The sequence below is a fragment of the Mesoplodon densirostris genome, chromosome 13 (genome assembly GCF_025265405.1).
Source record: "Mesoplodon densirostris isolate mMesDen1 chromosome 13, mMesDen1 primary haplotype, whole genome shotgun sequence".
Taxonomy (NCBI): Eukaryota; Metazoa; Chordata; class Mammalia; order Artiodactyla; family Ziphiidae; genus Mesoplodon; species Mesoplodon densirostris.
Window position 1 is genome coordinate 25,230,674 of NC_082673.1, and position 72,089 is coordinate 25,302,762.

Sequence of the window (72,089 nt, forward strand, 5' to 3'; positions counted from 1 at the left end):
TTGGTCCTCAGTGTTACCATAATTGAGGTATCGTGGTCTCTTGGAGGCCCCTCATGGACTCCTTGATTTCTACTCCTATCTGTAACACTATTGTCAAATACATATCTCAAACTTTCTGAGATATTTTTTCAGTGTGGGGACTGAGAGGTAGTTTTATTATAGCACATTATATTATCACATATGATGAAACAAAAATGTCAGTGCTTGGGGAATACTTATAAAGACAAAAATGCCCAAAAGAATCAAAAGAAGATAGGAATTTAGAGCAAAAATACGACAAGAGGCATAGCACCCTCTTTGTTCTTAGATATTTAAAAAAATTGAATTAAAAATAAGGTTTAGATACGGAAATATGTGGGAATCTACAAATTACCAATAGTATTCCTTAATCACTACCATTTTCAGCTTTGTCTTTCATAAATATTCTAAGAAAAGCATTTGGAGAAAACATCTTTGAATACCCAACTGTTTTGTTTTTTTATATTCAGCTGAATATATTTGGTTTAATTTTGCAGATACAATTTTGATAAATTTATTTTGTAAACAGAGAACATAGCAAGATTTATTTCTAAATTCTACACCCAAAAGTTCACTGTGCAGGTTTTGTTTAGTTAATAATTTCTTTTGAAAAGGAGAAGAAAAGACATTGACTAGTTAAACTGATAATGGAGTTTAAAGATTCCTTCATTCTAAGATAGCTGCTCTTTTCTCAGGATTGCATTCTCCAGCTCAATAACAAGTACAGAACCCTTTCTGTGCTCTTTGCCAAGGAGTATTTTCAACTGGGAGAGTTTGCTCTATTTCTTCTTTGTAAAAATATTGAAAATACTTGTCTTATGGAATACCATCATTTTCCCTTATAGAGAGCACAGTTCGTGCACTTGATGAATAACCTATTGACTTGAGAAATGCTTTGTTTTCCAGAGAATCTGAACTCATAGGACAACCAGCAAATATAATTTAAATGAAATTCCACAGCAATATAACCTTCTTTCTGTGCACACACGTATGGCATCTGGTTTCCATGGTTACTTGTTACTAGTCCTCTGCTCTCTGTGGTCTGTGCAGAGCTGGATGAGAGATCAAGCCTAGAGTGTCATTATAATGAGGCAGAAACTGAGAATAATTCTTTTTTTTTAATAATTAATTTATTTATTATTTTTGGCTGTCTTGGTTCTTCGTTTCTGTGCGAGGGCTTTCTCTAGTTGCGGCAAGTGGGGGCCACTCTTCATCGCGGTGCGTGGGCCTCTCACCATCATGGCCTCTCTTGCTGCAGAGCACAGTCTCCAGACGTGCAGGCTCAGTAGCTGTGGCTCACGGGCCCAGTTGCTCCACGGCATGTGGGATCTTCCCAGACCAGGGCTCGAACCCGTGTGCCCTGCATTGGCAGGCAGATTCTCAACCACTGCGCCACCAGGGAAGCCAGAGAATAATTCTTTAGTTCATGGCCATGTAGCAGGTTAGAACACATAATTTTAAGTTTACAATTATTATAAAACTACCATAGGAGCTCCGCTCCCCCCATCTCTACTGCTTATTCAGTAATGTTAAAGGGACAAGAATGAAAAGAAAAGAAAGACTTGAAAGTATAACTAATATATTGATTATCTATCTATCCACTGTGTATGACTAAAATAATGTACTCCTTTAAAAAGTTGGATTTTTTAAAAAGTGTAGAATAGTTTAAGTACAATATTATAGTTTGTGTGTGTGCATATTTGTGTATCTTAAAAGAAAATCCAAGTTTACAAATGTGTAATTTTACCTAAGGTAAACTCAACAAATAGAAAAATTGAAACTCTTAGGAGAAAAGTTGTTCCCAGGATTCTATATTCAAGGATAGCTCTGATCCATTTTATTCATGGAAATTATTTAATTTTTCTTGGGAAGCAATAATATAATATGGATTTGGAATAGTGTTTCAAAAAATCAAGCTATACCTTGAAAATTATGTTTTGGTTCTGTATATGCTATCTGTGTAAAGTTAAAAAACGTTTGATATATCTTTAGTTTAATTTGGCATCTGAATAGGAACAATGATGTAATTGTTACCTCCAGATCACTTCCAAAAATGTCAAGATTGTTACACAGAAATATGACTGAGGGAACTAAAGATAGAACTCTTTGATAATAAACCTTTGATAGATAACCTAAATAGGATACACTTCAAGAAACTGAGAAGTAGCCCTTATCATTATGACCTGCTGGATAATAGAAATATATTCTGTTCTTTTACCATTATTTTCTAAGTGTTCTTTTTTACACAGGATCTGTACCAATAAGAAAATTGAATGCTCTCCTTTTACTTCAAAGGTATGGCTTTTTGAAAAGGGAAGAATATAATCCTTTCCATCTTACAACTTCTAGAGCGCCAAATCCCTACAAATGAAAGATACAGGCAAAACTAGAGATGCTTGGAAAACTGCATTTCTATATCATATTTATTCAAGGAATCCATTAATTTAGAGTTTTCCATGGCACAAAAAAGTAAAGAGTTTTAAGACATTAGGCAAGGAAATAGATTATTCCACATATATCTAATGGAATAACACTAGAACAGGTGCCCTAATCTGAGGTCCAAATTCAGGAGATTCAGGAAATTAGCTGGGGAAAAAGAAAACTTTATTTTCATTAATACGAAAGTGAAATGTAACATTCCTAACAAGTATGAATATAAACAATAAACCAATTTATTAACATAACTTATGACTTTCTCCCCAAAATAAGTCATTAATATTATGATATCTTATTTCAATGGCTTCAGGTGTCTCAAAATATCTTTTATGCTCATGCAAACTTTAGATTTATGGCAGTTATGGGACCTTTCAATAGGTGTTGGTGTTAACGACGAATACCAATAACAAAAAAGAACATATGTTGGTATGTATTTTATTTTTTATAGAATGCTATCTGATTTTAATATAATTTTTTCATTGGAATTTACTTTTTAAACATTTCCTTATGGTTCAATATATGGCACAGTTTTTACACAATTTTATACAATATTTTTACAGAATATTATTACATTATTGTTATACCATTTTATAGATGAGGAATCAGAGCCTTATGGAAATTATATTTCCTGAGTAAGGGTGCATAGTTTATAGATGACGAGGTTGTAATTTGATCACTGTTCTCTCTGATTCCAAAGTTTATTCCTTAACCAGTATATTAGTTTTCTATTGCTGCTGTAACAAATTACCACAAACTTGGCACTATCAAAAACACAAATGTACTATCTTATTGTTTGGGAGGTCAGAAGTTCAAAATAGGTTTCATTTGGCTAAAATCAAGGTGTTGACAGAGCTGTGTTTTTCCTAGAAGTTCTAGTGGACAATTCATTTCCTTCCATTTTCCAGCTTCTAGAGGAATGCAGTAGCATTCCTTAGTACATGGCTCCTTTCCATCTGTGGAAAGGAGATGACCTTCTGAGTATTTCTCATACAGCATTGCCCTGATACTCTTCTGCCTCCCTGCACCTTTTAAAAGGACCCTTCTGATTACATTTGGCACACTCAGATAATCCAGTATAATTTCACTATTTTAAAGTCAAGGAATTATATCTGCAACCTTAATTTCTCTTGCCATATTACATAATATACTCACAGGTTCTGGAGATTAGGATGTGGGCGTTTTTGGGGGGCCTGCCACAGTTAGTGTGCTTAAAATGTTACTCTTCCAAGTACTGCCTCTTTGAAATGTAAAATGTGCAATTCTGATGAGAAAAAATGTAGAGAGAAATAAGAAATGAAAATATTTAAATAAATAAATTAAAACTATGTTTATATTGTTTGGGTAAGGTTCTTATCAGAAGACACTGTAGCTTATTTAACTAGAAAAGAATTTATTGTGAGATATATCTTGCTCACAGAACATTTAGGAGGGCTGCAACAATACAACCAAACAGAATTGTCCCAGAGAGCTACTTTATCTTTCTGGTGTAGAAGCTGCCTGCAGTTACTGCTGGCTCCAAATCATGCTACTGTGTTTCTTTTCACTCTGGTTTATTAGTTTTCTTGATCTAGCATTTCAAAATGCCACAGACAGGATGCATTAAACAACAGAAACTGATTTATCACAGCTCAGCAGGCTAGGGAAGTCCAAGGTCAAGGTGTCAGCATATTCAGGTCCTGGTGAGGTTTTTTTCCTTGCTTGTAGAGGTGGATGTCACTTCTTATGGACACTAGTCTGATTGGATTGAGTTCTCACCATTATGACCTCATTTAACCTTAATTATTTCTTTAAGGGCCCCATCTCCAAATACTGCCACATTTGGGAGTTAGGGCTTCAACATACGAATTTTTGAAGAAGAGGTCACAAACATTCAGTCCGTAACATTTTAGTAATATGGGGTTTCCATGTCTGATCTGGGTTATCATTCAACTAACTTCTAAACATAAGAATCCTATGGGTACTTTGGAAGAGCTGAAGTCTAGTAGCACCCTAGTGACACAGATGTGAAGAAATATCGTGCTTGTATTTATTTGTTTTTCAGAAAGTGAGATTCACTTGTGGAAAACTATCAATCTGTATGACAGATGTTCAAAATATGTAGGTAACCACCGAAGACAGAAAGTGCATGAAAGTAGATACAGAAGAAATATGAAAATAAATGTATTCTGTAAAAGTCTCATTAATTTCAAGGTGTTTTTTGTGAGATAGATGAATCAGCAAGAAATTATCAAAGTTGACTAAAGTCATTATAGAAAACTTGATAAAGCTGAAGTAAATGAGACTATTATCCTATCCCCTAAAAGAGTGGATGCAAGTCATTTTATAAGACAGTTTTTTCAAATCCTCAAGAAACAGATAATTTTCAGCCTACTTAAATGTTTCCAGAACATAAGGAAGAAAAGCTATGCTGCAATGCTGGTAATAAGACCTAACAAAGAGTAAGAAAGAAAATATCAATCTCAATTATGAATATAGATGCAAAAATAGCAAGTAAATAAACAGCAAATGATACCCAGCTGTATTTAAAGAACTTAATCCATCATGGCCAGTGGGGTTTATTTCATGAATGCAAGAATAGATCAATACTAGGAAATTTATTAATCAAATACTTCATTTTAACAGATCTAAATAGAAATATATTTAACTATCTACATGTGAAATTTGACTGACTATAATTATAATTTCTGCCTCAAAAGACTAGAATTTTTGCCTTGATCCAATAAAACTATATACAGTATATATCTCAGACTCAAAATCTGCATTATGCTTCATGTTTAACTTTAATCTGTTTAATTGGTTACTTCAGTTAGCACAAATTAAAAGATACAAATATTCTGAAACAGAGGCAGTGATTCTGTTATTTACAGATGAATTATCTATGTATCTTTGGCAGCAGAATCATCAGAAAAACTAAAGGAACACATGTAGCATCATGTAGCATATATAATGATGAGCTGTGTTTGAGGTTTGACATCCAGCTGGGCCATTTGTTGCCTTGGACAATTGTTTAACATTGGACACTAGTTCAACTTCTCTAAATCTCATTTTGTATAGGTTAAAATGGACATGTTACTTGTGCTTATCCTTCATTTTGAGAAAGTTAAATGACATGATATACCTCAAAAACTAATCATGAGGTTGGCACAGTGTGAGCACTGGGGTTATTATTATTTTATTATTAATATATTGTCATTATTATTATTATTATTGTCAGGATACATAGAATAAGAGTTAAATATAAAGTAGATATAAAAGAATCATTAAATTCCTTATATACCAACAATATCTAGTCTGAATTTAAAAAAAATCAAATTCAACTTCCTTTGTTTTACTTATGAAAACGTGAAAGTTGTCATCATTATATCATCAGAAAAGCAATCCCATGAATTTTATATTAATGCATGTAGAAAAAGAATCTAAGAGAAAACAGAATAATAACAAAAAAGGTACCTCATTGACTTGAAAGACTCAGTTGACTAAAATGATGACTTTCAATTGATATCTACAAATTTGTGGAGAATTGGGATGACTAATTGACTTTAGGAAGTAATGCTAAGTGTATTTGTAGTGGTATCATCACTAACATTGTTGAAGAATAAGGAATCACATACAATCTCTGGGACCTCCTAGCCCATTCCATTGATTCTCCAGGGCTAGGAGAATGTGAATACCTCTCTCAAGTACAAATCAATTTCCTGTTGTGATTTTATATGAGTAAACAATATGTAAGCATATCAGAAGGAAGTCCAGTACAAATATCTCTACCATTTACTCTGTGACTTTCCTTTAATTTCATATATATGTTACTTCATGGCTATATTGATTTTATTAATTTTATTCTTCCTGATTCAACAGTTCTAAATGAATAAAAATTACCTCTAATTCTTTCATTTAACCAGTAATTCATTCATATAACAAATATTTACTGAGTACCCACTCCATGTCTGGCACCATACTAGATGATTAGAATACATTAGTGAACAAAAATGGTTTTCTGCATCTTATAATCCAGTGGTAATTTCCTTCTATTGCAGCTGTATTATTCCTGGGACTATGTGGATTAAAAAATAAATTATGGCATATCTGAAAATCTCTCATCAAAAGAAGTCAATATTACTTTGCCAGTAGAAGTCACATTTTAAATGTCTTTCCCATATATTTTATACCATAAAACTGAAGCAGCCTAAATGTCCATTGACAGATGAATGGATAAAGAAGATGTGATACATATATACAATGGAATATTACTCAGCCATTGAAAAGAATGACATAAGGCCATTTGCAGAAACATGGATAAACCTGGAGATAATCATACTAAGTGAAGTGAGACAAATACAAATATATTATATTGATTATATCCAGAATATTAAAAAAATGATACAAATGAACTTATTTACAAAACAGACACAGACTCACATACTTAGAAAAAAAACTATGGCTACCAGGGGTGAAGGGTTGGGGGGTAGGGGTAGAATGGGAGTATGTGATTGACATGTACATACTGCTATATTTAAAATAGATAACCAACAAGGACCTACTGTATAACACAGGGAACATTGCTCAATATTCTGTAATAACCTAAATGGAAAAATAATTTGAAAAAGAACAGTTACATGTATATGTATAATGGAATCACTTTGCTGTACACCTGAAACTAAGGTAAGATTGTTAATCAATGATGCTTCAATATAAAATAAAATTTTAAAAATTAAAAAAAGCAAACAAACAAACCAGTGCATTACCTGTGTCAGAATCAACTTAGCAGATTCAACCATAGATCTGTATCTCCAAGACCATTTTTTCATATACTAATTATAATATTTATAACATTTTTTTCTGTAATAAATATCCTTTGTCTCTTGACAAGCTTTAAATCTTCTCTCCACTATAACAAAGTAAATATTTCATTCAACAGATATTTTGAATAGGTATGATTGTGTTACATCTTATTTAGAGAAGAGATTTATCTAGAAACCCATTTCTTACCGATCTTACAGTTGAGTGTGTGAGATTGTCCTCAAATGATGAACTTTAATATAAATAAGGGAACTTAGGGGAAGAGAAAAAAAAGGAAAGCAAAACAAAACAAATAAAGGCTAAGAGCATCATCATAAAGCTCAACCTTGAAAAAATGGGCAAATGTTAATAGGTAGATAAGGAGTGAAGGAGGAAAGAGAAGTCCAGTGTGAGAGAACGGGATAATTAAAGTCATAGAGGTGTAAGAGTGAACATATATTTGAACATTAAACAATGTTTAGAATTCCAAGTGGCTGGAAAATAGGGTACATGGCAGGAGCAGCAAGAAATACATCTGCAAATGTGTTATGGTGAAGAGCCTTAAATACTAAGGATAAGGAGTTTAAAATCTTATCCTTACAAGAAATAGAATATGGTAAAAATTTTTGACGGACAAAGATCTAACTTGTACTTCAGTTTAATGATGGTTGACAATTTGGGAGAAGGTAGAAATTAAAGATATAAAGACCCAGTTAGTAAGCTATCACCATGGTTCATTTGAGATGTGACATGGATCTGAACTACAGTATTAGAAGAAGAATGGAAAGGAAATAGAACAAACAGATTGGACTTGGATGATAGGAAGAACTGGATATGACTTCATTGTTGTCCAGAATGACTTGTGAGGGAGGAGATGTCATTAACCAGTAAAAAGAGCATAAGTTAAAAAGGAATTTTGGGTGTAAAGAAAACTCTCTCCTTACTTTTAGCTTTGGTTATGTTTAATTTTTTGATGTGGGAGGAGTTTAATGTGGAAATACAAGCTGACGATTGTATGTTAGAGTTAAGACAAATATTCAAAACACTACCTTATACATACCTTAATATTTTGAATATTAGTGACATTAGCTATACTTCTTATAATGTTACTTATAATTACAAAATATGGGGGCTTCCCTGGTGGTGCAGTGGTTGAGAGTCCGCCTGCCGATGCAGGGGACACGGGTTCGTGCCTCGGTCTGGGAAGATCCCACGTGCTGTGGAGTGGCTGGGCCCCTGAGCCATGGCCGCTGAGCCTGCACGTCCGGAGTCTGTGCTACACAAAGAGAGAGGCCACAACAGTGAGAGGCCTGCATACCGCAAAAAACAAAAACAAACAAACAAACAAAAAAACCCAAAATATGTTATATATTGGTAAGGAATCCAATATGTAAATATTCACAATCTCATCATTGGCTGTGTTGGGTTTGTGTTAAGTTTTAAGTAATTGTTAGAAGGGAATTGAAGAAAGAGAGAAAAGTTAGTGAAGAAGGAAAATTAATAAAATTAATATTCAGTACTACCCAAAGAGAATACTGAATTACTTTTACTCTTTTCACTTAAATTATTAATAGAAACACAGATTTTCAAAGATCACTAAAATATGTCATTAAGATACCATACACAAATAATCAGTGGTCTATGTTCTCCAAGGGAAGGACCCATAGACTTGTTTGACTATCAAGGAAGCAGATTTTAGATTAATGTATTTCAAGCTTTAATTCATAAAAATCTAATTCACTTTAGTCTTAAGATGCACATTCTGATATATAGGTCTGGAGTGGGATCCAGTATTCGACATTTCTAACAAATGTCAGATGATGCTGAAGCTGCTGGTCGAGATTTACAGTGTGAACTTTGTGGGAGAAGAGGCAAATTTGATGATTTAAAATTCCCCAAAGAATGTTCTAGCAATCCACAGAAAAAAGTAAGCTGTGGGACTTTTTGTATTAAATTATTGAATTCAGTTTTCATACCTAGTTTGATATGATTCAGATTCTGAACATTGGCCATGTAGCTGGAAATGGCCGATCACATTGCAGAATGTGAAGTCACAGGTCTTTTTCAATCTCAGTTACCTGAAAATTGAATCTTGAGTTGTGACGAATTCTTAATCTTGATGCAGCACAGGATGGCCTCAGGTGCCACACGTTCCTGGAAGCAGTACCTCCTGTTCTAATGTTGCTGTGAGATTTTCAATAGCCTCTTCATTTTTTCCTCTTTGCTTTGAAGATTCTTTGATCTCTCAGGTACCTGAAGAGAATGGGCAAACTTTCTAGCTTATCAGGAGAATATCTCTCAGCCACCTCTACTGCAAATAAAAACAAAAAAATAAACCTCAAATGAACAATCCATTTTTTTTCCTTCTGCTTTTCTTTGCCGAATGTTTGATAATGGATTCATTCACAGACGAATTTGTGAAGTAGCTAAAGATTAATAACTTTCCAACCCTCAAAAACCCATTCTTTACCCATTCCTAGAAATCCATAATCTATTTTTCCCTCTGCTTGTTAACAAGTCATTTGTTTGATCGTCTATGCACATGAAGGTAAACATAATTAGCAGTTGAAAAATTACTTCTTCCTTGAAGTATTTACACTGTAGTTAACAGAGACTAAGTTTTAACTGCTAAAGTTTAGACCTAAAATCAGAAACACTTAAGAATTAATTTGGGATATTCAGTCCTTCTCTATGGTTCCTAAACCACACCCATTTTCCAATAGGTCAATAGAAGGCTATCAGACAAGGCAGTGTCCTGAAAGAATTCATACACGTGTATGACTTGATTAATGATGACAGTGAGCACCTGATTAATAATAACCATTAGTGATTGGGGATCATTTCTATTAATGTAGGACAAGGAAATTTGGAGTCCACAATGTACAATGTCATTGCAATAATGGGCAACTGTGGGAAACAGCAAGAACCAAAAAAATTTAGGATTTTATGTCTGGATCCAAGTCAATTTTGCCACCTTGTTTTCCTAGTTGGGTAGTTTTTACAGTTGAAATTTTGTTTAAGCAAACAATTAAATCATTTGCACTGTGAGAACTGCCATCTAGCTCATGAATGTCCTCAACTGATACTTCGTATCTGCATATCAATATGACCTGTCTTTCTCTATCCATCCTTACCTATACAGTAATTCTTATGTTATACTGTACTGCATTGAGCATCAATATTTTATGTTATAAAGATCTCAGAAATTATTCTAAGACATATTAAGAATCTACTGAGCTTAGACTGAAAATGGGCACTTTTTTCACTTGAGTGTTTCTATTTTAGGTACTTGCCTAACTCTTATTCTAATTGTGATTTTGTGTTTCTGAAAGCTAGAACACTAAATCCATTAAAACTATTAAAATTAGTCTAAGAAAGTTTGTATATATAGGAAATTCCATATATACATAAATTTTAGGGCACTAGAGGAGATTTCTCCAACACATGTTTTTCTTATCACAATTTCTTAGCTATTTAAAAGACCATACAATTGTTTAGTATCCAATAATTTTGAAGACTCTAGGGATTTTTTCCCTAACACTTATGCATATTAAAACATCTTGGGGCCTCCCTGGTGGCGCAGTGGTTGAGAGTCCGCCTGCCGATGCAGGGGATGCGGGTTCGCGCCCCGGTCTGGGAGGATCCCATATGCCGCGGGGCGGCTGGGCCCATGGGCCATGGCCGCTGAGCCTGTGCGTCCGGAGCCTGCGCGTCCGGAGCCTGTGCTCCGCAACGGGGGAGGCCACAACAGTGAGAGGCCTGCATACCGAAAAAAAAAAAAAAAAAAAAAAAAAAACATCTTGATTCATTATTCTGAATGTTTATGGTTATTCTACCTCATGTCTTTCATATTTAAGTTGCATGAGTTATTTGTGCTTCAATGGAATATTTGTTGTCTTATTTCTTTGTACTTCAAGAAAACAATTATCATAACACACAAGTAGAATTTTCTAGATTTTATTATTTCTCTAAGTTTTGGTATACTCTTTTGTATTTTGCAAACCATGAGTGCTTTATTCTTTATCACTGTATATGCTGTAAGTTGCTGGTAGTAGAGTTTATAGTAAATATATGAAAGCAAAGAGAAGCAAATCTTTCCTAGAATTTATTACCCTAAACAAAGGGATCAAGAAAACTAGTATTTCTATGTTGTATGAGATTAACTATTGATTCAATCCCATATCTTATCTCTAAAGGAAGTATTTGGAGTCTTGGGGAAAAGGCAGAATATTTTGATACTAAATTAAAGCCAGAATATATCTGAAATTACCCATGAAGTTACTTTTAAAACATTTCAACATTTGAATATTTAAAATAAAATATTTTCCAATTATCCATATCTTGGAGTAGTTTTTATTATACAAGTAAATTATGTGGGCTTATGGTGGTGTAGAAACAGATAATCTAACTTTATCCATATATAGTATTTTGCAGATAGATTTCTGTTCATCTTTTCCTACAAATCTTAATTTTACAGCCTCCTGTTTTCTCTTAATAGTTATTATTCCCAGTGAAAATCTTAATCATTTTTCTACTTTCTCTATCTCTTGGTAATTCTAGTTGCCTATTTTTGAATATTCTTTTGCTTGACTACTATGAGAAATAATAAACAAAAATAAATACATTATTGTATATTAGAGTATTTGTTAAGATTTTTAGAAGAGGAATTTTAAAAGAGACCAATTGGGACATTTAATATAGATTTGGAGATAACCTTCTGAGCAAATTATATTTAAGCAGTATTTTCTGAGAACAAGAAAACAGGTAAGATTTAACTGATTGAGAGTGAAAGGAATTACCTTCTAGGTAAAGGAAAAGCATGTTCAAAAACCCTGAAGCCAGAACATATGTGGTGAGTAAACAGATTGAAAAGTGCCAGGGTTTTTAGAATGTAGTGAGAAAAATGTGAGAAGGGCATGGGATGTTACTGGAACAGTAGTTATTAAAGGCTGTGAGAAAAATTTGGTCTTTGGAGCCTTTGGAAGTCATTGGCATAAAATTGTATTTTAATATTTATAATGAAGGAGAATTTTGTTTCTTTCCTCAGGTTCTCACAGGAAAGTTATCATAGTTTTCATAAGTTCCCTAATAGATATTTAAAAGCACCCTTCTAGAGAGACTAATGGAAATCCCTGGGTTCTCTTTCCATACATATTTTTATTTGTTCTTTCATATACATTCTTAAAAAACGTATGTGTATAAGTAGAAAATATAACTATTCCCATTTCGGGAACATTTTTATCTTTATAATTTTTATAAACATTACTCTCTCTAACATAAGGGTATCTTCATAGTATTACAACCGATTTTCTATTGAAAGCAGAAAGTCATCTTCCATTGACACAAGCACTGAAAAGTCACTTCATTACTGTATCCAGAGTAATATGTATTTTAAACTTCCTCATACTCTGATGGAATGTTTTTTGTTCTTCTTAGACTACTTAGGCATTTTATTAATGAGACAATTCACTTCTCGAAGCTTTGGGTTTAGATGTATTTTAATTATGTCATATGCTTCACTACAAATGGAGCTATTATATATATCATTAAATTCAAACTTGTATCACAATTTTTCCAATTGGAAGGCTTTGCACAAAAAAAAGATGTGGAGAAAATATAGATACTGAAAATAATATTATACCCATAAAATCCTTGTTGCATTAAAACTTTATAATTTTAATTGATTTAGGTATTGAACTTCTGACATTTTGCTAGAGAAGATCCCTTGGATCAAATGATTCTTTATGTTACTAGCAAATTTAAAAAATATTGGCCACATATTTATTCAGTTTCAAGTGATCTTCTCAGCCAATTAGCTGCCCTGAAACAAACTCTCTTTTTATTAATCCCTAACATATTTTGATATGTAAGTATTTTAGTTCCTTTGTCCTTCAAATTGATATCATTTTAAATTAATTGGTATACATCTAATGTATTTCCATGATTTCTATGAGTGATTTTGTTGAATTTTTCTAATTTTTCATCTCCATATTTTTTTAGATAACTCAGCTCTTTAAAATAATGAAGGACTGATTGCTGAATTAGTTATGCTATCAAACGATAGATGATATTAGATGATACAGGAGATATAGAGAAAGAAACTCCTTATTCTTTGATAATAACTTTTTCATCTCAATCTGTTCAATACTGTGTATTCCTATCTTTTTTGTCTCAAATTCATCCTTCCTTTTTGTTTCATTTGCTCTGCTGATTTATTTTATTTTCTTTGAACCAGAGATTTAAAAATTGTAGTTAGTTTTATAAAACTTAATATTGTAAAGATGTCCATTATTCCTTGATGGATGAATCTATAACTTCAATGCAATCTCAATTAATATTGCATCATGTTTTTCTTCTGTATGAAAATTACAACTGATTTTTAATTTTATATGAACCAAGAATTCTTGGACCAGGTATAACCAAGAAAATCTTGAAGAACAAGATATCAAAACATTTAGTAAAAGTACACTAATGAAGACAGTATGGGATTATTCCAAATACAAACTAAAGGAAAAGTAGAGATTCTAGAAACAGACTGACAAAAGTGATACAGCAGAACATCAGTAGAAATTTTTTTTTTTTTTTTTTGTGGCAACAGCCAAAAATGCTAGCACTCAGGGCATGAGTACAAGCTTTTCCAGAGAGATGTTTGTGACCTGGTTTTACCATTGGAGTGAGCAGGGAGGGAGAAGGCAGCAGTGGAAGTGCCTACTGGCTAATAAGAAGCCGGACCCTCAGACAGCCGTTCGTAAACCATACAGTGAGATCCTTTTCAGAGAAAGACTGGGAAATGGGTGTTTTTGCATACTTACTCTGCACTGAGATCTGGGGGCATAGTCTGAATGATCAACCGCTAGCCCTTTAAGAACTGCTTCTTTGTTTGCTATAGTATTTTATGACTCATGAATGATAGTGCCATTGGCTATTAGAGCCAGGTGATCCAGGGGCCATCCCTTGGGCGTCAGATACAAAGGCTGTAAAGTGAGTAGCTAAAATCTAGAAGACTGATTCTGCACAGATTTGGCAAGAATGTAAAGCAAGTGGAGTCTCATTTGCTACTGACAGGATTGTACATTGACATAACCACTATGGAACACTATCTCACAGTATTTACTAAAGTTAAACATCAACTTTCCTTATCATCCAGCAATTCTACTCCTAGGTATTTTCGAAAGAGTTATTAATGTACCAAAATATGTATACAAGAATTTGCATAGCAGTGTTGTTCATAATGTCTCTCAACTAGACTCTACCCAAGTATTCATCAAAAGTAGATTTTGGCAAATATATACCTATGAAAGCCAATGAACTATTATTATTCACAATAACATGAAAGAATATCACTAATTCATTGAAAATTCATCAATGATCTTTGCATATGTGATTTTAGCATCTTATTTGCTCATATAGTAGACTGAGAAAATAATGTAAGTATAGTTAAATATAAGTATACACAAACAAATTACATTTTAAAAAGAAAAAATATTTTTAATTTAAAATTGGAAGTAGGGAATGATAAAAAACAAAGAAAAAGGAGGAGGAGAGAAATAAATTAGGAGTTGCAATACTTATTTATATAAGTTTTTTAGCTGGTTATTATTTTCATTGGAAAGCAGTAAGTGCTGCAAAAAATAGAAAATAAATTTGTTCTCATCCAGACTAAGAAAAAAATTTAGTTGGTAAGACTAAACAAAATGAAAAGCAAAGCAAATGAAAGTTTAAACAAGTTTTGGTAGATAGAAAGGGGAGGAAGGGTCTAAGTGTAGCCAGGAATCAGGAATCCTGGAGGAAATGGCATTAGCACAGCTCTTGAAGGATGGGTAAGGCACTGACATGTGTTTTTATAAGGGAGGGTCCTTCATGGGGGTTAATGTATGGAAGGAAGAAAGTGTAGGGCAGATTTGGGGGATGAACAAATCACGGGTTTCTGCATGGCATGTGCTTGGAAGAAAAAAGTGACAGAAAATGATGAAAACTTAGGTTGGGTACAGATGCTGGGTAGTGCTGAATCCCATTCTAAGTAACTTGGATTTTTTCTGTCGACATTGAGTTCCTGTGGGAAGCATTTGAGTAGGAAATTGATATTTGATCTACATTTTGAGAATATAATGAAATGTGAAGGTAGGTTTTAACTGGGGGAAAATAATATGATTTTAGGGGAATTTTGAGAGTACCCATCCTTTTATTTAATAGATGATAAAAGAGGCTCTTTTCAGTTGATAGCTCAGGAAATTATAGAACCCAGGTTTCAGTAATTTTAACAAAAGAAATCTTTTCTCAAAAACTATAATTAAGAACAGGTGGCAAGGGACTTCCCTGGTGGTGCAGTGGTTAAGAATCTGCCAACCAATACAGGGGACACGGGTTACAGCCCTGGTCCGGGAAGATCCCACATGCCGCGGAGAAACTAAGCCCATGAGCCACAACTACTGAGCCTGTGCTCTAGAGCCTGTGAGCCACAACTACTGAGTCCACGTGCCACAACTACTGGAGACTGTGTGCCTAGAGTCTGTGCTCTGCAACAAGGGAAGCCACTGCAATGAGAAGCCCTTGCACTGCTACAAAGAGTAGTCCCTGCTCGCTGCAACTAGAGAAAGCCTGCATGGAGCAATGAAGACCCAGTGAGGCCACAAATAAAATAAATAAATAAATAAATTTATAAAAACAAAAACAAAAAAACAGGTAGCAAGCTATTGTGTAGTCTAGATAAGAAGAGATGATGGCATGAACTTAGGTGGTGGAAATAAGAATAAATTGACATATGAGAGGGACTTTGAACAGGTGTGACTGACAAGGTTTGGTAAGTTATTACATGTGGGGACTACAGAATAATATTTTTGGATTCCAGCTTGAATGACTGAAAGGAGGAGGGAGTTTTTAATTGGGCCAGAGAAGAGGGGAACCAGTGGGTCTGGGAGGGAAGAAGAGATGTTTAATTTATTTCTGTGTACAAATCACTAGCTTTACTCAGGAGTCAGCAGTAAGTTCAGAAGTCCTGGTCAAGACTCCTTTTCAGGGATGAGATAATATATCAAAATGACTGGTTCAGCCTTTTGAATGATTTACTCATATTGGTTGCTAAGAACATAATTGATTGTTTGAGTAGCCAGATTTATAAGTGCACTTTTTAAAAATTTAGTTGTTTTATTGCTGTATAGGCCTGTTAGGACTTCTCTCTGATAAAAACATTTTGTGTTTGTTTCTTTGAACTTTGTTTTGGGCTTTAACTATGTTAACTGTGGTAGGAGGAAAAAAAGATGCATTGTTCAACAGTAGCTGCATTTTTCCTCCCAAAGCAGCTTTTGAAATTGTCCATCAAGAATTCTCTATCTATAATGATTCATGTATTCAAAAATAACGATTGAGTTCTTCCTGTGATCCTGGCATTCCACTATGCCTAGGAATAAAAAGATGAGTGAAACAATAGACCTTGCACTCATGAAACTGACAGATTTGTGTGGAATCCAGGTATCAATCAATTTATCACAAAATATAAATTTTTAATTATGAAGTCTCATTGTATTATGTGAGTGTGAAGCAGAGAAAGGTATGCATCTCAATCTAAAATCAGTGTATAAAAAAGAATTAGCCTGAACAGTGTTTGAGAATCTAAACTGAATATGTGTTTTGAAATAATATAAACAGTATTACACTAAGAATCTAAACTAAATGCTGATCCAGATGGGTGAAGTTTGTGATTAAATCTTGTTCTAATATATTATAATTTACCAAAAGTTGAATATATGGGTCATGACATATCAGGAAAATTAGTATATTTTTCTATAAATGCACGTTTAATCTCAAGATATTTAATTCATTTGAATTTTTATGTGAAGCAAAAATCTTACTCAATTTAATTAATTCTAAATGATACTTGAAAAATACTACTTTCTAGACTTTACTTGAATCATTTGGCCTACTTAAATTCTACCTATTTTTGTAGAATTTTATTATCAAGAAAATTATCTCTGTTTATTCTAACAGGGAATTTAAAAAATGATCTATAACCTCCCTAAACCCAAAACGTAATATTTTGTGTTATATGAAGGATACTTTGGATTCTTGGGAGACACATCTCTGGGTTGATTACTCATCTCCTTTGCTGTTCTTCTCTAACCTCTACTTAAAATTAGGTTTCTACAAGTTCTTAACCTCAGCTCCTTCTCATGTTATATGCCTTCTTGTGTAACCTCATTCATTCCTACAGTGTAATTATCATCAGTAATATAACTCTGCCTTCATTTCCAGAACATGGCTATTGGCTGATTGTACATCTCTAACTGATTTTCCTCCAGGCAAGAGTTGGTTTTTCTTTGTTTTTAAATATGATTCCATGTCTTTTTTTTCTAGTTTTATTGATATATAATTCACATACAGTACTGTATAAGTTTAAGGTGTACAGCATAATGGTTTGACTTACATACATCATTAAATTATTATCACAATGTTTAGTGAACATCCATTATCTCATGTAGATACAAAATTAAAGAAAAACTTTTCTTGTTATGAGAACTCTTAGGATCTATAACAGCTTTCATACATAATGTACAGTGGTGTTAATTATATTTATCATGTTTTATATTACATCCCCAGTGCTTATTTATAACTGGAAATATGTACATTTTGACTACCTTCATCCAATTCTCCCTCTCCCAATGCTGCATCTGGTAACCACATATCTGATCTCTTTTTCTATGAGTTTGCTTGATTGTTTGTTTTTCTCTGAAGTATAAATGACTGACAACATTATGTTAGTTCCTGATGCACAGCCTAGTTATTTGGTATTTCTATACATTTCAAACTGATCACCATGATAAGTCTAGTTATTATCTGTCACCATGCAAAAATATTACAAAATTATTGACTATATTCCCCACTCTGTACATTACATACTTGTGACTCATTTATTTTGTAACTGAAAGTTTGTACCTCTTAATTTCCCTCACCAATTTCTTAATTTCCCTCACATCCTCCCCTCTAGCAACCACCTGTTTACTCTGTAACTATGACTCTGTTTCTGCTTAGTTATGTTTGTTTATTTGCTTTGTTTTTTGGATTCCACATAGAGTGAAATCATACAGTATTTGTCTTTTATTATCCAACTTCTTTCACTTAACATAATTTTCTAGGTTATCCATGTTGTCACAAATGGCAAGATTTCATTCTTTTTTATGGCTGAGTACTATTTCTATATATACTACAACTTCTCTACCTATGCATCTATTGATGTTCACTGAGGTTGCTTCCATATCTTAGCTATTGTAAATAAGACTGCAAAGAATAGAAGGGTGCATATATCTTTTCTAATTCGTGTTTTTGTTTTCTTTGGATAAATACCCTGGGGTGAAACTGCTGAATCTTATAGTAATTCTATTTTTAAATTTTTGAGGAAACTCCATACTGTTTTTCATAGTGGCTACACCAATTTATATTTCCACCAACACTGCAAGAGGGTTCCCTTTTCTCCAAATCCTTGCCAACACTTGTTACTTGTTGTCTTTTTTGATAATAGCCATTCTGACAGATGTGGTGGTGATATCTCTATGTGGCTTTGATTTGCATTTCCCTGGCAATTAGTGATATTGAACATTTTCTCATGTGCCTGTTGCCCATCAGTATGTCTTCTTTGCTAAGATCAATATCAAAAGAGTGTATTCCCTATGTATTCTTCTAAGAGTTTTATGGTTTCAAGTCTTAAATTTGTCTTTAATCCATTTTGAGTTTATTATTGTATATGGTGTGAGAAAATAGTCAAATTTGTATCTTTTGCATGTAGTTGTCCAGTTTTCCCAACACTATTTGTTGAAGGGGCTCTCTTTCCCGATTGTATATTCTTACTTCCTTTGTTGTAGATTAGTTGACCGTATAAATATGGGTGCATTTCTGGGTTCTCTATTCTGTTTCATTGATCTATGTGTCTGTTTTTGTGCCAGTACCATACTGTTTTGATTAATGTAGCTTTGTAGTATAGTTTCAAATCAGGGAGCATGATACCTCTAGTTTTGTTTTTCTTTCTTAAGGCTGTTTACTCTATTCAGGGTCTTTTGTGTTTTCATACTAATTTTAGAATTATTTGTTCTAGTTCTTTGAAAAATTCCATTGGTATTTGATAGGGATCACATTGAATCTATAGATTGTCTTGAGTAGTACCATGATTTTAACAATATTAAGTCTTCTAATCTAAGAACATGGTATATCTTTTCATCTGTTTGTGTTGTCTTCAATATCTTTCATCAGTGTCTTACAATTTTTGGAGTACAGGCCTTTTAACTTGTTAGTTATATTTATTTCCAGGTAATTTATTCTTTTTGATGTGATTGTAAATGGGATTGTTTTCATAATTTCCTTTTCTGATAGTTCATCATTAGTGTATAGAAATGCAACAGATTTCTGTATATTAATTTTGTATCCTGCAACTTTACTGAATTCATTGATGATTTCTAGTAGCTTTTTGGTGGCATCTTTAGAATTCTGTAATATTATTTTTATTTTTCAATTTTTTAATGTGACTTATCACATTGATTGATCTGTGGAACTGAACCATCCTTGTATCACTGGGATAAATCTCACTTGATCATGTTGTATGATTCTTTTAATGTATTATTGAATTTGGTTTGCTAATATTTTGTTGAGGATTTTTGCATCTATGTTAATCAGTGATATTGGTCTGTATTTTTCCTTTTTGTGGTATCTTTGTTTGGATTAAGTATTAGGGTGATGCTACCCTAACAGAATAAATTCAGAAGCATTCCTTCCTCTGCAATTTTTTGGAATAGTTTGAGAAGGATAGGTGTTAACTCTTTTCTAAATGTTTGGTTGAATTCACCTGTGAAGCCCTCTGGTCCTGGATTTTGTTTGTTGAGAGTTTTCTTTTATTACTGATTCAATTTCATTACTGATATTTGGTCTGTTCATATTTTCTATTTCTTCTTAATGAAGACTTAGGAGATTGTACATTTATAGGAATTTGTCCATTCCTTCTGGGTTATCCATTTTATTGGCATTTAGTTGTTTGCAGTCATCTCTTATGCTCCTTTGTATTTCTGTGTTGTTAGTAGTAACTTCTTTTTCATTTCTGATTTTGTTTATTTGGATCCCCTCTCTAATTCTAGTTTATGAGTCTGGCTAAAAGTATAACAATTTTATCTTTTCAAAGAGCCAGCTCTTAGTTTCATTGATCTTTTCTATTGTCTTTTAGTCTCTATTTTATTTATTTCTGCTCTAATCTTTATGATTTCTTTCCTTCTATTAATTTGGGTTCTGTTTGTTATTTTTCTACTCTTTTAGGTATAAGGTTATATTGTACATTTGACATTTTTCTTGTTTCCTGAAGTAAGTTTATATCTCTATAAACTGCCCTCTTCAAACTGCTTTTGCTGTGTGTCTAATAGATTTTGGATTGCTGTGTTTTTGTGTTCATTTGTCTCCAGGTATTTTAAAATTTCATCTTTGATTTTTTCAGTTAACCCATTGGTTGTTTAATAGCATATTGTTTAGCCTCCATATGTTTGTGCTTTTGCAATTTTTTTCTTGTAGTTGATTTGTAGCTTTGTGGTCCAAAAAGATACTTGATATGATTTCAGACTTCTTAAATTTATTGAGACTCGTTTTGTGACCTAGCATGTATTCTATCTCAGAGCATGTTGCATGTGAATTGAAAAGAATGTGTATTCTGCTGCTTTTGGATGTAATGTTCCATATATAGCTATCAAGCTCATCTGAACTAATGTGTTGTTTAAACCCAGTGTTTCTTATTTTTTGTCTGGATGATCTGTCCATTGATATAATTGGAGTCTTCTTATAGTCCCTTACTATTATTGTGTTTCTGTTAATTTCTCCTTTTATATCTATTAATATTTACTTTATGTATTTAGGTGCCCCTATGTTGGGTGCATATATATTTACAATTGTAATATTTTCTTGCTGGATAGATCCTTTGATCACTTTGTAATATTCTTCGTTGTCTATTGTTAGAGTTTTTGTTTTAAAGTCTCTTTTGTCTGATATAAGTATTGCTATCTTGACTTTTTGTTTCCATTTGCATGGAATACCTTTTTCCATCTGAAATGAGTCTCTTGTAGGCAGCATATATATGGGTCTTGTTTTTCTTCCTATTAGCCACTATGTTTTGATTAGACCATTTAGTTCATTTACTTTTAAAATAATTATTGATAATTATATATTATTGCCATTAAAATTGTTTTCTAGTTTTTTTTTTTTTTGTAGTTCATTTTTGTTCCTTCCCTCTTCTTATGTTCTCTTCCCTGGTGATTTGAAAACTATCTTTAGTGTCATGCTTGGATTCCTTTCTCTTTTTTGAGTCTTGGAGCATGTATCTGTTATAGATTTTTGGTTTGTGGTTACCATAAAGTATATATATAGTTCTGTTTCTGATTTCTTAAGTTCAAATGCATTTTAACAACCCTGCATTTTTACTCTCTCACATACATTTACTTTTTTGATGTCATATTTTATATCCTTTGGTTTTTTGTATCCATATTGTGGATATAATTTTTAATTACTACTTTTGTCTTTTAACCTTCCTACTAGCTTTATAAGTGGTTGAAATACTGCCTTTACTGTATATTTGCCTTTACCAACAAGTTTTTTCTTTTGTAATTTTCATATTTCTAGTTGTGACCTTTTCTTTTCCTCTTAAAGAAGTCTCTTTAATATTTTTTATAACGTTGGTTTGGTGGTGCACAACTCTTTTAGCTTTCGCTTTTCTGTAATACTTTTGATCTCTCTGTAAAATCTCAATGAAAACTTTGCCATGTAAAGCATTCTTCATTGTAGTTTTTCCCTTTCAATGTTTTAATTATATCATGCTACTCTCTCTAGCTTGAAGAATTTTTTGCTGAAATGTCACATGATAATCTTATGGAAGTTTCCTTGTATATAACTATTTGCTTTCCCCTTGCTGGTTTAACATTCTCTCTTTATCTTTATTTTTTGCCATTTTAATTACAATGTGTTTTGATGTGGTCCTCTTAGGGTTGATCTTATTTGGGACTCTCTTTGCCTCTTGCACCTGGATGTCTGTCTCCTTCCCCACATTAGGGAAGTTTTCATCTATTAATGTCTTAAAATATGTTCTCTGACCCTTTCTTTCTCTCTTCTCCTTCTGAGATACCTATAATATGACAATTAGTATACTTGATGTTGTCACAGTGGTCTCTTAAGCTGTCCTAACTTTAGAAAAAAAATAGTTGGCGGGCTGGGCCCTGGCACTAATTAGCTAAAGGGAGGGTTTCAAAATGGCACTTGCCAGCACCCAAGTCTTTGTGGTAAAATTAGCTCCCACAAATGGCTTCTGTCAACATCTATATCCCCAGGGTGAGTCTCAGTTTCTCCTGCCATTCCAGGAGTCTCTCCAAGATGAGCAAGTATGTCTGACCAGGCTCATTTAAATTACTGCTGCTGCCCTGGGTCTTGGAGCATGTGATATTTTGGGTGTGCCCTTTAAGAGTGGAGTGTCTATTTCCTACAACCCTCTTGGTCTCCCCAAATTAAGCTCCACTGGCCTTCAAAGCAAAATATTCTGGCTTGTCTTTCTGGTGTAAGACCTCTGGACTGGGGAGGCTGATGTGGGGCTTGGACCCCTCACTCCTTGAGAAGAACCTCTACTATTATAATTATTCTCTCATTTATGGGTCACCTACCCAGGGTTATATGTTTTGACTATGCAGTGTCCCTACCACTCCCACTCATCTCGTTGTGGTTCCTTCTTTATGACTTACTTGTAGAAGATCTTTTCTGCTAGTCTCCAGATCATTCTTACTGATAGTTGCTCTGTAAATACTTGTAGTTTTGGTGTGCCCATGAGAGGAGGTGAGTTCAGGGTCTTCTTACGATTCCATCTTGGCCACTCCCCCTAAGGGTTTGTTTCTGAGGTTAGATACCTAGGTTTGAATTCTTGCTTCACAAATTAGCAGCTCCGTGTCTTTTAATGGTGTCACTTAACTTCTCTGTGTTTTGGTTTCCTTGTCTCTAAAATGATAGAATGATGGCATATATATTATAGGGTTGTTTTGAGGCTTAAATAAGGTAATATATAAAAGTGCCTAAAACATTAATGTTTATAAAAAGAAGTTGCATTTCCAAGCTGCAGAGATGGAAAAATAATTTTTAGATTCACTTATTATTAGATTTATTAGATTCTTATATATTCTTTATTTCACTAAATAATTTTATGTCTGGTTATAGATGCTATTATTTGTTGCAATGAGAGTCAAGGCAGTACTACATTATTTATCATTTAATATGCCTGTCAGATAGTTAAGGACAAGATGGTAAAATGAATTAATGCTTACATTTAAATCTAAATGCTAATAATATATAACATAATAAAAACAAATACAGAGATATAGATAGGCTCAAATAAAGGGCACATATCTCTATAGGGCAGAATATGAACAGTGGTAAGAAGAGCTGATTTTGTGAACCTTGCTGGCCTCTAGGTTAATAAATGAGTGGCAGATGCCAGAGTTAATTCCTATCATTAAAGATCATTGAGGTTTTCAAACATTGTGCTTTCACATAAAATATTTCATTGGTTGCAAACAAAGATTATGGTGGTACCCTGCTCACAAGTTTAGCAGAAAAAAACTGCCTCCAAGTTCATCTGGGAGTTTGCTGATCTCCAAGAGCCCAAAGTATCTTGATTCAATCTGCCATATCCCTCAACACATCAGGAGTATAGCCATATTCTTGACAGGTAGGGCCAGCTACAGGCATCATTAAAAGAGCTTGACAGAGGCGGGTGACATACAGAGGGTGAGACAGTCCAATAGTATATGCCACATAGAATGCACTCAGTAAATATTCTGTAAGTAAATGAATACAAAGTATAGTGATATCACTTATGAATATAAGTTTAAAGATGGGAAAATATATTAGCAAATAAAACTCAGTAGTGTTTGTAAAACAGTTTAAAATATTAGCAAACTGAATTTATCAGTATGTATATAAATATCACATTATGATCAAATATGTTTTATCCCAGTAATCTGAGGAAGTTCAACACCACAAAATTTATTATTGAAGTATATATTTAGCTGATACTGTGATGTACGACTAGCTACTCCTTCTAGACTTAAGGAATATTTTCCTAGTGTCTGGGAATGCTACGATCTGACCAATCAGTTATTGGTCAGTTTCAAAAAAATGACTGGCTAAAGAGAGTTAACTTGTCCATCATCAAATCCCTTTTCCTAAATAACTTGCACCAAATGACTGGTCCATGGGGGATTTCAAGTACTTGTCCCCTTTGGAGCTTCTTGTGGAGTTAGCTGATGTTTTTCTTAAGATTTTTATTACAGCCTAACTTCTTCCTCTGTCCAATCCTGCTTCTTTCCTTTTCTTTTCATAGATGATGACTCCAGAACTAATCAGCTTTCTACATGTTAACCTCCATCTCAGAATCTTCATGCTGGGAAACCCAATGAGTAATGGAATAATACTAATATATTAAAGAAAAATATAAAAGTAAAACCTTTGAACAATTTAACATTTATTCAAGATATATATCCTAGGAAACCAAAAATTGAAGATTATATCCATAAAGTGATAAAATATATTAAAACCATTAACATATCCAAGAACATCACAAAAGAGCCTCGTGAATAATAAAAAAGTGAAGTAAGTGTTCTTACATACATAATCAACAGGCAAAAACCCAAAAGCATCCTTATACAATATTAAAAACTAGTAGAGAATATAACAAAAAGCACTCTAATAATGGCAGTTAAGTTTTTGACTACTTATTGTTTGCCTGTACTTTATTGATAAAGACTTTACATATTCCCAAATAAGGTAAGGACAAGAATCTAGGAATAAACTTAATAAAATACGGCAATGTGTACATGGAGAAAATTATAGAAGAGTATTTAAAGATAGAAAAGAAAATCTGATTAAGTGAGGGATACATCATTTTAGGGATTATAATATTCAAAAAATTTTAACGAGCTGATCTTAATGTTTACACATAAGATCTAAGATCAAGAAGAATCAAGACATTTTTGAAGAAGTTGGAGGAACTTTCCTTATATATAAGCTTACTATAAATGTAAGAAAATAAAGACAGAGTAATATTAGGCTGGAGATAAAAATAGATCAATGCAACAAAGATCTCTAGAACAGTCTGTGAATATATGGAGACCTGATACATGACAAATGGGGCATTGCACATCAATAGAGAAAGAATATAATAAATGGTCTGGGACAGTTGACTAACTTGATAGAAAAAAATAAATTTAGATTCTAATTCTACCATGCATAAAGATCAATTCTAGCTAGGTTATAAAACCTTAATACAAAAGAGAAAACCTTTAAAAACTTTTAGTAGAAAATATTGGCTATTATATTTATAATCTTGTGTTTGACAAGGATAGTTTCAAGAGGAGAAAAAACCCCCACAATTCATAAAAGAACCAATTGATACATAGATTTCATTAAAATTTAAACCTTTTGCATAGTAAAAATAACACATGACTTTACTTTTTATTATTTCTTAACTTGCTTTTAATACATTATAGATTTTCAAATAATATACACATATTATTATTTGGCAGGATCTTGCACATTTTATAAATAATATCTTAACTTGGTTTTTCTTTTCATTTAATAATATATTTTTAAAATGATAGATGTAGCCTTAGTTCATTCATTTTTAATTTCCATAACATATGGAGTTGCAAGAATATTCCTCAATATACAGATCGATGGGACTTTATATTGTTTATAATTTTTTTCCTTTTATGAACAATGTGGCTATGAACGCTGTTGCAATATGACCTTGTAAAAGATATTCTCTGAAGAGAAGGTACCTAGAAAGGTAAAGGATGGAGGCAGAGAAATAGGATGAGGGAGGACACACAGAGCTCCATACACAAAAATAGAACAAAAGAAAAGAAAATCTGAAGTAAATATGGCATAAAGTTAAGATTTGCATAAGTTGAGTGGAGGATACATAGCTGTTCATCATATTATGCTACATGATTTTTAAAGTATATTTGAAACATTTCATGTATAAGACAAAGCTTGTTTTAATGTTTCTTGTCTGGATTTCAATTTTGTCTGGTATTAATATCATGAATTCTGCCCTTTGTTTCTTTCTGATGTATATTTGTGTAATCTGTTACTTGCAAAGTTTCTGAACTATTTTCTTCAGATGCAGTTTTTAAATATTACATAAAAATGGATATTTCTTCTTTATTTAGTCTGACATTCCTTTTTCCTTCCAATAAATAGATGAGTTGATTCTACTCATATTTTTCGATAGCTTCATATACCATACATTGCACTCATTTAAATTTACCCTTTTAAAGTATGAAATTCAATCCTTTTTTAGTATCTTCATTCACAGGGTTATGCAGCCATCACCAATCAATCAATATAATTTTAGAACATTTTTGCCTTCCAAAAAAGAAATGCCATACCCCTTGCAGTTACTTTCCATTTTTTTCCCACCATTACCCTCGCTGCTAGGCAACCATTACTCTAATTTCTGTCTCTCTAGGATTGTCTATTCCATGTAAATGGAATCACACAATATCTGTTCTTTTCTGTCTGGCTTCCTTCACTTAAAAAAATATTTTTTGTGTTCATCCACATTGCGGTATATATTATCACTTCATTCCTTTTTGTTGCCAGATAAGACATTTGGGTTTTTTCCATTTTTTTTTCTATAGATTTTGAAGGTTTCTGTGAACATTCATGTACAAGATTTTGTATGAAAGTGTTTTCGTTTCTTTTGGCTGTATACCAAAGACTGGAATTGCTGGGCACTGTGATAACATTTTGTTAAACATATGTGTTTAACATTTTTAAGGAACTTCCAAACTATTTTACAAGGCAGTTGCACCATTTTACGCTTCCACCAGCAATATATGAGGATTCCTGTGTCTTCACATCCTTGTCAAGGCTTGTCATTGTCTGTCTCTTTAATTTTCAGCACTAGGTGGGATGAAATAATATTTCAATTTAGTTTGAGTTGCATTCTCTAAGTGACTAATTATGTTAAACATTTTTTCATGTGGCTATTGGCCAATTGTGTATCTTCTTTGCAGAAAATGTTTATTCAATCCTCTTCCCATTTTTGAATTGGATTGTCATTTTATTATTGAGTTATGAGTTATTTATATATTCTGAGTATAAGTTCCTTATCACGTATAAATTTTGCATTATAGTCTCTTATTCTATGGATTGTCTTTTTACTTTCTTAGTGTTGTCTTTTGAAGCACAAAAATATTTATTTCAATGAAATCCAGTTTATCTATTTTTTTTCTGTTGTAATCTTAGCATTTAGAGTCATATTCAAGAATGCTTTGCCTAATCCAATGTCAAAAAGATTTACTCGTATGTTTTCTTCCAAATTTTTTCTAATTTTAGCTCTTGCATTTAGATCTGTTCTCCATTTTAAGTTAATCTTTATATATGATATGAAGTAGAGGTCTAAACTCATTCTTTTGCATGTGGATATCCAATTTTCTGAGCATTATTTATGGAAAAAATGATTCTTTCCCCATTGAAGTACCTTGACATCCTTGTTAAAAATCAATTGACCTGGGCCTCCCTGGTGGCGCAAGTGGTTGAGAGTCCGCCTGCCGATGCAGGGGATACGGGTTCGTGCCCCGGTCTGGGAGGATCCCATATGCCGCAGAGCGGCTGGGCCCGTGAGCCATGGCCGCTGAGCCTGCGCGTCCGGAGCCTGCGCGTCCGGAGCCTGTGCTCTGCAACGGGGGAGGCCACAACAGTGAGAGGCCCGCATACCGCAAAAAAAAAAAAAAAAAAAAAAAAAATCAATTGACCTTAAGTTGTAAGAATATATTTCTGGGCTCTTATTTTTATTCTAGTGATCTAAATGTCTACTTATGCCAGTATCTCATTGTCTTGATTATTGGAGGTGTGCAGTAAGTTTCGAAATTAGGAGGTATATGAGTCCTCCAATTTTGTTCTTCCCATTTATAATATATTTTTATTAATTATAATGAATATAGTATAATGTATTACATGTTATATATATATATATGTTCTTATTACTGTCATTTATTTTTGTTGCATTTTTGTTTTAAGAATTCCTTACTTCTGTATTGTCTATTTACTGTTGTTATTGTTATTAATGTATATGTGTGTTTTCTTTCATTAATCTCTAAGGTAATCTGTAAACAAATCATTTTTTTGTTATTCTTGAGTTAAATTCATATACTTGAAATGTTTAAAGTTTGAATTTTTTTTATAACTCCCAAATGGCATAGAGAATAATACTACAAATATTGAATACTTGTGAGCTACCATTTAGAATGAACATTTGTCAATATTTTATCATTTTTAAACTCAAATTTTTGATAAAATAAATGTTTGCCCCGAAGTTATAGTGCTCTTTGGATCCCTTTTACAAGAAAATAAAAAGGCAAACCACAGCTTGTGAGAACATATTTTCTTTCTCTCTCTCTCTCTCTGTCTCATATACTCTGACTGTCTCTGTCTCTCCTCTCTCTCTCCATAATTCATTCTCTCTCTCTCGCGCGCGCGCTCTCTCTGATTCTTCCTCAGAAGCAACTGTCATGGTGAATTTGATGTTTCTCTTTCAAGTACACATTTAAAAAATAAGTTTTAATCTGTCATCCATCCATTAACTCATTAAGTATAAATTGAATGCCTGGCATATAATGGATATTATTCTAAATGCTAGGGATAAAGCAGTAAAAAATATAGGAGAAATTCCTTCTTCCACTATTAGAGCATATATTCTAGTAGAAAAGGTGGTAAACATGATTTTAGGATCAATTAATGCTATCTGAAAAAATCAGTTAAGGGGATTGATTGATACGTTGGTCAGGAAATGTAGCTGTGAGCATTATATGTGAGCAGAGATTTGGATGACACAAGTAATCAAAAAACATTAAGAAAATTTAGAGGTAGAGCATCTCAAGCAGACATTTCTCTTGGCCTTATAAGACAGTCTCCAGCATTCTGAGCTGTTGGTTTTGTACTTATTTAACTCTGCTGAACTGATATTGGTCAGCCGGGTGGTGACTGTGGCTTCTCTCTTTTACTCTTCAAGTTCTTGTTACTTCTATTGATTTCAAGCAGAGTCACAGAAAATGATAGGGACAGAATGTTTGAGTTTTATCACCTTTTGTTCCACTTTCCCTAAGGACCAATAAGAATCTTTCTTGACTCTGCCATTGGCCTGTCAATGGTGTTTTTCACATGGCTTCAAGAACAGGAGTGGTGTTAGAGTTTGTATGACAGAGTCTAGGTTCATCCACTTCACTACAAATAACTCAATTTTGTTTCTTTTTATGGCTGAGTAATATTCCATTATATATATGTGCCACATCTTCTTTATCCATTCACCTGTTGATGGATGCTTAAGTTGCTTCCATGTCCTGGCTATTGTAAATAGAGTGGAAATGAACATTTTGGTAGATGACTCTTTTTGAATTATGGTTTTCTCAGGGTATATGCCCCGTAGTGGGATTGCTAGGTCATATGGTAGTTCTATTTTTAGCTTTTTAACGAACCTCCATACTGTTTTCCATAGTGGTTGTATAAATTTACATTCCCACCAACAGTTCAGGAGGGTTCCTTTTTCACCACACCTTTTTCAGCATTTATTGTTTCTAGATTTTTTGATAATGGCCATTCTGACCAGCCTGAGGTGATATCTCATTGTAGTTTTGATTTGCATTTCTCTAATAATTAGTGACATTGAGCATCTTTTCATGTGCCTCTTGGACATCTGTATGTCTTCCTTGGTGAAATGTCTATTTAGATCTTCAGCCCATTTTTAACTGGATTGTTTGTTTTTGTGATATTGAGTTCCATGAGCTGTTTGTATATTTTGGAGATCAATCCTTTGTCTGTTGTTTCATTTGCAAATATTTTCTTCCATTCTGTCCAGACACTATAAAACTCTTAGAGGAAGATATAGGAAAAACACTCCTTGACATAAACCATAGCAAGATCTTTTTTGACCCACCTCCCAGAGTAACAGAAATAAAAACAAAAATAAACAAGTGGGACTTAATTAAACTTAAAAGCTTTTGCACAACAAAGGAAACCATAAACAAGACAAAAAGACAACCCTCAGAATGGGAGAAAAAATATATATCTTTTTAACATCTAGCTTGGTTTTATATCATAGGCAATAAGAGTAGTTTTTGGTTTTGTTTTTAAAAGCCTCTGTAAAGGAGTCTGGATATACAAGGAGGCACATGAGGCAGTGTCTGTAAACTTATGTTCTTAAACCATATTTCTAGGCTTAGGTCCAATTCGAAAATATCTGATAATTTTGTGAGGCTTGACAAGTAAGTCATTCTCTTGGAGGAAATAAATTTTTCCCACTGTGAAAAAATGAAATCTTGTAGAGTAGAATGAACTATTTAGTACAGTTTTCCTTTCCTTTAACACACTCTTAGTGTTTTGAAAGAGTTTGAATCATTTCACATGTGAGATAAATTTACCACTGGCTTAATATAAATCAAAGTTGTAAGTAACTTGTAATATTATACCTTATGATTTCTGAAATTCTTTGTTTCTCAACTCTCAGTTTTATAGAAAAAAAGTCTGAAAAATGCTATTCCCATAAAAATTTATTTATTTAAACAGTATCAAGGGAGATATCTTTCCTCACATTAAACACATATATGCATATATATGTATTTATAATCTATATACATATAATATGTATTATATATAATCTATTATAGACTTCAAAGTAATCCTAACCTCATGGGTATCTTTGGCCTTGGCTAACATCTATAACATGTTTCTAAGTTATATTACTCATAAGTTTTTTATTGAATGTCGTGTCATGACCTGTGCTGAGATTGTATACACATACTGAATAACTTATGGTCTCTACGTTTCAGGAGTTACATAGAAACAGATGAGAAACATAAAATGTGATAAATTTTATAAGCAATATGCCAAGGTAATAAAGAATTTTTATTCACTGCATCTAGGAATTTACAGTAGTAGGGGATACTAAAGGGATTTTATTTTTGCTGTATTTGTTTAAATGCCTTAGGTGACACTTTCACCTGAATTCCATCTTCATTGTAAACAACAAAATATGAATAGGATACAATTTAATTTTTAATCTCCTCCATAAAAATTGAAACAATATATTTATATACTTATTTTTAAATTTATCTGTTTTGAAACTTTTGAAATAGTGAAAATAAAAGCACTCAGTTTATAGTATTGTAGAAATATTAAGGAATTAACTTTTCCAATATGTCAACTATAGCTTCATTATCATGGACAGGAAGTATCATATATATATATGTATCATATATATGTATATATGATTTCAATAGGTGATTGGTAACAACAAAGGGAGAATTACTATTTTGATAATAGTATTTGTTAGTGTAATCTTTTAATCTTTGATATTTGATTACATAGCCTAGGCCATAATAAAAAGTTTTATAATCATAACAGGCCATACAAGAAGAATAAGTGAAGTATGATGAGAATTAGATGTACAGAGAAACTTTGATTTTTTTGGTAAGTATGGTTAATTAGAAAAGCTTAGGTGTCTTAGGATATTAACTGGGAATTGAATAATTAAATGTATAGAGTGAAGGACAAACTTAGGGTCAAAAGTTTAAAGTTTATATCTTGACTTTGACATTAAAAAACTTTATTTATATATTTTTTTTCTTCATTTAATTTTACCTTGGATAAGATGTTTGAACTGTCTTGGAACTCTTTGAATTCTCTCTGTTTAAGCAGCAATGATGATGTCTTTCTGCCAGAGCTGTTGGGAGATTCAATATTAATAATATATGTGAGATTTCATTTTAAGCTATAAGATATACCAAAGTAGCAAATACAGTTATTTATAATAATAGTATCAAATAAAATAGGTAATTGTCACTGCTTAAGATCAAAGACTTATAAAGCATTTCATTTGTCAAAGAGTTGTCAATAGTCATTGTTCTAACAAATTTACATGGAGGCTGAGGATGATGTGAAGTAATATTATAAAGGACATATGCTTGACAGAGTTTGAAAGTTTGATGATGCACAGAAAAATGAAGTGTGGGATAACAATATGGGCAGATGGCATATAATCAAGGGCCTTATTGATTCAACATCTCTATCTTGCTCCAGTAAAAGAAGATTCTGTGGAAAGGATTTTGTTAAACTTTTATGTTAGACATGTCTTAAGCCTTTTTACACAATAATGTAGCAAGAACTTTTTAATATACATACTTGATTTGTTGGTTGGTTGTTTGAATGATAATACATTCTTACACAAAGTAATCAGGTTACATTGTTAGCAATTTTCAAGACAGAGAGGCAGGGTTGAATTCACAAGGGCTAGCTCTGTGTAAATGGTCAATCTGTTTCCATGGTTACTGGCTGGCTGAGTAAACTATACATTTGTAGGTGTTGGTTTGTGCCCTCTTATCTTAAAGTATCTCAAGAAGATTGTTTCTATAAATACGGTTTCCATCTCTGGGTTAAGTATGGGTTTAAGGATAAAATTAGAGAAGAGACAGCTTTTAAGGTATATAAATAGTAGTCCAAAAATATCTTTCCCTGAATCTTGCACCATGTTTTCAATATTAAACATGAACATATTTGTAGTTTCCACTATGCTAATTACAAGGAAATTCACCTGATCACATCTTTTCTGAAGGCATCCATTTTTATGATTTTCTTGGCCACGTGCTAATGTAGTTCTCAGTAACGCAGAAGGCTGTCTTTTTTTTTTTTTTTAGAAGGCTGTCTTTTAAAATACAATCTATTACCATCTTTTCAGGACTATTACAGGAACCAATTTTAGCAGACACAAAGAGGATTTTAAAATATGATACTGGAAGAGATATTTTCACATCCAAAATAAGTTTTAGGAACTTGCAAGAAACATAAATGAACATATTTAAAAGAATGGAAATTTTTTAATTTCTTATACAAGAAAGTGCATGGTTATGTTTTAAAAATTTATTCTTTTTATGTTTATTTTTTTCCTATGAAATAATACTTAGAATTTTGTTTCTTTAATTAAAAATAGCATGTCGTATTTTGTTTTTTTAACTTTAAAACCATTGAACTGTGTTTTTTTCTATTTGCTTTGATGTTATTCAGTGTTATAGTGCAATTTTCCTTTCTTCCCCACCGTCCTCCCCAGCCCCCTGCCGAGTTGAATTGATTGCAGAACTCCCATTGATTTCAAAGGGAATTCCAGACCCCCAGAACCTCCCTGGCTTTGTGTATGTGCACATAGCCAAGTGGTAAAGTGGCTAAGAATTACTTACAGCATGTGCAAAATGAAGATTAGAATAATAATTTCATCATTATCATGATTATTGCTATTTAATATTTATATAGCACCTTACTCTGAGAAGCTCAAGAAACTTTATGAATTTTAAATTATCCAATGGACTCTAATCTTAACTACACCTCTATGTGCTGGGTAAGGCACAAAATTAATAATAGATTTGAGTGACATATATTGCTAGGGAAATCTAATTCCATTGCTGTTCAGCTCTCTTCTGTTATCAGAAAACGTCATTATATATTTGCCCAGAAAGTTGGATTGCTATCTCATTTTTTTAGCACGGGGGCTCCATTTGCTATTTATTTTGGAATAACTCCAGATGACAGCTTATTCAAGAGCAAATAAGAGTTAAACTGATAATTTTTATTATACTTAACATTAGTCATCAACGTTCCAAAATAATCCTTAATGAAAAAAGAAAATTTTATTGCTTTTCATCTTTTCGTTACTATACTAGTTTAACATTCAGTTCCTAAACTTAGATATATCTGAATAAATTTTCCTGGTCCTTTAAGGTAAATAAAACTGGATTCAGTATTCTGTCTTTGGGTCTATTTTACACACAGAAGTGAATTTAAAATTATTACTAGAAAGTATTTGATGCTATTTTAATCTAAAATTATAACAGAATATAAAGCATCATGCATTTCATGAATCTAATAGTTATTAAAATATTAATTTTCTTAATAATACATCACAAAAAACATAATTTCTTAGACTTTTGAAATATAATTTTAGCTTTATTGTATTTAGATGCAGATTTTAGATATTTTTTCTTACATAATCTACTACTGATTTTCTCTGACTCTTATCTTTCTATTTCTCTTTTTCCATTAAGTGGTAATAAATAAGAGCTTGAAAAATTTTATCCAGAATAGCAAATTAGCCAGGAAGATATTAGAATAATCACATAGATAAATAAATAAACACTGTTATATAGGCCTGGACATATTTTTAAATGTTTTATTAGAATAAATAAATTTATGATTGTAGTATAATCAAGTAAAGAATAAAATTTTGCAAGTGATTGGGAAACAGTAGGGGGTAGTGTGGCTAAGAATAAGTGGGGTAACTTTACTGACATTACTTCATTTAATTTAATAATCATAGATTCCAAATATATATTATTTGACTATTTTAGATATAAGAAAGTTGAAACTGAAGAAAGCTAAGTAATTTGAGCAAGGTCATACTGAAATGACCTTGGTGAATCATTAAAGAAATTATTCTCAAAAACCTGTGCCCCAAAACCTGTGACCTTCCTTGTCAAGGAGGCCAATAATAGAATAGATTTTGACACAAAGGAACATATCTTGAGAGCGTCTCAATAACCCCAGTGTGTGAACCCGAAGACAATATGTAATGTCCCCAGGACTACTATTTTATGGCTTAGAATAATTGCTCTCTTTGTCTTTATCCAATATATTTTTTTACTTCTGTATCCACTCCCACTGTGTGTTTTCATTTATAAACCATTTTACATTTTATATAAACAAACAAGGTTTGTGAGGATTTTCTATATGAATAAATACAATTCCAAATACTACAACTGCTACTCCAACCTCACTGGGTAGTGGTTTTTGGCAATCAGCTTATCTCCCTAGCCTGCTTGCCATGCATGTTTTTTCAAGTTATATGAACAACAAACCTAAAAATAACTACATGATATAGATATTCAAAGCTACTATAAACAGTGAGTCTGCTGTTGTCAAACCTCTACTAAAGTTGTCCACATTTGGGTTTCAATTATTTGCTTATGTTTTTAAGCCTTGTTGTTAACTGAATTCTTTGAGGAATCAACCCACAATAAATATGGTTGCCACATGAATTTCTCATCACTGGGGAGCCTAGATAGACATATGGGGTAAACACTGGAGAATTCATTTGGTCATTATGTACCAGTAATTCCAACACTTGGATTTCATATACAAGTGAAATATATATACATATATATATATATACACACACACACACACACACATGCACGCACGCATATGTGTGTATATATTTAATGTACTATATACATATAGTCACAGTCACCACCATTCTAATTGATCTGAATGGCTTCTGAACTTGCAAGAATAGAGAAGTCCTTGTTGTAAATGATAATGAAAACTCTACAGACCTTGATGATATATCATTTCTCAAAAACTAGACTGTATTCATTAAGATAAGCATGAATGCTGCATGTTAAACCTTTGAAGCAGAATCCTTAGAAATGGTCTGAATAAAACACTCATATGCCTATTAAAAATCCCTGCAATATAATTTTATATAAATATGTACATTTAATTTACTAATATATTATTTATAATTGTTGTTTCTGTATTCATTAGTAAAATTGATACTTCCCTTTTTTATATATTTATTAACTATGATAATTTAGTCCTGAGATTATAAAGAATAAGGATGAAGTGAAAAGTGCAAAGGGACTATTGTTTCTCTGTAGATGTTATTATTCATTCTTCCTCCTTGCTGGCCACTAGTCCACTGTAGTAGACAAGAGACGTACCACCCAGATTCCACCTCAAGAAAGGACTTCCTGCCCAGGTATGGGGAGTGTGGTGAGCCTCCATCTGTCAGCTCCTTTTCATGGCCTTCATCAGAAGTAGAGAGCTTCCTCAACAAAGTCACGCCTTTTCCAGTGAAATCCACATCCGGTGACAAGAGCCTGCCAGGGGTTTCAATACCAGCTTGATGCAGGGCACTTGTGATGGTAGTACTTTCTCTCCAAAGCTCTACTTGTTAGGCTAAAGTGTCAGGCCTGCATCATTGTTTAATTTCTTTCTCTGTCTAAGCCTGCTTTATCCTCCTTCTTTTCATAGGCATTGGCCTCCAATAAAAGCATTGTATTGATAACTCAAACTATCTCAACTTCTGCCTGGGAAAACCCCAACCTATAACAACTACCCAGATATCATTAACCCTGTTGTACCTGTTTGTTCATGGCTTGTGCAGAGAGCAATGCTCAGTCCAGTGTAATGTAGAGAGGAGAAGAACATGGTTAGAAGTTCATCTTTGGTCTTTCTCTCCACTAGGAACTGCCATTTCCCTCCAACAAAAGGATATATATGTATATATATATATATATTTATTTATTTATATAAAGTTCTCAAAATTTTATTTTAGTTTCTCAGATCCAAGAATTTCCTTGTTGATTCTGCCACTTCACTAGGGTTGGATTTAAGAGAGAGCACTAACAGTCTGCATTAATTCACCTTCTTGCCAAAAAACTATTTGTGGGATGCTAAAAAATAAAAATATTTCAATGGTATTAGGTAGCAGTAGGCCTTCATATATTTTGTACTTCAATCATAAAAATGCTAAGGACTTTTCATTTCACGGTTTTGAAATCAATTAAAAAAATTTTAGCTCATAAGATTTGACTTAAATGAAATTGCTACACCATTTGTCCACACCAGAACCCTAGTCTTAATAGTTTATTTGTCTAAAGAAGCAAATTTAATAGAGAATCTGTTTTCTAGCAGTTAAAATTTAATTGGATAAGTCGAACTTAACTCATTGAAGTGGACATTTTGTGTTTCCTTGTCATTCTTATCAATGAAATTCTTTCATAATAGCTGAATGGGACATAAAATGTATAATTGTAAGGCTGAAAAATAAGTACTTCATAAAATTAAAGGTACTCTCTTTAAGAGTATACTCTTTAGTAATGCTCCAAGTGCATCATTAACCTCAGTCTACCACTCTCGATTTTCAGTGTCAAATTGTGCAATTATTTGATAAAGGTGTTATGATGAAAACAAAAATCCTGATAAAACTTTCTTAGTAATCCCCATGGTGTAGCATGAGGAAACAATAAAAGCATCGTCCCATAGACATTTATGTGAGTGAATATCATAGAGTCAACTCCTGGGAGCAAGGCTGAGAGATACCACCAGGTGTTCCATTTAAATGAGATTGGCATGCCAGTTAACTATTATTAGGAGTCATTCCAATGCACTGAACTAAGTCTCTGCCTTGCTGATTATTCCAATTAAGCAGGCATGCCATTTAGCCAGCTAATGAATAAGTGGAACTATCTTAATTGGAGCACTCAATTTCTTAGCCCATTCTGCTCAGCAAATTGTAGCATAGAAGTTTATTTTCTACTTCTTTCACTATACAAGTTTCCCCAGTATGGATTCTTAGACCTCGATAATTACTTGTTTGGAAGTGATTTCTTAATTCTCATGGTGCCAATTTCAAATTGACCACTGAAAATATGTGGTTGAACAGTTATGAACAGGGACCCATTCTCAAAGTTCTTCAGTACCACTCAGTAAGCCAGAATCTGGGAGCTTATTTCAAATTTCACATACATACACCTATGTAGAAAATGTTAACTGTGGTTATGTCTGGGTGGCAGGATTACAGATAATTTTAATTTTCCTGTTGCGAGTCTTTGTATTTGAAACAATGAACATGCAACACTCTTCTAATAAGAAAAAAAAAATAAATATGATAAAAATGCATTTTCTTTAATTGGCACATTTAAATGAGAGCAATGACAAATGATGGTTTTAGAACCAGGAACTGTTAGTATAATTACTTAAAGAAATAGCACAGAATGAAAAACAGAATTATTAGATTTCCTTCTTTTATAAAATGTTCAGCTATCATTAGTACTAACTTTTTGTTTTCTTTCACATTTCCCTCAGCAGAAGTGCCTGTTATCCATCTGTTTCTCTTACAATAAGCATACATAATAGACACAGAAAAACTTACAGTTAAAAGAAAACTTAAATTTCAGCAATTCTCACAGCTTTATTTTATAGATGATGGTACTTGAGCTCCAAGAGCTTGTATTGTAGTGGCGGGGTTGTCTCCTGATTTGTAGGCGTGAATTTGACTATAGCTGATTTTATTGCTTAATTTTTGGAAATTCGGAACTCTGGATAGAGTTTTTGTACTGTGACATTATTACTTTCACAGTGTTAATATGACCTCTCAATTCATTTCTTGGTTATGAAACTCTACTTCTGTTATTACCCCTTCCAGAGGTCACATACTGACCCAGGTAAAATACCTGAAAATACTTCTTTAACCAGGGGTTAAAATCAAATGACTTTTCCCTCTCATTTTTAGCTACGACAAAGAGGCTGTCCACTTCATTTTACCATCTTTAGTGAAATTATCATTTTGTCCCAGCAACCCAATAAGAAAAATAATATGATGCTGAAGGATGAAATAAGAATCTGAAGATTTAGAAGTAATAGAGGAATGAGTGAGAAGAATTGCTTGTCATTTATCCTGGGTTCTGTGCAGCTGCAAAGACCCAGTCCAACAGATGCAGCTGTTTAGGCCTGCTTTGCTTTGTAATTTTCCAGCAGCACTTCCCTTAAAAAGTGTCATTGACTATTATGATCATCTATCTTATGTAAAAATAGAGTGCTATTTAATTGGAACAACTCTTCATCACTGTCTTCTCACAATAGCAAAATGAAGTTAATGGGAAGTTTTGTGTTCTTGTCACTATAGGTTTGGCTGCAGTTTTATTGCCTACATTTCATTATCTTGATATAACTTGATGGTACCAGCCAGTGTAGACCCAAATTTCACTAATCTTCATTTGTATTAAGCCATCAGAATTCATCTGATGTTAAAAGGCAGAATAGCTCTATGGCCTTTTTTGTTTGCTTGGCTTTTTTTTTTTTTTTTTTGTCTCAAGTGGAAGAATTTATGTCCTGAGTTTATCCATTAGAAAGAAAAAAAGGAAACAAGTCACTACTAACATCTCCAAGCCAAGCATCCTTAATTCCCTTTTTTCCCAGGTTTGTTGGTCTGCAATGAAAGATGGTGGCCAGCAAGCTCTTTAATTCTAAGTCTGTAGAGATGTAAGAGGTGATAATTCTCAAAAATTGATTTGGAAGTATGTGTTTATTTTCAGTTGAAGTTCATTATGCCAAATGTTGAGACACCTGAGAGTCTTTAATAATAGTTCTCTTCTCTAATGAGATCTTGAAGCAATTGAGAAATGTGATGGAAAGGTCAATATGTGGAGCCAAAATATCACCTTTATTTTATAAAAGATTGTGTTTATGGGCCATACCAAACCCAAGAAGTAATTGCAACCATAACTATAGGGCTGGACTGGGGCAGGTCCCTCCCTGGCCTCTTTAGGAGGCTCTTTTAAAATTGGTGGAATGAAGGAGCAGATTAGTAGATATACTTCCTGAAAGCAGTTCACTTCCAAGGAGGCCAGAAGCAAGCTCTGTTCTACTCATGTGCAATCCTTCTTTCAAACTCATAATTAGGGGAAAAGTAAGAGAGGGAGTTGAGATCAGCCAGGGTTGTTATAGCCAGTGAATTCCTTTCCCATGGAGAGAAGTATTAGAAAGAGGGCATTTCCAATATCACCCCACATGTTGAAATAGTCCAAAAGTAGGATATGCTATTTTATTTTTTTAATTGAAGAATAATTTATTTACAGCATTGTGTTAGTTTCTGGTGTACAGCAAAGTGATTCAGTTATGTATATATAATACATACATACGTATATATATATTCTATTTCATTTTTTTCATATGGTTTATTACAAGATATTGAATAATTGAATATAGTTCCCTATGCTATACAATAGACCTTGTTGTTTATCCATAGGATATGTTGTTTTAAAAGAAACACTTCACCATTTTATCTAACAATATTTATATTGTGCCATTTAATATATAAGTAGTACTTATCCTTCCTTATTTATCTTACTTTATTTTCTTATTTTGTAAAATAGGAGCATGATTGAAGATGTTTAGGTGGGGGGAAACACCCTCTTTCCTTTGACTGACTGGTAAGTAGAGCAGTTTGTGCCCGTTGGCAACAATATTTTATATGTCATTGTTCCATATTATAAAGGATTAGGGGCCATTCTGATCTTATCCAGAGTTGCAGCAGACATCCGAATCTGATTTATTTTTCTTCTTGGGAACTGCAGATGGTCAAACCTCTCTTTCATTGCCTTTGGGATCAATCCATTTCCTGAGCTGATGGAACTAACTAGCCTGTTCTTCTTGATACACCTGTCCCTGTTCATGGAAAAGATTGCTGCTTTGCCATCAACATTCTTTTTAGGGTCTTATGGCAGATGTTTATTTGTGCTACCTGTCCAAGGTTAAATTATTGGGGAAAAAAATGGCTGAACAGTATCGTTGATTATAATGGATAACCTCATTTATATGAAAAGGTAAACTTTTCCCATGAACTTTTTCTTCATTTAAGCTTTTTACTGTTGAATCACAATAAATTATAGCTTTTTTCATTTCAAACATAGTCTGATATTGGTTATTTCATATGGTTCAATCTACCATTATCTGAATTCATTCAAAATTTAGAATCTGCTACCTGTATGCTCTAAAGAACCTTAAATGTTTGTGTATATACACAACAGAATTAAATATATGTGTAACATTTAAGATATATACAATATATATGTTACATAGATGTGTATACATGCAGTATTTAGTTTTTTAGAGTATGTGGACAGCATATCCTAAATATATAAAACAAGAGTTTCTTATAAATTAAGAAGTTTAAGAGGTTAGTTGCAATGTGGAATCTGAAGCCATATTAAGGAACTTTCATACTTTGTATACTCATGAGAGAATGAGAGTTTAAAAGGCAAATAATGTCTTAGTCTTATTATAAAAATAGTTTGGGGGTCTTCCCTGGTGGTGCAGTTGAGAGTCTGCCTGCCGATGCAGGGGACACGGGTTCGTGCCCCGTTCCGGGAGGATCCCACATGCCGCGGAGTGGCTGGGCCCATGGGCCATTGCCGCTGGGCCTGTGCGTCTGGAGCCTGTGCTCTGCAGCGGGAGAGGCCACAAAAGTGAGAGGCCCACGTACCAAAATAAATAAATAAATAAAAAATTAAAAAAGTTTGGAATTTCAGTCTTCCTGTAAAAGTCTGGTGGTCTCCCAGAAGTCCTTGGACTACACTTTGAGAACCCTGACTTAATAAAATTTTCTAATATAGTACAACATAATAGGTGTGTGTGTGTGCGCACACGTGTGTGTGTGTACGTGTGTGTGTGTTAGGGCGGTATCCTATACAAGGTGGTATTTCTCTGAGCAAGTAAACCTTGAGTCAATGGCTAAAAATGAAGAGGAGCCAGAACATGGTCACCTGGGAGAAGGACATTCTCTGCTAAAGAAGCAGTCAGCTTAGGTGCTCCTAGTAGAAAGGAGACGAGAAGTCTGAATTACTGACTTACTCAGATAATTCCATACTCTCTTCATAGAAAAATACATGTGTAAATTTCAGTCACTGGAAATTACTTCAGTTTGAATTTAATAAACTGTTTGTCAGAACAAGGAATGTGATTCTCCCTTACAAAAATACACTGATTTTATCAAATTGCTGCTTTACTAATAAGCATTCTGTTCTGACTTGTGGAGTCTAAAGGATGTCCCTTGCCTCTTTTTTCTACTAATTTTGAGGACTTAAATTACAGGGCATATTCATAGCTGGTTTCTCTAACTCAATGAAATAAAATAGTTAATAAAGATATATAGTAATTAAGCAGCTAAAATACATGTGATTTTCTTTATTTAACTTATGAATATGGGAAAATACTTTGTTAGAATTAGCCATATGTGAAAGATTTAAATTTGCCTGTCTCTGATACAATTATGTGTGGTTACTTCTTTTAAGAAATCTTCAAGTAGAACTTGCATTTATCATTGAAATAAGTAGGTGAGAAATATAACGTTTATGTATGATTTTATAAAGCAGAATTTACAAATATCCTTTATCCCAGAACATACCTGAAAAATATTTATGGAAGCATAATATATTTTGCATTCATGTTTTTCTTCAATTTATTGGTTTTTCCCTACCTATTTTGGAATCTTTTTATAGGAACATTTATCGGTGATGCCATTTAAAAAAACAATCTCCAAAATGCCTTTGTGTTTAAGTATACTTGGTATTAGAATTTGTTCAGTTTTAATTCAAAATAACAAATGAAGATGTTCCTTAAATTCTTTTCTCCAATCTACCTCAATATGTGAATTCTGTCCTATTAGGGAAAGGACCTAAGCTGTCACATCTAAACATTATCATTCATTGGTACCATGTCATTTAAGTACGGCTTTCTGTCCTTAGCAGATGTGAAGGACAGATAGTCCAAACTGCATCTACCCAAGGGAACTTCTCTGGAATTTGTTATATCTCAGGTTGTAATAATCTGATTAATGGCCTTCCCTAAAAAGTTACCAGAGTTACCTCCTCTGCCAGGCCATCTGTGACAACTGGGAATGTTGTATAGAACTGGGAAGGATATATGAACCCTATCAAAGACTGAACATGGCACCTTTTATGGCTTTTGTTTCAAATATGATCCTTTCTGGTTTTGCTACTTATGATTCATTTTTATGTCTTTTCTGAATCATTTCAAAATCCTGCTATAGGAAGTGCAAGGCAAATACCATCTCCCTAGTGCAGGGTTCTTGAATCTTCTTTTATGCCTCTCTAACATTGCTTTTCACAACCAGATAAAGTTCTACTGAAAGATGTTTCTTTCAAATCACTACCACGACACCTTTTATTTGTTTTTATTGTCATGCCAATCACATTGTGCTTTGTGTTAGAGTTATCTGTGGACAGTAAGCTGTTGAGCTGGTGTGGTGGGTATAGTGGAAAATGTACTTGTCTTGGATTTAGACAGTGCTCGGTTGGAATCCAGTTTGATGTTAGAAATCTTTTGTAATCTCTTTGATCTTCAGTTTCTTCAGTGATAAAGTTGGGTAAATATATATTTCATGATTTGTTTGGTAATTATAAGTGATTTTGTTTGTAAAGCATATAAAGCATATTGAATACACTAGAAATGTTTAGTCCATTTACCATTCCCTCCTTGCCTGGGGTCAGGATTATGTTTTACTTGCCATTTAATCTCATAAAGTTCCATGACTAATTTTCTGGATTTCTAAAAAAAAAATTTAAATTCTGCTGTTTCCTTTTAAGTATTGGGAGGATTGTTTCCGTTATTATCAGTGCTTTAATCTGAGAAACATTTAGTTCAAAATATTACAGATTTGAAGAATGAGTAAGCTATCTAGGGGAAGAAAGGAGAGTATAGGTAAGGTCTTGAGGATAGTTCTCCAGTCTTGAAGAAAAGAACAACTACGCCACATCTTAGCGACTTAACCAAGGAGAGTAAGTATGACTAGAGTAGTTGGAGGGAGAAGGAGGAAGTAGGAAAATACATATAACTTGAGCATAGTTGGTCTTTCCAGACGTAATAAGGATTTATGACTTGATCCTCGGGGATAGAGAAGATATTGAAGTATTTTAATCATCAGGGTAATATAACCAGATTTATATATATTTAGTAATCTTTTTAGTTATAAAATGGAGAAAAGGTGGGGTGGTAAGTAAGAGGGGCAATAGAGTGATCAAATGAGGATGTTGTGATATGAGTGTAGGACACATTGTAAGTATGTATAAATATATACATATTTTTGAAACATACATACATGTATATAAATATAAACATACAGTATCTTAAATAACTTCAATTTCAATTTCTTCTCCCTGAGTGGTGTTATAAGAGATTATTTCATTTATCTTTATGCTCTGTTTTTTCTATAATAATCAGTTATTTGTATGTGTAGTAATGAAATATAACTTTATATCAAAGATTACTGTGTACAATTTGATTTTACATTTTCATTAACACATATAGTAATCGTGTTGTTTTTGACAATTGCTTAGATTCTTTTTATTTAGATGTACAATATTTTATTTAACCCTTTCTATGTACTTTTTTTTGAGGATTTTTGTTTATTTCAAAATTCTCCTCTCTCATCCTTTCAGTATTTCACGTGCACTTTTCCCTGCTACCCCTTGTTTTCCCATTTCTTTCTCAGGTTACATTTATTTCCCTTAGCTCAATTTGAATAAGGTTACATTTATTTATATTGTGAACTTTTATTTTGGTTTGACTTGTTTTTCTGGGATGGATTAGATTATTCCCAATGACACAGTGGTCAAGGGCTCTTCTCAGATGTACTTTACTCTACTGCAGTTGAGTGTCCATATATTCCTTCCATCCAGTCTTAAGTAGTAAATAAAAATCTATAATTACAGCAAATAGTGCTCCAAGCGTTATCTGTTTCACTAAGCACTTGAATGAGCTTTGTGTTTGGAGAATACGTAAGCAGCTCCCAAACAGGACTAGCCATCAGCACATTTGTTTTACTGACATATATTCCTGTACCCTACTTAGGTGTATTTAATTCAGTAGTTCTGGATGGGACCTGGACATATGTATTTTTAAGTCTTTGTGGATCATACTTATATGAACCAGATTTATTTTTCATGTGTTAGGCATGGTTCTAAGCACTTTAACTACTATTTAATCCTCACAATCCTATAAGTACTGCTACTACAACAATTACAGGCATACCTCATTTAATTGTACTTCATTTCATCGCACTTCACAGATAATTGTGTTTTTTACAAATTGAAGGTTTGTAACAACCCTGCTTCAAGCAAATCTATAGCTGTCATTTTTCCAACAGCATTTGCTCACTTCATGTCTCTGTGTCACATTTTGGTAATTCTCACAATATGTCAAACTTTTTCATTATTATATTTGTTAACAGTGATCTGTGATCAGTGATCTTTGATATTGCTACTGTGATTTGCTGGAAGCTCAGGTGATGGTTAGCATTTTTAAGCAATATTTTAAAATTAAGGTATATACATTTTTTAGATGTAATGCTATTGCACACTTAATAGACAAGAATATGTTGTACACATAACTTTTTATGAACTAGGGAAACAAAAAAAATTGTGTGACTTGCTTTATTGTGATAGCTGCTTTACTGAAGTGGTATGGAAAAGAACCTGCAATATTTCCTACGTCTGCCTGCACTTCCTATTTTACAGGAGGGCAAACTGAGATATTACTTTCACACAAGTATAAGTGGTGGAGCTGGGCTCCACATCTAGACAGGCTGATTCTGGATAGGATTTTAACCTGTATGAAATCTATCTCCAGGAATTTACCTTTCAGTATGCATTAGGCTACTGAGAGTTTTTTTCCTTAATATCTGGACAGGTGTTACCTGGATATCATGATTTTACATAGAAAACCTTAATGGTGAAAATTATTAGGGAGAGCAGAAGGATAGGTTGACTTGGTGGAATAAAGAGCAAAGAAATAATGCACTGTCATAAACACAAAATTGCTTCTGAGAGATTTAGAAAGTGAGCTGCTCCATTTTCTTTTTCTCCATCCATGCTTGAATTAGGTATTATGTGGTGAGGAAGGTGTAAATCATCTTATCATTTTCAAGCAGATTCTGTTTCACAGTGTAAAATCCACTACTATGGACTGAACTCTGTTCCTTCGAAATTCATATGCTAAAGTCCTAACCCTCAATGTAATGATATTTGGAGGTGGGGCCTTTGGGAAATCATTAGGTTTATACCCTGTCATAAAAGTGGATCCTCATGATGGGATTAGTGCCTTTATAAGAAGAGACACCAGAAAGCTTACTTTTTCTTTTTCTCTCCACCATGTGATAATGCAGTGAGAAGGTGACCATCTTCAAGCCAGGAAAATATTTCTTATCAGATGTTGACACCTTGGTCTTGTACTTCCCAGCCTCCAGAATTATGCAAAAATAAATTTCCATTATTTAAATCATCCAATCTATGTATTTTGTTATGGCAGCCCTAGCTGACTAATATATCCAATCATAATAATGGAGCCTTGATATAAAACTGGGCAAATTTTATTGACTATTTACTATATAACTAGGTAGTTGTAAGTACTTTCATATATTTAATTTAAACTTCCTCACCATCAAATGACATAGATTACCAATGTCCTCCATTGATCCATTCTTAGGCTTCATTTTATTTGACCTATCAGTATCATTGGACACATCTAATACATTTCTTCTTCTTGAGACACATTATTTCTTTGGTTTCAGGAACACTAGTCTTCCTTTTCCTGGAGTGGCTATTCTTTTCTTTAAAAATTGAGGTTATAACTGACATACAACAATATATTATTTTCAGGTGTACAACATAATGATTTCATATTTTTATAATTTTGAAACAATCACCATGATGAGTCTAGTTAATATTCATCACCTTACATAGTTATAGAATTTTTTTCCTGCCATGAGAACTTTTAACATCTATTCTCAGCAACTTTCAAATATGGATGAAGTATTAATATAGTCACCATGCTGTTTATTACATCCCTATGACTTATTTATTTTATAACTGGAAGTTTTTACCTTTTGACTCTCTTCATCCATTTTGCCCACCTCTTGCCTCCCCGCCCTGGAAACTACCAATCTCTCTTCTTTATCAATGAGCTTGTTTTTTTCACTTATTTCACTTAACATAATGCCCTCAAGTTTCATCCACGTAGTTGCAAGTGGCAAGTTTGCATTCTTTTTTATGGCTGAATAGTATTCCATTGTATATTCCATTTTCTTTATCTGTTCTTTCACTGAGGGAAACTTAGGTTTTTTCCATATCTTGGCTATTGTAAATAATGCTGTAATGCACATGGTGGTACATATATCTTTTCAATTTAGTATTTTCATTTTCTTCTGATAAAAACCCAGAAGTAGAAATGCTTAATCACATGGTAGTTATAGTTTTAATTTTTTTTTTCCTGCGGTACATGGGCCTCTCACTGTTGTGGCCTCTCCCATTGCAGAGCACAGGCTCCAGACGCCCAGGCTCAGCAGCCATGGCTCATGGGCCTAGCTGCTCCATGGCATGTGGGATCTTCCTGGACTGGGGCACGAATCTGTGTCCCCTGCATCAGCAGGCGGACTTTCAACCACTGCGCCACCAGGGAAGCCCATGGTTTTAATTTTTTGAGGAAGCTCCATGCTGTTTTCCATGGTGAATGCACTAATTTACCTTCCCACCAATAGTGCACAAGGGTTTCTTTCTCTACACATCCTCATCAGCACTTGTGAAGTGGCTATTCTTTGTCTTTATTGGAGTGGGTATTTTTTTTTTTTGGTAAGTTTTGCTAGTTCTTCTTCATTTTCCAAACTTCCCATTGTGTTTCAGTACTCAACCCTTGGACCTCTTTCCCATCCATGTGCATCCATTCTCTTTGTGATCTCATCTAGTTTCATGGTTCTAAGTGCCATCGGTAGGCTAATAAATCATACATTGTTTCTATGCCTCAGCCTGCTTTCTTTGAGCTCCAGAGTTGAACACAGAATTGATCACTTGAGTGTCCATGAATGTCACACTAACATGTCAAAAAACCTACTCCTCCTTAGTTTCTCCATCTCAATTTATGACCAGTTTGTTCTTCTAGTTCTTCAACCAACAATATTGACCTTGACTCCCACAACTAATTCATTATCTAATCCTGTCAGGTACCATCAGAACATATCCAGAATGAAACTACTTCTCAGCATCTCTGCCACTACTGTTTGAGTCCATCTCTCACTTGGATCATTGGTGTGAGCTCTTAACTGACCTTCCATCTTCTACCTTTATCATTCAGTCTTCTCTCTTCTACCTTTATCATTCAGTCTATTCTCCACACCAACCATAGTGTTCTTTTTTTTTTTTCTAACATCTTTATTGGAGTATAATTGCTTTACAGTGGGTGTTAGTGATCTTAAAATGTAGGTCAGAAACTTGCCAATTCTATTCTCCACATCTGTCAAAGGATGACCAACTCACTCAGAATAAAACAAGTCCTTCAATAACCTGCAAGACCAAGACCCCACTCAACTTGCTTTCCAGGTCTCCTAGCCCTATTCCTCTTTCATCACATGGTGCTCACCTTCCTGATTTCTTCCTTACTGCCCTCCTTCTTCATCCCTTCAGTGTTTTGCTGTTCTTGGCAAATGCAAACACACTACTGCCCTGCAACTTTGTCCTTATTGTTCTTTTCACTTGGAGTTATCATCTCCATTTATCCTCAGGGAGAGAACCCCTCACTTCTTTCAGGCCATTACTTCTTGCTGAGGTTGTTAATGACCACCCTACTTAAAACTGACTCCAAATATTATCACCATTTCCTTGTGTAATCTTTTAGAGTTATTTTCAAAATTAGTTAAACCTACTTAAACATCTATCAGCATATACTTTTCACATCATATTTTTTTTGTAGGGAGAGGGGGGAAGGAGTACTTTTTAAATAAATTATTTATTTTATTTTTGGCTGCATTGGGTCTTCATTGCTGCGTGCAGGCTTTTCTCTAGTTGTGGTGAGGGGGGCTACTCTTCATTGTGGTGCATGGACTTCTCATTGTGGTGGCTTCTCATGTTGCAGATCACAGGCTCTAGGCATGTGGGATTCACTAGTTGTGGCACATGGGCTCAGTAGTTGTGGCTCGTGAGCTCTAGAGCATAAGATCAGTATTTGTGGTGCACGGGCTTTGTTGCTTTGTGGCATGTGGGATGTTCCTGGACCAGGTCTCAAACCCGTGTCCCCTGCATTGGCAGGCGGATTCTTAACCAGTGCACCACCAGAGAAGCCCCAGGAGTACTTTGATATAACATTATTTTCCAAATTTGACTCTTTTTCTATTAGGCAGTTTTGATAATTCATATAATGGCAGTCTACTTACTCAAATTGTAACACTGACTTGAGATAACTTATTTTTAATTCTGGGAGAGTAGGGTGGAAGAAACTATCTCATGTTTGAATTACTTGTGTAATATCCACAGAAAATAAGGTATTATAATATTAACTTTAGGAAGATTATTAACCAGTGTGTATAGAAAAACATTTTCTTAGGTAAATTCAGATTATTGTGGAATATTTGGCTAAGTGCTTTGTATAATTTCAGCAATAAGTGCTTTATTTTATTTTTGTAAGTCCAGATTGGAAGATAGGAAACCTACCATTTCATCCTGGCTGTCTTCACTAGCTCTTCCTTGTGGAATCTGAGCCATTCACAATCAGGTGAAGCCAAAATTTGGTGCCTTGATTTCTATCACTTTTTTGACACATCAGTCTTGAACAGTGTGGAGATTTGTTTCCAAATTTTAGACATTTTTTAAAGACATATGACACTTTAACGGAATAGTTGAGGTAAACAGCAAACACATACCTTGCTAGTGGAGAAAGGCAAGATGGCTGGTTAGAAGATATACTCATGAAAATCGTGTTCTGAGTACCTGAGAGATTCCATACAGGCAGCACAGTCTAAGAGCTTATGCCTATATTTTCTGTTTAAAACATTGGGAGATAGTAGCCTGACCACTGATGTGTACCCCAGAAACTAATAGTTCATCCTCTATTTAAAAACTTGCTTTATAATTTATTTGAATATTTTACAGGGCATAATTATCAGGCCAGCCTTTTCAAGGATGCATATTCATAAAATTTATCCCTTTTTGACCTCCACATACATTCACACAATTCATTATTTTCATCTCTGCTTTCTTTCCTTTGAAATCTGGAGAAATAGTGCAGAATTTTGCTGATATAATTAAGTGTAATGCAGTACCATTTCTTTTTTATTGCTTTTGATGCAGGCTAAATTTTTATATAAGTGTTTCACAAATATTACATGGGATGTACTTATAAAAGATTTATTCATTGTTTATCTGACATTCAAATTTAACTGCACATTTATATTTTTATTTATTAAATCTGGAAACTCAAGGGAGTTTGTTCAATCTCTCCAAATGTTATAGAATACAAATATCAATAATTTCGAGTCAATATATACATAAGAAAAAATACAGTTGAGGAAACAGATCCAATACAAATAAAAAAAAATGAGTCAAACAGTATGTGGATCTTTCCATACCATTATAAGTCCATTTATTTTGACATCATATTGATCTATTTTAAGATTAATATGGAGAAAGCTCTATAAGTGGTTGAGAGTTCCGTCTCTGTATTTAGCAGGACCAGCTATACAATTTGCAGGGCCTAGTGCTAAATGAAAATGCTAAGTTCCTTGTTCAAGAATTTTTAAGAATTTAAATCTAGAGACAATAGAATACTAACCCAAGGACACAGCCCTTTTGAGAGTGGGTCTCTGGGCAACTCCACAAGTGTTGAGCCCAGGAAACCAGTGTTGGTGGTTAGACAGGTCAGGTACATGAGGTAGGTATTACTGTAGATATTGTTATGATTGCCATTTTGCAGATGCAAAATGTGAGGCTTTGAGAAGTTAAGTAAGAAGATTTGAATCTAGGTTATCTGAGACCAAAATACTCCTAACAAGGAAGAATATTAAATTCTGAAATGTTGGGCTTCCCTGGTGGTGCAATGGTTAGGAATGTTCCTGCTAATGCAAGGGATACAGGTTCAGGTGCTGGTCCAGGAGGACCTCACATGCCATGGAACCACTAGGCCCGTGTGCCACAGCTGCTGAGCCTGCACTCTGGAGCCCGTGAGCCACAAGTACTGAAGCCTGCATGCCTAGAGCCTGTGCTCAGCAACAAGAGAAGCCACCATGGTGAGAAGCCCAAGCACCACGGTGAAGAGTGGCCCCCGCTCACCACAAATGGAGAGAGCACACACAAGGACCCAATGCAGCCAAAATAAATAAATAAAGTTAAAAAAGAAAGAAAAAAAACCTGCAATGTTGAATCCTAGTAAAAAATAAAACCAAAGGAGAAAATTAGCGGTCTCTGACAAGGGGAGGTAACTGTTTAGATGGAATTCAAATGTCTATGGGGATTAAGCAAATCAAATAAATGAGTAAAGCAGATTAGGAATCATTATAGCAGGATTGATGGGAATTGTAGCAAACTGGAGCTCATGTATAATGTGCAAATCCATTTAAATCCAAAATGATAAATCATGCTTATGAACTAAATTTGACCACAAGGAGAGGCAGTTTGTGATCCTGTGACCCTTTATTTAGATACTGTGAATAATCATATTCATTAATTTTTTTTTAAATTCCACCCTTCCTAAATAACAAGCTTTGAAATAAATGTAAGTGGGTGTTAGGGAGCCTTTTAAAATGTGACAATAGCAGTCATATTGAAAAAAAAAAAAACTCTCCTTCAATTTGATGAAAAGGAATTTACAGTATCTGCTCCAATGACAGTGTACTGGTTTGGTGTATACTGACCATACAAAGCCTTTCTACTTTTGATGCTTTCAGCTTTAATCAACTGATTTTCATAAGGGATAACTAACTAGGTGCTCAAAATTGTCACATACTTTTCTTGTACTTCAAACATAAAACCTTTCTCTTACCCAGAGCTAGGATCTGAAAATCCTAAGCTTTAAGCAAAATGGATTAGTCTTCAGAAGGAGAGCTTCAGACTGTCAGTGCCAGAGGGGTTAATGGAAAATAGTGTGTCATATTTGCCATTTCCCCTAGATTATCTTGCCCAGAACACCTGCTTAATGAACTAGACATAAATTATCATACTATAACCACATTCTTTAATAACAAAGCCTTGTGGAAGCATTCCTTCTTGTTGAAATAATAAACTCAGAAAAATGATTTTGATGAAATTTTCTCAAATGCTACAGCCAAAAAAATGTAAAAAAAATTGATTGATAATTCTTCTAGATTTTTCCTTTCTCTGGGTGTAGCAAAAATAATTATATGATTTTTAGTGGTTTATTTCAACTGGAATTTGAGTATTGCTTTGTCAGAGTCGTATCGCTTTTGATTTAGTATATTCTTAAGCCTGTAAATGGTTCTTAAAAGATTTTCTTTTCCCCTCATGTTTCTTTCAGTTGTAATAATTCCTTTCTCAATTTTCCCCTTTCAGAAATATAATATATATCTTGAGTGTATAAGATATATATCTATTATGTGATATATAGATATTTGTAAAAGGAAAATTTCAAAGATGTTATATATATACTTATTGATGTTCATATATCATTAGTTAAAAACAAACTATATTAATTAGGAATACATTGATAAATATTTGTCTAAGTCTAGATGTAATGCTGACATATGTTACTTTTTCTTTGTTTTGATATTTTATTAGAATTTTGGAAAATAGGTCAAGCTAAATGAAATCACTAAACTGAATAGTATCTCTTCTTAAAATGTGATATAAGAAATGAATTGAAATCCACCATATAAATTAATATTTCTCTTCCACAAATCCAAAGCAATTCTTCAAAGCATTTTGTGTTTTTACTCCATTCATATTGCTCTATTCCTCCTGATTCCTGCTGCTTTTTTCACACCCTGTTCTGTGGCTAAAATTTCTTCATTATACAGATTGGGTGATATAGAGACATCAAAATCAAGAGGGAAGGTATTCAAAAACACTTAGTTTAAATATTTTCTTTCACTGAGAACTCACAACCAATAACCTTCACACAAAACATCAAAAAGAGATATCAAAATATTTTTTAAAAACCTTCAAATTAAGAAAAAGTGTTTTGTGTTGTGTGCTTTCTAGAACTTTCCCTACTTTAGAATGAATTTCAGAATGAAGTGCTTCAGTGGCAGTGGTACCCAGATTCCACAAGCTTGTATTAAAATGTAAGCTCCTCCTTCATTGAAAATTTTTCATATAATCATCCAATTTATATTTTTAAAAAGCTGGGATTATAATTTCAATGAATTAGCAACAATTTTTACTTAGAAAAACTCACTTTATTGCCTTCTATAATTGAAGATTATCAGCAGAGAAGATGCTACTTGGTAATTTTAGATCCAGAAAATAGGGGTTCAAGGAAAGTAACAGTTATGCAAGAAAACTGTGTATCACTGTTCTCAAGTCAGAGGCAAAGGGGCTGAGATTACTTTATTTCCCCAACATTATGGCGAGAAAGACTTATGGAGCCGCTCTTCAATGGTATCTTCAAAATTTCCAGTGGGGGGGCTTCCCTGGTGGCGCAGTGGTTGAGAGTCCGCCTGCCGATGCAGGGGACACGGGTTCATGCCCTGGTCCAGGAAGATCCCACATGCCGCGGAGTGGTTAGGCCTGTGAGCCATGGCCTGTGAGCCTGCACGTCCGGAGCCTGTGCTCTGCAACGGGAGAGGCCACAACAGTGAGAGGCCTGCGTACCGCAAAAAAAAAAAAAAAAAAATTTCCAGTAAGGTGCTTAGGGCTGAGACTGGAGTTTCTTCTTGATACTATCTGGGAATAGAAAATACTCTTTAAATTTCGTTGTATAATTATTTAATGTGATTTAAAGGTGTCTTTTCATAAAAATTCATTTGCTTTGATAAGTCATAGGCTCACTTTGGAGGGTTAGGAAGTAGTGACTTTTTATGGACTAAAAACCTTCTCCAACAGCCCCTTTTCTTGCTACCACTGATAATCACAGAGCAGAGTTGTATAGTTGCATTTCTGAATTGCATCCCTTAAGCCAAATGGTCTCCATGTGTATCACAACAAATTGTATTTTGTACCCAAATGTAAAAAAAAAAAAGCAAAACTATGTCTATACTTTGATTTTACTCTCACTTAAGACAAAAAAATTCCAAGTAGCACTTATACAACCCAACTTTAATTAAAAAAAAATAAAGGTCAACTCTAGATTACAAACATATAAATTATAGGCCTATAAAGTGAGATAATCAATTGCTCAATTCATTAGTTTGGGGAAACTAGGCAAAATTTATGGTTTTGGTTGATTTATCTATTGACTCAAAAGAACTTATATTCTAACAAATGATGTGGATGGGAGAATCATGGGTGAAGAGAACTCTCAACTAAGCAGTTCATAAAATGGGCTTCATATTAGGTACGTTATGTTACAGTGAATGATTCTTTGAGAAAATATTTCAAAAAAATGAAGATTCTCTAAGGGACTGAAGAAAAATGATTTATTTATTTATTTTTAAATATAGAAATTAGAGTATAATGACAAAAAATAATAATTAATGTATGCAATAATTAATGTATGATCCAGTAAGACTCTGTAGGGCTGGTTTACAAATACACCAGGACTAAATTCTGCAGTGAATATTTAACATGTAGGGGAAAAAAAACCAAAACAGCTTTATTGTTGCTTTGAGCAATGGTCATATGGTTAAATTATCAGAAACAAGGGGAAGGGTTTATTCTATTTGACAGTTTAAAAGACAAGCTTCTATACTCAGTTTGATCTGCTGATCTATATAAACACCACCTATGGCAAAGATGAGAATTTTTTATCAACGAGAACTTTACATCACTCTATCCTACATAACAGAGATTTTTGGAGACCTCCACATTATGGAACATATAGCAGAACTTTCAATTAGAAAGTTCCTTTCAGCCTACAGATTGGAGAATATTTTATATTTTCTGTATTTTCTTGGAAAGTAGTATGTGTCAAGAAATGCATCACACAGTGAGTATTACCATTTATTAATTAACACTTGGTCATGATACTAGCATTTGCCAATATAGAACAGTAGGTGAGAATAAATTTAACAAGCACAATTCAGACTTTTTCTTTTCTTTTTGGCTTAACATCATGCTATTCATTGCACAGCCTAATTAAAAACAAAGGTTATTATTACTATTATGATTCCTTCTTTCTCACTTAGTCTAGTTTTTGTTATTTTTTCTCACCATGTCTGCTCTAATTTTTGTTTCTTTTAAATTTTTCTATGTGCTATACACTATATTTTAAGCTGAAAATTTAATTTTGTTCAGTTAAGATTAAGAAGATTAATTTTATAGGACTTTTAACAAGCATTTTATGAAAAGTTGAATTTTGATGTTACCATTTGCTCATTGCTATGTTTGAATATCTTTAAATAGCTGACTAAATATGATAAGTAATTTATGTTCTTATTCACCATTCAATTTACTTATTTGATCTACGGCCATACCACCCTGAACGCGCCCGATCTCATCAATTTATTTATTTGTTTAAAAATTCTCCATAATTGCTAAAACACTGTACACACTGGTGGTGACACAAATGATCAGATTGTTAAGTCAAATGTACAAAAAGCAAAGATCTTACTCAGGGTACATTTTATTAGTGATTACTCAATAGTCAAGACACACAGGTGAAACAAGATGCTCAAATCCCCCAGTATGATTCCAGCCTTTGTTCTTTCATTGAATGCTCGCTAACTCTGGTTAACAGATAGAGATATACAGAGAGATAGAACATTTTACGCCAGGAAAGATCTTAATTTTGTGCTCTGTTATTAACTGAATGTTCTTTCCAAATTATATGTTTGAAACCCTAACCCCCAGTATGGTTATATTTAGAGATGAGGTCTCTCAGAAGTAATTAAGTTTAAATGAGGGTGTGGCCCTGATCCAAGAGGATTAGTATCTCTATAAGAAGAGAGACACCAGAGAACTGTCTCTCCCTGGATGAGGAAAGATCATGTGAGGACCCAGCAGGAAGGCAGCCAACTACAAGCCAGGAGGAGACCTCTAAAGGGGAAACTGAATTTTCTGGCACCATGATCATGGATTTTAGCCTTCAAAACTGTGAGAAAATAAATTTCTGTTGTTTCAGCCACCCAGTCTAGTGTTTCGTTATAGCAGTCCTAGAAGACTAATACATGCTCATAAAGTTATACTGCTTTTGTGACACTTTCCAGGGCGCCATGCAATTTATAGATTGCAGGTTTGGTTATCATAGCAATGTTTGAAACATTCTGCTAAAAGTATACTGAAGAAAAGGAATCTACTCCTAGCAAAAAACATTTAGCATACTTACAAGGAGAACAGACTAGACTATATGTCTTCTTTCTTTTCTAAGTATGCTCCCCACCAAAATCCCTCCCTAGGTACAAGATATAAGTAGATTGAAATATGTGTAACCCATATTTCACAACTCTGTTCACACTTTTCTTTACTTCTATTTAAGATATGTTTGTAATGTGTTTGTTATCAGAACCTACAGAAATAGCACATTTTAAGTGGCTATATAGTTTGCCCATTATATGAAAACACTCCATTTTATAGCATTTACTCACTACTTTTTCCCAGGAATTATACATTTTATTGTTTTGTGACCCAATATTTTATATCAGATTCATGGGTAACATGGAATCGAGAAAACAAACAAATGTTTCAGATTTCCTTCTCATGGGGCTGACAGAGGATCCAGAACGCCAGTCTCTCCCCTTCATCCTGTTCCTGTCCATATACCTGATCACTGTTCCTGGAAACCTGCTTGTCATCCTGGCTGTCAGCTCTGACTCCCATCTCCACAAACCCATGTATTTCTTTTTCTCCAGTCTGTCCTTTTCTGACATCTGCTTAAGCACAACCACAATCCCAAAGATGCTGGAAACATCCCAGCACAGAATCAGAGCATCACTTATGCAAGCTCCCTCACCCAGATCTGCTTTGTCTTGTCTTTTGCCTGTTTGGAAACTTTCTCCTTGCTGTTATGGCCTATGACCTCTATGCAGCCATGTGTCACCCCTTGAGATACATGGTCATCATGAATCCCCACCTCTGTGTTCTGCTGGTAAAATGTATTCACTATTGATAGATATCTCAAGAGTTTGTTAACAGAAACTGCTTCAATGTGTTTGCATATTTAATTGTATTTGATTAGCTTATTGTATGTATGTTTATTTACTCTCTTCCTCTCATCTTCATGGGGTCAACATATTTTCTCCTTTTTGATTTTAGATTCGGCCATATGACTCGCTTTGGCCTACAGAATGGGCAGAAGCGACTGGGTGCTGATTCTCAGCCCAGACCTTAAGAAGCCTTATATGTTTCTGCTTGATCTCAGGAGCTTCTGCTGTCAGCCTGAGAGGAACACGCCCAGCAGAGCCAAATCTCTCTAGCTAAATGCAGCCGAGATGAGACAAAAAGATCCTCAGATGCATGAGAAAGCCTAGTCTCAATCAGTAGAGCTTCCCAGATGAGCTCAGCCTAGAACAACAGTCAGATGAGGGTAAATTATTGTTTCAAGTGATTGAATTTCAGAATGGTTCGTTACTGAGTACTTCACGGTAATAGCTACAACTTGCATGTCTATATGAAGGATACATTCCTAGAAGTAGAATAGTTGAGACAACGAATATTTCCTTAATTCAGTGCATTATAGATTTAATTCTTTATTGATGTTCTTAATATATGTTTAATAATAAAATATAGCCTAAGTAATTAGGTATCTCCATTTATAGATTTTATATTTGGAAATTCACCCAAGCATGACACCATCCTGAAAATGTTAATCTTAACAGTTTATTCTTACATTATTTGTTAATCCCATTTATCTGTATAAATTATAGACATAGATGTCTTATTTTTATAAGCACAAAGTTCAAGATAATATACTCTAATTCCTAGAATAATAAAGTTAAATACATAAATTCTGTATAAATAAATAAATAAATAAATAAATAAATAAATTCTGTCTTAAAACCACTTCCTGAAGGTACTCTGGAAGAAGGATATGCTTGTTAAGGCTTCTCACTTCCCCAAAAAACTATCTATCCTCTCAGATCCTTAATGTACATGGCAGTGTACATAATAGGAAGTGTAGTTGTATTTCAGATACTTATCAGGGAGTAAAATCTTGACCTGAGAACTGCTCAATAGCTACAAAAATCACTTTGAAAACAACTTTATTTGCTTAAGTATAGCTGATCCACCCACTTCTCTAGACATTCTAAGTACCTGTAAAAAGCCTGAGAGAGTTGTGTGTATCTAGATCACATTGGTTTCCCAACTAATTGCCTGATATTGAATTGTTTGTTATCATTATCTTATACTGAGAGATATTAAAATAAATTTCTCTGTGAAGGTCATTTTTGGACTTAAGTTGTTGGTATTGTTTAGTATACAATACAGTCTTCTCTTTGAAATGTCACAGTAAACTCTTTTCCCATCCTACTTCAACACCATATATTCCTTTGCCTCAAATTTTAAACTATTTTAAATTCACTTGGTATTGTGTGCTACGTGTATTTTTGAAAGCCACTCTGACCCTTACAAGTAGATAGCAAAGTACAAATGTGAATATAAATAAAAATCTGGTTGAAGTGTGATAAGGTGAGGCAAACATCAGGATGTCCTTTCTATATGACATTAAATTATGAGACAGAGATGGATTTTTCCACTCACACTTCATTCCTCTGCATAGCTATTAATTTAACTGCCTACTAGTTTTGGCATTAGGTTAACAAGAATGAATGCGTAGCACAGCTGCTCCCTGGTTCTCTGTTCCTTTTTAGAATATAAAGGAGAAAATACAGCCTGGAGAACAGTTGCAGGGTGATATTCATAAGATCTGTCAAGCAACTCCACTGATTCATGACATGTCATGGCCCTTAGGACACTAAAAATTATGCAATGCACCCAGATTTTTATTGGGTAGAGAAAGAGGAAAGTCTTGGACACAGCCATCACTCCAGTACAGCAGTTTAATGATTGTCTTATTCTTTAGACTCAAATGGTCTATACAGAGACCCCAAATCAGTATTTCCAAATCATACAGATATGTCACATATACATCATAAGTGTTAAAACAGGTAATGATTAAAAGTTTAGAACATTTTAAAAATACACAAATGTTTTTAATTATCACTGTGAATTATTTTTGAGTACATATAATAATGAAAAACCTTCTAGTATTTTTGTCTGTACAAAAATCTTTAAATGATTTGAACTATATATTTTTAAGATTTTGAGGTTATTCTTTGGCTTAACTTGCTTGAGTTAGCAATGGTTTTTTTTTTTTGCTGCTGCATTGAGTCTTCGTTGCTGCACACGGGTTTTCTCTAGTTGCAGCGAGCAGGGGCTACTCTTCTTTGCAGTGCACGGGCTTCTCATTGTGGTGCCTTCTCGTGTCACAAAGCATGGGATCTAGGGGCTCAGGCTTCAGTAGTTGTGGCTCATGGGTTCTAGAGTGCAGGCTCAGTAGTTGTGGCACACGAGCTTAGTTGCTCCATGGCATGTGGGATCTTCCCGGCCCAGGGACTGAACCTGTGTCCCCTGCATTGGCAGGCAGATTCTTAACTCCTGTGCCACCAGGGAAGTCCAAAATAGATTTTTTTAAAAGAAACATAAAAATAAAAGAAAAATACAGTTCTCAAAGAAGATCTGTTTGTTTTGGAACACACACATATACACCCACAAGATTTGCTCTCAAGGCATGTCTAAAGATTTTTCAAACTTTGTAGTATTTGTATTATTTCCTTTTAGATACTGCATGGCACTTGTCTTTGGTATTGGATTATTACTTCAGTTTGTTTCTAAAATGTAAGCCATACATATGCTATTTTATCCATTAAATCATCACAATGTGATGATTCTTTTTATTATGAAATTATTAATTTAATTAGAATAAATAAAATAAGATTCAGCCTTGCAGGATAGATCATAACATCAAATCTTAAGTGTGGATATTATCCCATTGTTCTGAAGAGGATATGCAAGTAGATCTTACCACATGTGTGAGAATGATTCAGAGAGAAAAATGGAAAGATTACTGAGTGAGAAGAGCCCAGGACCAAGGTGTCATGGGACAATGTTTAAATTATCAAAATATTAAGTTCCAAAAAGTGAGGATATGTTAATAGAATAGTCATAATTGCCAGTGTGAAACTTGCATTTTAAAATGTTGTGATAAATTGTATATTTCCAGAAAAATAAATAAATAATTTAAAGCCATTTTTTGAAGCAATAAAGACATTTATTTGCAGTTTATTTATATATTGGTTGATATATAGAATTATGAACTTATATATAAATAAACTTATACAGTTCTTATTTTATGTCCAGTACTGTTCTACACCCTGGACAAATATTGACTCATTTAATCAATACAGCACCTTTATTAGGGAAATAGATATACCATTATCCCTATTTTACAAACGTGAAAACAGGTATTAAAGTTTAAGTAACTATAAATGAGCATTAATTACAACAAAAGGAAGGAACATGGTTCTTTGAAATCACATTAAAAAAAAAAATAGAACCTGACCTAGACTGGGATGGTGATGAGGTTATCAAGCAAGGCTGCTCTGGAGAAGTGATGCTTCTGTTGAGAACTGTAGGCTAAGTAGAAAATAAATGGCTTCTTCTCAAAATCTGGTTCAAAGAACCTGTTGTAATTAAGTGCTAATTTATATTTATTTTATTTGATAATTTGATAATGTGTCCTTTTCTAATTGTTTTATCACGAAAATCTAGCACATTGCAGGGACTCAATAAATATTTTTTAACTTTATTAACAACTGAAATGATTCTTGTTGAATTCAAAGAGGTTACTCTTTTCCATCGAATTTTTTTTTCCTTCAAAACTGTGGGCTGAAAGGGGATACTTGAGTGCTTCTTATTTTATTTTATCTTAAAATATATTATTACATAATTTCTTTTGTATATAGCCAATATTACATTTTAGAGAGATTCTTTCTATTGTCATTAATATGACTAGCTGCAATTAGGACTTATCTTCTTATCTGAGATAATTCTGTTTTATCTGCATGTCTTCTGAACTAAGGGGACTGACAGGTTTTGTCAATTATGTTTGAAATGCAGACATGTTTGCAAGCTAGAGACATGTCTTTCTCCAGGTCAGAGGCAGATTTTTTTTTTTTTTCTGACCACGAATTTAATGATAATGATTCTCTGTGGGCAAAAGTTAGGCAGTTTTAAAAATTTTTTAAAGATTAAGGGCTTCCTAATTTTGAGGTTCCTTAGCTATGACAAAACCCTAACCCTTATGTATGTGGTGTTCATGTTGGCCTGCCTCTACATTACCCCAAGGGACTTGGGAGAAGGGCAAGTGTACCCAGTGTGGGCATGAAGTTAGTGTTGCTGGCTATGGCACAAGAAATAAACTGTCTAAATCCATTTGGGCTTGTTGTGTCCCTCCAAATACATTCTATGGAACTGTGGCAAGCTGACATAGCAACTGTAGTCATTGGTGTTATTTAGGGGCTTGACAACTTTCTGCTGAAAGGTTTAAAATTATGAATATCTATATATCTTTCAATCATGTTAAAAATATTGAGAAGTTTACAGGCTACCAAAACATTATCAGGCAAAATTTTAATGAAAGTTGGAACCCAGAATATTGTGCTAAGCAAAGGAATTATTTTTACCCCTCTGGCTTTTGCCAAACTTGGAGAATCTGAGTTCAAATTTTTAGTCTATAATCAGGAAAGGAGAAAAGAGTGGGAGGCAAAGCTGGTCTAGGTCTGCTGGAGGAAAGAATTCGTTGGTAGTAAGAGTAGAGCTGGAAGAACTATAACTTCTTAGTATGTGTGAACCAGGAGGAAACCAACATCTTTTCAACACTTCCAAGTGCTACAAGAAAAGTTGCCTTTTCATTGAACAGAGTAAGGGACACAATCTTGTGAGACATTATAGCCACAATATTGCCAATGATGACTTACAGGACAAATCATATCATCCAGGCTGCCCAAAATACCTTGAGATGTGAGTTTCATTTAAAGTGGGTGTGTTCCAAGGTGCCTTGCAAAAGCCAATGTCAATTCTGTCTGGAAGGAGGCCCACTGATTCTAGACCTCAAAGAATTCTCAGAAATAACTGGCCAAGGAAAAAGAATAGCTGACCATGAACAAGAATTAAAAACAAAATAAAACAAAACACTAGAAAGAGGAAATAACCTGCAAAGCCCTCAAATATCAGAGCCATCTGTCATGTATTATTAAATTATAATACTTAACATGCTTAAAATAAGACAAGTTTGGAAAGATCATTAGGCTACTGGAAACTACTAAAATGGACCAAACAGATTTGCAAAAACAAAAAGAATATCTAAGAAATAAAGGATAAAATAATTGGAAATAAAATTGAATAGCTAATGGATGTATTTCACATGTAATTAGATGAAGTCATAGGAAAATTAGTTAACTACTAGAGTGAAAAGAAGAAAATTATCTAAAATGTAAAACAGAGGTAATAAGAGAAGGAAATCATAGAGATAAAAAGCCATGGAATAGTAACATAAGAAAGTCCAACATAGGTCTAATTGGAGTTCTAGAAGGATAGGAAAGAGAAAAGCAGAAGATAAATAATATTGGAATAAATAATGTTTGGAATATTTCTGGAAATAAAAATACACTAATCCACAGATTCTAGGAGGAGCAATTAATCTGACAGCTTCTTGGTATCAGCAGTGGCAACAGTGGAAGCCAAAGAACAGTGATATATTCACTAAAAGAAAAGAAAATAAATACCTAGTATTCTACACTAAGTGAAAATAAATGTCTAGAATTAGGGTAAAGAAATGACATCTTAGAAGAATCAAAATTAGAAAAAATGTTCCCACCAACAGATCCTCATTAAAGGCAAATCTGAAAGTTGTATTTCAGGCAGAAGAGATTCCAGGGGAATCATTGGAGATTGTGAGAAGGAATGAATAATAAAATAAGTGGTAAATATGTAGTAAATATAAATGATCTTTTAAAAACAAATAATATTTTGTGAGGTTAAAAGGTATGAAGTAGAATTAAAACAAACAACAATGTGTAAGTGAGGAAAAGTATTAGTTGAAGTACTTGTATGATCAAATAGGAGAATAAGTGTATTGATCAATTTTCATTATTGAGAAATTATATATGTGTGTTGCAATTTCTAGACTAAACTTAAAAGAATAGAATAGAGGGTATACAGTCCAATAGAGTAAAGGAAAAAAGAATAGAATGTGAGAAGAAATACTCAAATAAATTAAAAGAACAACAACCAAAAGGCAATAATGGAGAAAAAAAATTGAAAGTGTGAAATAAGATGGTAAATATAGACCTATATACATATATCTGTAAGTAAATTAAATGTGCATGAAAAAAACTATTCCAAATGAAAGTTAAAAAGAAAAAGGCTGCAAAACCCCCCAAATTCCAATTATATACTATTTAAATGATCACATCCAAAATCTTAGAAATCAGAGAATTGAAAGCAAAAAGGTGAAAAATAACAATTCCATCTGGCATGACTATGTTAATATGACACAAAATACATTAAAAGCAAAAATCATTACCAGACATAGCAAAGATAAAATATTCAGATTATTAGAAATATGTAACAATTGTTCCTTTACAGATATTATGATGTCCTGAAAAAGCCCTTAACTGACAGAACCAATACCTTGTAAACTATTTAGGAGTCATGACTTCTAAATGAAATGTGTTCTTTCCATATAATATTTATTTATTTATTTATTAAAAATGTTTTTTCTTCCAGTTTTATTGAGATATAATTGGCATACTGCACTGTATATGTTTAAGGTGTACAGCATAATGATGTGACTTACAATGTCATGAAATGATTATCCCAATAAGTTAAATGAACATCCATCATCTCATAGAGAAAAAAAAATAAAAGGAAAAGAAAAAAATATTGTGATGAGAACTCTTGGGATTTCCTCTCTTAACAACTTTCATATAGAGCATACAGCAGTGCTAAATATATTTATCATGTTGTACATGACATCGGTAGTACTTATTTATCTTATAACGGTTTGTACTTTTGACTACCTTCACCCACTTCCCCCTCACCTCACCACCCTCACAAAGGCTTCCTATATAATGTTTACACTTTAAAACTTCCAAATATCTTCAGATATTTAATAATGTAAACATACAACATTAACATTTATAATGTAACATACATCATTAATCTTATTGTTAGAAAATATGATTAAAAACCTACTTAATTTTTAATTCACTCAGTTATGGATATCAACCACAAAATTAACTGATAAGGTGTGATTAAAAAATATGTCATGGATTGTTTTAGTTAGTATTTTGCTTTACAATTGCTGTAATGACTGGCCATTACTTACTCTGCTACTCTTATGCTGAGCTAACTCTTTTTAGACTGACTTCCCTTTCAATTTGTTATGAGTATCTTTTCCTCTTACTATGTGGTTGAATCTTAACTATTGTGCTGCATAGAAAATCATTTATTTATACAAAAAATTCAGTCAGTGGATTAAATATCTGATAACAGATTGAGATATGGATTTGGGATTTTAAAAAAATACTTTAGTTTTGGCAGTCTTCGAGATTTTGGGTGGGACCTCTCAGGACTACTACAGCTTGATCTGGAAAATGAAGAAACTAGAAGAGAAGATTGTTTTCATCAAGCCCAATTTAAATAATCATTGTAATGGTGACATTGATGGTGATAATAACTATTTCTACTGACTTCTATGCCTGTTCCCAATACTACCATATACTGAATTCAAATTTTTAAAAATTATTTTTGATTTGTAAACATTTTAAACATATTCTGGATACCATATCTCTACCAGTTATATACTCTGAAAATATCTGTTTATTCTGAGTAGACTGTCTTTTATGGGGTCATTTGTTAAATGAATAATTAATTTCAATATGATCAATTTTATCATTATTTTCTTTTAGAGTTTTTGCTTTTGTGTCTTGTTAAATGAAACTCTATGAATGTTCTATCTTCCTACTTATTTACTACTTATTTTATAAAATTTCTACTTATTTAATATTTTGTCCTTTAATGCAGTTTTACATTTTTATAAAATGTACATTCAATGCTAGATATATTCCAAGGTTCTCATAATTTAAGCTTCTTAGTAAATAAATCTTCTAAATTATGTGCTCTTTACTTTTTTCCCCTAATTTATTGAAACTCCAATTGTTTTAAATTATTGATCTTGTTATCTGGCAATTTTTTTGAATTCTTTTATACTAATTTCTGTCTACACATTATCCCATGTTTGTTATATAAATGATCAAATCATGTATACATAATAACACTCTTCTTTATGATTCTTTTCAACCTTTACACCTTTATTTACTATTTAATTTTTTTATTACTGCATTGAATAAAATCTCATTACAATGTTGAAAACAAATGATCTGAATCAACATCCTTGTCTTCTTTTTTAACTTAACAGAAATGTTTCTTACAAATCACTGTGAAGTATGAGGTATTTTGAAGGGTTTTGGGAAGAACTTGACCTTTCTTTTATACCACACTGTCTCAAAAGATCGTCTTAATATATTTTTTAAAGAAAAGAAACAATAATTTATGAGAGAAAGTCCTGATGCCCTTTGGAAATGTGATGAAATATATGAATTATCTCCACAGAAATAAAATGAACTTTTGTACATTAACACAAGTAATTTGTTTACAAACTTAGGGGTTAATTGATCTGTTAAATATTCTCTATTGACTCAAAGTTAAGACCCTTTAATCTCAAATTTTATTCATTAAAACATTCAATAAGTATTTATTGAATACCCTCTATGACAATGACTTTTAAATCCCGTGTGCTCAGAAAAGAGCAATCAACACCCATGCACTCTAGATGCTCATAGTATAATACAGAAACTAATGCAGATGTTAAAATAAAATAGGATACACAATACCTTTGAGGAAGATACATGAATTCTTATCCCAGTGACTTCTTTGGGTGTTTTAGTGATAGTGCACAGTCTAATTTCAAATATCATTTTGTTATTATGTAAAAGTTCCTGATATCAAGACAGACACGAGTCTGGACAAATGAGTTCGTGTAATAATAAGTTAATATATTCTATCTAGCCTTTCCACGCCTGTTAGTTTTTCTCCCCCCCTTCTAAATTTCATATTTCACCATCCTGCACTGGTACTTACACTAGCGCATAGTGGGACGTGCTCTTCTTTGGTTCAGCCAACATACTGGTACTCACAGCTTTTTTTTACCAGTAGTTTTGCAAAAATGTTTGCAGGTTATTTTGCTCAAAAGGAATATCAGATCCCTTAGGCTTTTTAGAAGAAGCTTTGTCTGCCTTTGCTTTCTAAAACGTTGCTGACCACTTGAAAATAAATAAACAGATAAAACGCTTTGGTTGAACTGATTGTAGTGATGGACAAGGTGCCTTCTCGGGGGAAGTATGGCCGCAGGTCGGCTGCGCTGAGAATGGATTTAATGTCTGGAACTTTATCTTACATGAAGCTCTTGCTGCCTCTCGGCGTGAAGAGAAGATGATTATTTTCGTGGGACCTCTCAGCTGCTTTTCACACCACCTGCACTTTTCACCGGTTTATACACACTTAAAGGAAGCATTCTGCCTGTGGTTGGATTAACCTCACTTTTTCTTGGATCTTTAAGAGGAGGATGTCAAATTGGTCAAAGCTTCTTTGGATGTATTTCTATTCCAACAATCTTTTGAAATGAAATTTCTTACACTTGTTTCTAGGGAGGTTTCAGGAGGGAGTTTTCATTTCAAATGATTAATACATGCAGTGTCTTGTCTTCCTCACTAACAACTAATGCTAAAATTAACACATAGAAATACACCTTTAAACTAAGTTTGCAGCAAGTTTGGGGCAAAGTATAATAACCAAATTTGCATATGTATCTTTACTGATCAACTCATTTAATTTTCATATGTAAGAGAAAGTAAAAGATTTGAGGAGGAAGAACTATAACCACAACATAATAAAAACAATTACTCAGTGCATCTATCACTACTGAAACTTAGGGCAACACATCAATTGACTAATTCAAAATATATATTGTCTTGGATATAATTATGTTAAGTGTCAAGTTTCTTACCTGGAATTGGTAAAATTAACTCTCAAAGTAAAATAGAATCCATTCCAAAGAGTGGTTCTGAGTAATAATTCCTCTAATAAATGTTTAATATTCATATAAACTATTGGATCATTAGTTCATGCTCAGTCTTGAACTTGATCTAAGACTTAAAACCTTGATCTTTTGTTTCATGAATATTTAATTGGACTGAACTCTTTTCCTTTTACAATGTGAGAGTGAAACATATTCTTTATTGCTAAAGTTACCCGTTGTGCTTGGCATTTTAATTTACTTTCTTAAACTTTTAAACCCAGGACCATTTCAATTCCAATGAGCATACTTTATCACACTTTTTCAGATGATTACATTTTCTCTTTGAAGTTTTTTTTTTTTAATTCTTTGGAAGCCTGAGAACACTTCTCAACTATTTCTAGCTTACTAATATGACATTGAGGTCATACAGAAATCATTCTTTTATAGTATGGGTATTTTGGTTGGTAAGTGACTAACTATAGTTCAAAGAATGTTTCATCCTTCTACTAGAAATTATCAAATATGGTCATCTTCATTTCTCTAACTGATTAATGGAATATGTGACTTATTCAGAATTAAGTTTATTAATATATATTACTATATCTTGAAGATAATTTAATATAAATTACCTGTCATGGCTATGAAATTGTTTACACTTGTTTTGAGAGAGTTTTCATTTCAAATGATTAATACATGCAGTGTCTTCCTCACTAACAATTAAGCTAAAAATAATACATACAGATACCCTTTTAAAATAAGTTTGCAGTAAGTTTGGAGCAAAGTAACTCTCCCTCACATGTGGTCTATCTTCATAAGGTGGTGAGGTGGAGTGAGAAACATTATGTTGGGCTGCTGTTTATATGTGGTGAAGAGAGGAGGAGGTGAATTTTTACAGTATACTTCTGTATATCCTGCATATACTATATATGTGTGTATATATATATACACACACACACACACACTTATATATATATGACATAAATCACAAAGAACCACACTGAAGTTACTGATTAAAAAGTAATCATTATTATTAATATAATTTAAATATGATGCTATGAATTTTTAAAGTATTTTATGACTTCCCAAGCATTTTCCTTTTCTCATTTGATTCTTATCAAAGAGTGATGAGTAAATGATGTTCCCATATATTTACTAAGTAATATAATCAGGATGAAAGAATATGTTTTCTGAAAACTAATCTGACCATCTTGCAGCTATATTGCTGCTACATAAATTTCAGTGTTTTGCACATGTATTAAGAAAATCATTGCCTATATTTGGAACTTCATTTATTTAAATCAGATATTTCTATACTCACTTAAACATAGGCTTTATCCAAGTATTACAGAGTTTCCAAAATGGTGATCATCAGCCTGAACTGAACCTGAAAATGTCCTTTGTTTGTTTCATGCACTGTTTAATATGTTAAAATAGGGAACAAAATGATTTCCAGCTTCTCTTGAAAAGAGGGAATATTGGGCAAGAAAGATTCCAAGTCTCTGTGTGGAAATCATCAAATAGTGCTAAAGAGTTGCTGTATCCTTAATATAAGATATTCTATTTTCAGTAACCCTATCCTTTGTATCTTCCTGACACTGAGACACAGTGTCACATGCAGAACTAAGAACAAAATATGTTGACACTATATTACCAGAATTTTTTTCATGAGGCTCACTTTCTTCTTTTGTGTTATGAGTCCTGACTACTTTAGGCTATTGATTTGTGACTTTTATTGAGTCACTTAATTCCTAGTTTTGAGTTGTTTGTAATGAGTTCTTATTGAAACTTCTTCACTGCTTATACATCCCTTAAATGATACTGTTCCTATCAGGAAAAACAATTAGGATTGCATTGTAGGATGCCTTCTTTTCCTCCCACAAATTCTTCCTAAGAGACTTCTAATCTCAACTTCAGAGTGAAAAGTCTTACATCTCTATCTCTAGACCATCTTTCTCTTTATTTTCTTTGATGTTTTGGTTTCTATATATCACTTCTTATTACACATTCCCATTTGAGTTTAGTGTAGATATCTCTTATTAAACTGAATTTTTCATACTATTACCAAGGTTTGATCTTCCTTCTATATTCCTCAACTCAGATTATGGCACTATCATACTCTAGCTATCAAAAAATAGAAACATTAACGTTTTCAATCTCTCTCATTCTTCTCAACTCCTAACTCCTCAAAAGTAAACAGCTTATGTTCATTTGACCTCTGAAATTTACTTCTGACTTAAAATTTTGATTTAAAATAGACTTACCACCAATGTATGTACTAGAAACATACAATATAATGGAAATAAGAAAATTTTATTTACTTCCAAATACTCTTAATTATACCTATGAATAGAAAATTGCATTTTAATATGACATGAAAAATGTGAAAATTATACAGAGGATGTCACAGGACTCATAAGAATATCACCTAGGTTATACTGAGTGGGTTGGTATGGGAACTGATGGTGTTGCTTCAACTGATTGATGCTACAATTGAGTTCAGCAATGATAAATTTAGGGAATGGGAATTCCATGTATAGGGAATAACCTGAATAGATAGAAGGGAAGGGTACATGTAGGAAAATTTAAAAACAGCATAGTTCGCTTGAGGATAAAGTTTAACATAGGAAGTATGGTATATAAGTTGGAGAAACAAATAAGAATTTCATTATGCAAGGCCTAGACTTTATCTTCTCAAGAGAGGATTTGAAAACACTTAGGCAAAGAAGTAATAAAGTCAGAGATGCAATTTAGTAAGAATATGGTTGAGTGCTTTTACTTGGTACAAAGGCCCAAATGGAAGGAGTCCAATTAAGGAGATAATGCGATGGTTATGAAAATAACTTCTGAGGGAGTGAAATCAAGTGGTTATAATAAGGACATAGAAAATTTAATCTGGTAAATATTTACGAGTAGTTAAAATCTGATGATCAAATCAAATGTAGGAGTGAGAAAAAGAGGCAAATAAATAATGCTTTTTTAGCTTTCTAGCTTTGATGATTGAGTAGTTGGAGCTGTTGTTGACAATAGCAACAACAAATATGTATTGAACTGGAAAGATGTTTGTGGTAACAGAAAAAGGCAGGTAGTTGTGTAATATGGGAGTATGATTCTATTTTTTATAAAACATAAAAATAAAACTCCTATAAGCATTCATAATTAATTAATATTAATAAATTCTTACAAAAATATTAAGTGGAGAATTATAAGTAGAAATGCTGATTATTTGATATGAATGTAGGTTATTCATACTGGACCAGCTGAATGTGCTGAGTTTGAGAGCTTTATAGGAGCTCTAGAGCTATTTAGATGCTCAAGCCCTGCCATAAATATATGAGTCACTTTTCCACTGGACCAAATAAATATTTTTTATTCATATTGATAAAATCAGGTGTAATAATAATTATGATAAATAATAGCCATATGCTCACCATGTGCAGATATTGTGGTAGGTTTGTTATATTCTTTATGATTCTCACAGCAACCACAAAATATTTTACAGGATCAGAAACTAAAGCTTAGAGAGGCTAAGTGTAAAATGTCAAATTTACACTTAGGTGCCTAAATTTAAAGCCAGTTCAGTCTGAACTCTTAAACACTACTTTATATATCGCATATATATGTAACATGATTGGCTACAATTAGGAATTTAGTCTTTCTGAAGTCTGCACAAGGTGGAAGACACCTGAACAATTTCACTTTCCTTTTAGTTTATTTGTAGGTGCTTAGGAAAAAAAAAAAGACTAATACAATATATAACTACTATAATCTGTTTTTGGTAGGTAACTCACATATGAGGCTTGTTTGGGCAGTTGCAAAATGAGTAGATCTCTGCACCCACTGGACAGAATATTTAGAGGTCTTTACAGGGTTCAGTCACTATCTAGTCCAGACGGTCTCAACAACACATTACTCTCTCAAGGCTGTACCACTGAAATGGCTCCAAGTATGGGAACAGTGGGACAAATGTACATTCCAAGTACAGGGGATGGGGTAAGGAAACTCTGACTGTCTGTGTCCAGTTTATGGGTTAACTAGCAGTCTTGTCCTCTCAATGACCTACTCTAACAAACACTTCATGCCTTGTGATCTGCTGTAACAATCTACATGCTCCGCCCCTTCCACAATGTGGCAAAGTGTTTCATTAGCATGCAGGTAGCTAGTTTGGTGGCTATCTGGCTGCACTGAAGGTGGGTACACTAGCAACAATATTGGCACATGTAAGAGAAAGGCATGGAAAATTTACTCAGGGATTAGGATAATGATTTTTCTAATTATGAAAAGTAAGGTGATTTTATTTTACTTCCTACTTTATTCTTGTCTTCTGATGTTTTCCCGTGGTCCTAGAATTTCATGCTGATCTTTGTTGTTGCAACATAAGAAAATATCCCTTCTTGGGAAAAAAATGCCTAATACACAGGTAAGCATAATGTCTCACAAATATGAATTGGGATATTTAGTAAACGTTTGAGAGTTAAATTTATATTAAGAACTGGCATATCAGACACTAGAAAAGAAAATGCTTAAAATGTGATTTTATTATCAAATATGGCTTTTAGTACAGAATCTATCTTAAGAGCATGCTAACCTCTTTCTCATGGAAGTGATAAAGTTGTCCTTTTAAAATTTAACATAAAAATTAAAAATATTATGAATATTCCCGAACCTTCTACATGCCATTATGTAGACTATATGACAAAGGTTCTATGTGGACTTGATCTTAGGAATGATTACTTAGAATCTTTAACATAAGTGAACAAAGAGCATGGCACAAGGATGACCCCAGCCTGGACTCCATTCAACACAAAGGCAACAAAAGTACATTTCAGTCAGTCTCATGAAGCTTCAGAATGCTCATATCATTTCACATTTGAAGTCAGTAAAAAACACAAAAGAAGAGAATAATAACAAGTAAATATTATAGCCATACTTATTTTGTCTTTTGCCTTTCACAGAATAAGCTGAAAGTGTAAATGTACCTTCAATAAAGAGATGTAATTTTACCATGAACAGAATATCCCAAATAATATGTAAGCTACAAGGAACCATTATATGTATATATATATATATATATATATATATATATATATATATATATATATATAACCATATTTATTAACGTGAGTATTTCTTCCAAATGATATTCCTTTAATGAATCTTTTTGTCACTCAAAATTA